Here is a 72089-nt window from a genome sequence, read left to right on the forward strand (position 1 = left end):
AAAAATTAAATATAAATTCGATAGAAGAAATTATATCTGCGGGAGCCTTGAAGAAGGAAATAAAGTAAATCGGGAGAGAGGACATGACATATTTCAGTAGAATCAGACGACTTGATGGGATAAAACCGCAAGTACACGGTTCTATCGAAGTAGTAAAAAGAGAGTGTCGTTCCGACATGGAGTTGTTTAATTCAATTAACTTTAGTTGATGATTAGAGAGAGTTCAATTTGCAAAGTTGGGGTTTTTAAGGGTTAAAAACAATAATAAAAGAGAGCCTTGGGATTATTGGTCCGTCATGGAGAAAAATCTTTCATAAACCAAACCATTAAACCTAAAACGTCATGTTAGACCTAATTTCTAAGGACAAGTTTCTCTTTAGCCTATCACATCTCCTTTCGGTCTTAGTGAGTGTGTTCCTCTAGCAACCACGCCTATTTTCATGGTTGATTGCTATTAGAATCCTTGAAGTTCGAAACTTTATATGTCCCAAGGTTTACTAGATTATTTTCATGTTTTGCAATCCTTGTCTAATTTCACTTGTTCGAATATCAAAACTCCACTTTCGTTTTATGAATTGTTATTTGAGATGATGGATTAACAATTATCAAACCCTCTACTTTCGCTTCTACAGTTTGATAATGGTTAATTCATGTTAAAACGGTGAATTTAGATTAGAAACTAGGGTTACATAAGATTAGGGTTTAAGGCTTGGTTTGATTAGGATTATGTAATTAGACTTATCCAACAATCCCAAGACAAGAGAAGTCTACCCACTCATGTTCATCGTAGACATAGAGAAGAAGCAGAAAAGCATAAAAGTAAATAACAAGAAAGTAAAGGAAAAGAAAAGAACTTTTATTAAGAAAGACAATTGTCACTTATTGAATTTCAAGAATAAAAGATGAATTGTTATGATAGCTAGCTACTCTATTTATAGTCTTATGTCGACTTAAAATCTAAGCAAGTATTCACTAGAATGTTCCACAAGAAACCATGGGCTTTTAGGTCAAAATAGGTAGCTTGTCTCCGAAGCAAAAGCAGCAAAAGGGTATAATGAGGCGCACCACTTTTATATTATTGTACAAGATCTTCGAATTCTTTGCACAAGATATTTTGGTATCAGATCTTAATATTTTTGGCATGAATCTTTGCACAATATATTTTTGCATGAGATCTTTATTTTTTGGCATGAATAAGCTCCAATTCTCCTTTCTTTTGCTCCAAGACTCCATCTTTCAAATATTTGTTCCTAAAATAAAATAACTTGCAATTGAAGTAAAATAGTTCTAGAAGGAAATAAAAACATATTGAATCTAGTTAAAATAAACTTAAATATAAAATAAAAGACACTAATTAATAACTAATTATTGACTGATCACGACCCCCTAAAAAAAAAATTCTTTTCCAACCCGACAGTCGAGTAACAATCCGATCAACCACATGTTTCCAAAAATCGAGTCTTCTAGCATCCAAGTACACAAAAGGGAGAGAACCCACTCTACATTGCAGTGTTGAAGTCGCCTATGTCAACCATGAAGTGGAGACATTTACCCCCATTAGAATACTTTTGTGAATATTGACTTTCAACCCAGACACCTGTTCGAAAATAGTCAACAACACTCTTATTGACCTTATGTAACGCCCTATTTAATATTTATTTATTTTATTGAGTTTAGATGTCTTTTTATAATTTAGTCGATTTATTTTGATGAGTGATATTTTGTTATGTTATATGTTGGTATATATTAGTATAATATATATGTTATGTGGTGTAGAAATATATTATATTATTTGGTGTAGAAAATATATGTTATTTAGTGGAGAAATATAATTAAAATAGAATTATGAGGCTTTGGGGGCAGATTTAGAAATAAGAGAAAATAAGTAGGTTAAGGAATTATATAAAAGGGGAGAGTTAGAATTAGAAAATAAGGATTACGTTAAACCTGCTTTTGGGAAAAAGGGAGAAAACCAAGAGAAGAGAAGAGTCAGAGGAGAGATAGCGGTAGAGTCCTTCGTCGATCAATCTAAGGTAAGGGTGGGACTAACTTTCTCTAATTCTAAGTTGTATGATTCTGAAACTAGATTTAACAGGTTGTAGGTTGTAGTTTTGGGAATTTGGGAATTAGGGTTAGAAGTTGTAATTGGTAGTTGTAATAGTAGAGAATCCGTTGAATCGGTGTAGAATTAGTGTTCAGATCATAGGCTAATCATAGTGCAATGTTCCAATCAATTTTGGGGTTGGGTTGATGAAAATTGGGATTTTCGCTTGAAAAGTCGGTGTCTAAACGTTTTTGCAAAATAAGGGATTATCCGAGGTTTGGGAAAATGATTCTTGTGATGGTTGAGACTTGAAATTTCTGTAGAGTGTAGGCGAAACGACATCAAAATCCGATTAACGGTTTGAATTTTACACGCGAAATGGTGAAAATCGCACTTTTTGATAAGCAGATTTATGGACCTGATGCTGTCAAAACTTGTCACGATTTCGCAGGAGTGTCACAATTTCGTTGGACGAAAGTTTAGTGGTTCTGGGCATAAAAACGTGTCACGATTTTTGTGAATCAGATCCTTCTTATTTCACTATTTTTTACCCTTTTCCGCTTTGAAGTGGGTTTTGGTGTAAACATGAAAGTTTTAGATAATTTTGTTAGCTTTCCAATGACTTTGGTTTGACTTGAAAATGATTTTTGGTTTTTGAGATATGATGAAAATACTCCAAGCAGGTCTTAGTGAAATCTTAGCAAAATTCAGTATAACCAAAACTAGAAGTACTATGAGTTCAATTAAGGTGTTTAAGAGTATTTAACCTATGTTGTGATGGACCTTAATTTGGTTTGACGTGAATATCTTTGTTGAATAATTTGAGATACATATATTATGTGAATATTGTATGATATAGAAATATTGTTGTTCATATCATTCAAGTTATTGCTGTTAATGTTGTTATGATGCAAGTTGTTATTGTTGCTGTCTCTGCTGTTGTTGATTATTAATATCATTAAGTTGCAAGTGTTGGTCTAAGTCGCAAAGTTGTAAGTTGTTTTTCCAAGATATTGGAGTCATATAAGTTAAGTTGTCCAAAGTTGTAAGTTGCTGAGTCCATGCATACTCATTTAAGTTGAGGGCTTGATGCCCTGTGAGCCTTTGCTCTTTACGTTGAGGGCTTGATGCCCTGTGAGCCTATTTGCTCTATAAGTTGAGGGCTTGATGCCATGTGAGTATAATTATACTCTATAAGTTGAGGGCTTGATGCTCTGGTTGGTGCCACATGCATGATTAAGAAGTTGTAGTTGCATTGTCGAGTTGAAGTCGTTGATGTCGCATTGTCGTTGTAGTTAAGTTGTCATTTATCAATGAGTTGTTAAAGAAGAACTATGTGAAATATTAATATTTATTAATCGTTGTTGTTTATGTTATAATATGATGATGTTTATGATGTGATGTTTATGTTGTTATATGATGATGTTTATGTTGTGATGATTATGTTGTTATATGATGAATGTATATGGTGTGATGAATATGATATTAATGATGACTATAAGTTGATTTATGATTTAATAAAGTACTATATGAAGAATTATTATTATTAATTGATGAGTTTTAAGTTGTTAAATGCATTTGATGAATTAAATGCTTATTATTATTGAATGTGAAATCTCACCCCTTCTGCTTGGAAATGTTGCCTTTACAATTGGGTAACTTGCAGGTAATCAAAGTTAGCTGTTGAAGTGAGTGACTCTCTCACATGTCATCTTAGGGTCGCTCTGATACGTAACGGGATGCGGATCTAGTTTGTTTTCCATGTGTTACGTGTTTATTGTAACAACCCGATTTTTAGCTAGATTTATTTTAATTACTTTTATTATGTGTTTATATGTGTTTGCGTGTGACTATTCATCATTGGGTGCATTTTCATGGGTTTCCGTGTTGAAAGGTTATTTTAGTCATTTTGGACTTAGGGGTACTTTGGTCATTTTGTGAGAACGGGTAAATTATAATTTTTGGCGAGAATTACTTTTAGTGATTAGTGAGAACCGTTGTTTTACTAAGTTACTAGAGTAAAACTAAGATTTTACCGTTTAGTGACCGTTAGTGACATTTTACCGTTACTTGACTGTTATTAGTGAATTACCGGTTAGAGTGTAGAAACATTTTTGGTTTGAATAGAAATGGGTTAAGTCCATTAAGTTGAGGGTTATGCCCAATTGTGAGACACACTATATAAACACACTCTTATGAGAAATTTCCTCACACTTTCATTACACTAAGATATTTTGGAGAGAATAGAAAGAGAAAGTGGGAGCAAGAGGAGAAAAGGGTTAGAGAGAAGAGGACTTGAAGAATCAAGGATTGGGGTTAAGCTAGGAGCAAAATTCAAGCCTTAGCTAGGGAGATTAACCTACTAAGGTAAGGGGTTAGAATTCATCATAATCACTTTTGTAATTTTCAATTATTTGTATGATAAGTGCTTAATTGGATGAATTGATTAATTATTCATATGTGATGAAATTTGTGCTCTAATTGTGATGACATGTTTAGATGTATGAAGTTATGAATAATTGAATTGTGTTAGTTGAATTACATGTTCAAAGTGTATGAAAATGAGTATATGTGGAAATATGCTCAATTGGTGAATTATGCATTGTTGTTGGTGAATTGTGATAAGTTTCATGATCAATTGTTGTTGTTGTTGTTTAGTCATGTTGTTGATGATAATTCATGGCTTGAGTTTGCATAATTCTTGGTTGTTGTTGAGAAATGAGATGTTGTTGGTGTTTTGATGAAAATGATGAATTGGTCCAATTGTCAAGTGTTTTCAAGTTTGATTGAGTCTTTGTGAGTTGCTTTAGTCATATTGACCTATAAACATGTTCTCGAAACACATTTGGGCAATGAGGGATCAAAATTGGGGATTTGGGGAGGGGTCCAAACTCGTAACATTTTCTGCAAACCTGTGAAGGTTCGCGACCTGGTAAGCGAACATTCATAGTGATTTTTCTGGGTTGGGTCGCTTTAGCGACCAGTGAGCGAGCAGGTAAGCGAAGTTTTCTGGTAGCTATTGGAACTCGTTCGCTTAAGCAAACATGTGGTCGCTTAAGCGAATTGGTGAGCGACCAGTCAGCGACCAGAAAGCGTGCAAGTGTGTTTGCTTCTGTAACTCGTTCGCTTAAGAGAACCAGGTGGTCGCTTAAGCGAACAACTCCAGTTTCTGCCACATTAATCTTTTGTTCCGGGGTCTTTGCGGGCCAATCTAAGCTTTCTTAAATGATTCTTTAAGCATGTTTAACTACTGTCAATCCCCTAAAACCTACTGGAACAATGATTGCTTGCTTAAACTTGAATTTCTTCAATTGAGTCTTAACTTGGAAATTTTGGGAATTTCAAACTTTGTCGAAAACAACTTTTGTAAAATAATGAAGCTTGCAAGTTGAACCTACAGTTCATATAGACTTAGTTAATACTTGTAAGAGTGGTCAAACATCTTAATCATGTAGAAAGTGATATTTCGGATGGGAATGTGAAAGACTGTGAAATGGGGTTTTTCGTATGAACTTAAGTTGTGCTTGGGTTAATATTAATGATCCGGAGGCGACTTAACTTCATGATTATATTGTCGATTAAGATTGTTTGAAGGTTTTCAACTTGTCTTTTGTCTTGGGATTTGTCAATGTTGGTCGGTGACCACTTGATATGGTTTCAGTCGAAAATGTTCTTGAACCAATTGTCCTAAGAATTGTGGTGACTATGTTTATATAACTAAGTGAAGTTGTATGAATGAATGATTGTTTTGGATATGATATTTATCATGAGATGTGTAAGCTATCTTACTTAGAATGTAAGAAATGTTTGAATTGGTGAAACTATATGTGTAGTTGATGTTGAATGACATTGTTGATTATTGATAATCATGTTGATGTGTGATGATGAATGCTATGATTCAATTGTGTGTGGCCATGTTTTCTTGATAATGCAAATGTTGTGGAGATAATCAATATAATTGGGTGTTGTCCTATATATTGAGGTGAAAATTGTGGATTGTTGTCACATTATCGAGTCCTTATACATGTCCATGCATCATAGTCGTGTTGAGATGATGTTTTATTCATTATTGGGCTCCGGCCTAGCAGAGATCTTTTGAGATCTAGTTTTGGGCTTCGGCCTAGCAGAGATCTTTTGAGATCTAGTTTTGATGTTTTATTCGTTATTGGGCTTCGGCCTAGCAGAGATCCTTGGGATCTGGATATGGGTGACGACCTTGAGGAGATTTGGTACCACATGCATATATGTGTCAATAGGTGCATATCATGACATGAGTCTTATTGATATATGTGAGTGGTGATTGTGAATGAATATTTGTGTATTGATAATTGTTCATGACACATGTGATTGATGATTATTGATGTGAGATATTGGGGTGTGATGTAAGTATTAATGTGTGATTATTATTGATCAAACACATGATGTTAAATTGAAATATTCATGCTAACTGTTATTTGGATTATGATGATGTAATACTTACCTCCAGTGGTTTTATCCGTCTGCCTGTCTGTATGGATGGGTAGACGTTGTGCAGGAGTAGTGCTTGGTGAGTTTTGTGCTTGATGGATATCGGGAGCTTTCTCCGATATCGGTGTTGAGTTTAGTCGGCTCTGATCTAGGCTTGTTGTGTCGGTCTAGGTTAGTTTAGGAGATTACCCTTTTGTTGGGATTTTTGAGATGCATCTATGTTGATGTAGTTTATTGATTCATGACATGTATATATTTGGATTACTCTGGTTTATATTCCGCTGCAACTGTTGAGGTTTATATACATGTTTATTGGTTTCTGAATTTTGCATGTGGCGTAACCTCTATTTCTTGAATATTAAATGTATTATTCGCATGTTTAATTGATTTAATAGAAATAGGAGTGTTACATTTATTATGAATTTATGTTGAAGATTTGTCTAGACTGAATTTTAATAAGTTGTTTAAGTTAAGGCCGTTGTGCCATTACGATGTTGAATTTTATTGTTTTTCGCTGCATTGAGATTTAAATTGATGACATGGTCCTTGGATAGCTTGCAAATTATTTTCAGCTTTTTCATGAATGTTTCCAAGAATTTCTCTGTTCCAAACCTTGAGGATAGCTTTCAACAATTTCAACTTTTGGGATAAGATGTGCATATGACAGCCAACAACATTTGTATTCTAACTTTGATTAACTATATCCTTGCAAGCATCATATAATGTCCACATCTGCAAAAATTTGAACTGGGAGGGATTAGGATTGTTGTTAACTTTGAAGTAAAAAATCCTTCAAAAAAAAAAAAAACTTTGAAGTCAAAAAGAAGGGGGAAATGGTCGGATCTCAGCTTGGTTAAGGTTGAAACAGTGATGGAATTGCAAGTATTGATGACAGGTCATCTTATGTTATTTTTAGCATGTTTTTTAGTTAATTTTAGTAGGAAATTACAGCAAAAAGATGCGTATTAGAACAATTGCCTATGATTTCAGGATTTTTGTAATGCTTTCTACATTTGAGTTTGTAATTTTAGTTTTCCTGAAACATAGCAATTTGAGGGGGTTTTTGAAGTAATTCACGAAGAAATCATACAAATTGGAAAATCAAGAGACAAGAATAAAGATTCAAGAGGCTTTAGAAGACTTACAAGTGGGAGGAATTCTGTTCCCAAAGTACCGAGACAATTTATTTGAAGACGAAGACCTAAAAATGACAGAAAATCGGATAATGGGCCCAAAAGAGAGACAAATGCGCCTAGAGCATGCATGGGGAATTGCACTATGCGCCCCGTGCATGAAAAAGTCGAGGCGTAACTGTAACACCCCGTTTTCCCAACTTGAATTTTTTTGCATAAAATCAGAGTAAACAACTAAAAACAGGATGCTACACTTCTTTAATATATATATAGTAAAATTACTATTAATTTCAATCATCTCATGTCATCAATTTAAATCTCAATGCAGCGGAAAACAATTAAATTCAACATCGTAATGGCACAACGACCTTAACTTAAACAACTTATTAAAATCTAATCTAGACAAATCTTCAACATAAATTTATAATAAACACGTAACACATGGAAAACAAACAAGATACATCCCGTTACGTATTAGAGCGACCCGAAGATGACACGTGAGAGAGTCACTCACTTCAACAGCTAACCTTGATTACCTGCAAGTTACCCAATTGTAAAGGCAACATTTCCAAACAGAAGAGGTGAGATTTCACATTCAATAATAATAAGAATTTAATTCATCAAATACATTTAACAACTTAAACCTCATCAATTAATAATAATAATAATTCTTCATATAGTACTTCATTAAATCATCAATCAACTTCTAGTCATCATTAATATCATATTCATCACATCATATACATTCATCATATAACAACATAATCATCACATCATAAACGTTATCATATAACAACATAATCATCACATCATAAACATCATGATATTATAACATAAACATCACATCATAAAAATCATCGTATAACAACATAAACAACAACGATTAATAAATATTAATACTTCACATAGTTCTTCATTAACAAATGGCAACTTAAACTCGACAACAACAATAATAACTCATTGACAAATGACAATTTAACGACAATGACAATGCGACTTCTACAACTTAAACTCAACAAATGCAACTTCAACTTCTTAATCATGCATGTGGTACCAAGCAGAGCATCAAACCCTCAACATATATATTATACTAATAAATATCAACCTATAACATAACAAAATATCACTCATCAAAATAAATCGACTAAATTATAAAAAGACATCTAAACTTAATAAAATAAATAAATATTAAAATAGGGCGTTACAGTAACTTTCTTTTCCTGCTTCCGAAATGGGTAAAGCCCGCACTTTTAGCCCAAACCCAAGTAGAAACTCTCACTATAAATACCAGCCTTCCTCATTCAGAATTTCTCGTTCAAAACCGCAGCAGTTCAAGAGGAAGGCAACTTTGGAGCTTCGGGAGAATTTCTATCTTCTCCTTGATTTTCTAGTGTATGTTTTTATCTTTAGTAATTTGTTTTTAGTTACCATGTGTAACTAAATCTTTTTAGGTTAGAGTTCTAAGATGAATCTCTGTATATTTTTGCTGGATATTTATTTCATATAATATGTCGTTTATTTCATTTATTTATTCTTTTGTTCGCTATTAAATTTTATTAGATTATAGTTTTATTTCTGTGAGAGGTGCAACCCTAGATTAAGTACTTAGGTTGTGACAGGACCTAATAATGCAATCACTAACTAGATGCTTATATCTTGATATTTATACCCCTTACTGATAATTATCTGTCTAGAAAGTAAGTGATTATTAATTACCCAAAGATACAATTGGAATTGTTGACCCTAGACGTAGGTACCCAGTGGATGATACCCATTGGGTCGTGTGGTGGATTACCTAAGCTAGGAATTAACTAGTTAGTAATTTGGGAAACAAACACCTAGTTGTCCGACTTAAGGCTATAACCTAATAAGATCATTCTCTTGAAACCCTTAGTAAGGTAGACGTAGATTAGGGCTGCCCGTTTGTAGAACTATTAAGTAAGCGTAGAGAGAGTATGCTATGAGTGTCCTAAGATTCATAGATGAGAAGACCTAAGGGGACCTTGGCCTTCATTGCCTTGGGGAACACTGGAAAGCTAATTTAATTTTATGTTTCAATTACCTTTGAATTAGCAATACCTCATAGGATCACCGTACGATCACTAGCAGGTGCAGTTACCCATCAGAGGGAAAGGCCTAATTAGGTACCTAGTGGATGATGTCCATTGGGTCAGGTGGTGCCCTACCAATTTAGGAAAGTCCCAACGTACTCATCACTTGTATAGTCTACCTAAGATAAATAAACGTGACATTTATATTACTTATTATCCAACAACGAATATAGAATCCTAACCGCTGCTTGCTTTTCTGCAACCAAAAATAGGTAAATTCACTTTGTTGCAAACAGATAAAAATTGCAACTACTTTTATACCGTTAAACTTACAAAAGTAAGTAACTAGAATTGTTCGGACGAAAGGACAATCCATCTGGATACGATACTCTCCTCACTAACTTTATTACTTGATGAAAACGACTGGTACACTTGTCATTGCGCAACTACACAATCGAATTAAACACGAAAGTGTGCATCAAATTTTTGGCGCCGTTGTCGGGTATTGTTTATATTTTTAATTGAGCAATTTGAACTACTTATTTTATTTATCTTTGATTTTTATTTCATTTAAATCTCTGCAATTTAATTTTCTGTATAAAAAAAAGGGTATAGTAAGTATTTTAATTATTATTACTTACATTTACTTCTAGAATACTACTACTTAGGTATTTTTGTTTGTGATTGTTTCAGGGAACGAATAATGGATCATTCTTCAACAAACTAGTTCAATCATTACAATGAAATCTACCCGAAGTATCAGATGTCTGACTCTAACTTATTAGAATACGAACCATCCCAATACGATTTAACGACTAAAGCAGTGTCTATGGCTTATACTGCACTCAATGAATGTATCGAGGATTTAATAAATGCTATTAAGAGAAGATGTAATAAAGACTTTGAGGATATGGAAAGTTTAAATAAACAGCTTGGTGAACTTCACATCGACATGATAGAATCTTTTGAGCAAATTAACACTTCACTAAGTGACGAGTAAAAAGGACTAAATGATAGCTAACCAACAATATCTCAAACTGAACAATCCGTTCCTCTTCAGTCTATTCATCTTTCTATTTGGAAAATAGTACGGGAGAAGGATAAAAAGGAAAATACCCTGAACAAATCCTCCCCTGAAACTGTAGTACAAGAGACTGTTGGATACATTCGCACTGAAATCAAGAAAGGAGAACAATGTGACCACTTGTCGCAAACTCATCTTAAGATGAAGAACCGCTAAGAGTTCAATCAACACTTCAAGCCCAGTTCAAAGAGAAGCAGAATACCCCAATATTCATGCCTATTGTCGACAAAGATTCCATTTTAATAATGAGTAGACGACAAATTATTGATTAAAGTGAGAACCCTTGCAAACTCCCTAACTTTAGCCAGTTGTCGAATTCCCAGAAGTTAAAGAGAAAAGATCTAACTACATTTTCCAGAAGAAGCTGTAAGGCAATATTTCAAGGATGATTACCTTTAAAGAAGAAGAACCCTAGAAGTTTCAATTCTATTGGGAAGTTGTCCATGAATGAAGCTTGGTGTGGTCTGGGTGAAGGAATCAACTTGACTCCAACATGGCTGATAGGAATGCTCAAGAGTATTCTGGCACAACCATCAACTTTCAATCTAACACTTGCAGAAGGATCAATCAAAAATCTAGATGGAGTGGTGAACGACGTAGTAGTGAGAGAAGAAGAACGTTCAACAAACTTTGTGATATCAGAGATTCAAAACAAGACTCACTTGCTGCAAAAGTCTCAGTGTCACTTAAGTAGGACGAGCACATATTCCAGAAAATCAAAGATTGGAGCATGGGAACACTTAATTCTTCTTAAAAAGTTCATGGAGTTCCTCCCTAACAAGAGAAAGAAGAAGGATTGTGTGTTCTTTCTTTCATTTAAGCCACCCTAACAGGATTGGGGCGTCGAGCTAATAGACGTTAAATGAAGCACAGAAGACGAGGCAACCTATTGACCGTCTGGACTCAGACGTTAAACAAGCGCTGAATGGGAGGCAACCCATTATTTTATTTTTCCGCATTTTTCTTTTTGCTAAGCTGAGGTGACTTGACTAATCAATTTCTTTTTACTTTTTCAATTTGTTTTAGTCTTAGGTATTCATTCAAAGCATTTAATGCAAAGGCTAGTTTATCCATACATTCAAAGAGAATAGTTTCCTTCGTCTGTAACAGAAGGTAAATTTCTAGGGCTTGCTAGTGAAGATACTCATAGTATCACCTACTCTTTTCCGAATATCATAATCGGTGAAATTTATAGCCAAATATTTCCATATCCATTCTAGGTTGTTAGATACTTAAATATTTCCAATACATATTATGAGTGTTCCATATGAATGTTATTTTTAGTACTCTTTCTGTTCTTTTTTAAGTGATGTTTGATTGTGAATTTAGTGTTCCTATTTAATTGTCGTTTTAGTATTTTAATGGTACGATTTGTCAATTATACCCTTTGTCAATTGCTCTTGTCTTTTTCAATAAAACTAATTAATGTTATATATTTAGAAAACAAAAGTTTGTTTTTTTTAAAACAAAGTTTGTTTCTTGTCATGAAGAGTTAAATTTTTTTAAATAAAATGAGTAGTAATTGTTAAAATTTACAAATGTTTGTTACAAGAGAAAGATAACATATTGAATTTATTGGAAATAGAAATTGTGAAAAAAATAGGAATTTATTGTTGGATTAAAATGAGGGTGTCTATACTATTCTATACTATATATAAAGAAAATAGGGAATTTTGGGAGAATTTTGGGCTGACCTTTTATTTTTTCAATTGTACCCTTAAACAAATTTTCCAATAATAATGTTATATTGTTGGTGTTATTAAAAAATATAAGAGTTTTTATTATATTTGTCAATTTTATTGTTGTCATTGAAAATGATAAATCTGGTTTATTGAGTTTGTTACATTTGAAACTAAAAAATATCAATACTTATATAACTCTAATCTATATAAAAAAAATATATAAGAAATCGTTTGAAATTTACACGTGAATTTCTATAAAATATATTGATAATATACCCGTCGCTAGTAATAATAAGAAAAGGTGCAAGGATACATTTCATTAATTTGGTGTTAATATTCTAAAACGACACTTAAAAAGGAACGGTTGGAGTACTTTCTAACTTCCGTTATTAGTTTTTCATTATGAGGTGAAATTTTCATTATTTGTTTTATTTTTTTACAAAAATAAACGATATTATTCATACTAGCGAAAAGACGGGTACTCAAGTGTCCGTCTTTTTATTGTGCTAACATTTGAAAACTATGAACAGTGTTTTTTTTATTTTATGAAATTTTGATTTTGATTAAAACTAAAAGGCTTAATACATGCTTTGGTCCCTTAACTTATTTTCAGATTTCATTTTGGTCCCCTAACTATAAAATGTCTCAATTTGGTCCGTTATGTCTCAAAAGAGGTAACGACAGAAGACATAAGGGACCAAATTGAGACACTTTATAGTTAAGGGACCAAAATGAAATCCGAAAATAAGTTAAGGGACCAAAGCATGTATTAAGCCAAACTAAAAAAATATAAATGTTTGTTGCTTTCAAGTTATAAAAAATCAAACCAATCATGATTATCTATTTCAACGACACGAACAATAATACAATATCACAAAAAATATAATCTAAATTCTTTTAATGTGACACCAACAACAATTTTATTATAGAAAAAAATTGTTGAAGTGTATAATTCGGATGATGAAAAAGTAAGTATAAATATACTCATCTAGTTTGTTTGTTACACTTTTAAAATGATACCACACACACAAATATATATATATATATATATATATATATATATATATATATATATTCATATCGTATTTGTTACATTTTTTTAATATTTAAATTTATTTTTATCTATTTTTTATATTTATTATTTGTATTGAAAACTGAGGTATTTTTGAAAAGAGAAAAAACAACTCAAAAGAGTCAAATGATGTTATTTTCTTTATATATAGTATTGAATAGTATAGATATCAATTAATTATCTATTCTTCTTTTTTAAGGAATTAACTCTGACTTTTTAAGAAAAAGCATAAATATGCTACCTGCCACTTATCTTCTTGTAGTAATGTTATTGTCACTTTTCCATACGTAAAGTAAACTGCATGAATAATGGTGTAATACCATGCATTGATAGATAAATGATACTTTTTCTACATGTAAGTCTAAAATTTGCTTCTTCCTTTCTCCCACCTTCTTTCTCTAACGTTTGAGTAGTCGTCTAGCAGACGAGTGTTTGTATATTTATTTATATTTTTTTGAATGAAAAAGGGGCTAAGCCCATTCTATATTTAAATTTTGATATAAATAAATGATTTTTTTTCTTTCTAAAAATGAATAACAAGTTACTTAGCATTCCCTTAAAAAACAGTTACTTAACAAATAATAATTAATACGATTTAATTCTAATATTCATATATCTACATTTGGATCTTCTCCAAAAAAAAAAAAAAATATACACGTGGATTTTATTTTCTTTTAACCATGATTGGTGGTGGTGAATACTAACTGCAAATAATGGTTGAGAGAGAGGAGGAGCAGTTGTTTTTCATTTCTTAAATTATTTTAAAATTATTTTAAAATAAAACAATGACATGTCATGTTTTAATTTGTTGTTTGTAAGAATGATATGTTAGGTTCGTTCCTATACAAGAATTTCTCTTTAACGGTGTATTTATATTAATACCGTTGAAAAAAAAAGTTAAATATATTTTAGTCTGTATATAACTACAGATTTTTCAAGTTATTAGTTCCTATTAAATTTCAAACATTTTAAATCCTACGCCTGTTTTTGTAAAGGTAGAACAATAAACGCTTGTTTTCGTAAAAGGTACCAACTGAAAACTAATATAACTTTTTTTCATAAATAGTTTATTGGCTAGAAATTCACTCTTAAGATTGATTAAGTGAAGAATCATTGGTTTGAATCCCGTCCTCTGCATATATAATGCAATGTCCGTATCAAATGAACTACTACATCTATAAAGATAAAATACTTTTTCGTAAAATTCTTAACATATGTTATAAGAACGTATGTTAGCATGATCCAAAAGCAATCGATAGAAAGTTAACTTATGCATAAGATATCCAAGCGTACCATATATTCTCCTTTTCTATCTAATTCTTCTTAATTTATTTCTCAATATTCTTAATCCTAGCATTCATATTTAACTAGTTGTGATTTTATGACATTTTACAAATATCAAGACAACCAATAAAGTTAGTTTAATTTGATACAATAAAAAAATAAATATAGAATCATTTTCATTATCTCATGCTATATCACTCTTTGCAACATATAAATAAGGGCATTATTGCAAAATAATAATTAATATTATATTAAACTTGAAAAACGACAAACAAATAAAAAGAATGATTTTTACAAATACGATAATTAAAAAGAAGCAAAGGTAAAATCATATCATGAGTACTATATAATGAAGTTGAAGTTTGCTATGCATATTGCGAGAACAAAAAATAATAGAGTCTTAAGATAAAATTTTCACAAAAAAATGGCAAAACACATTTCCCAGTACTTTCTCTTGGGAATTTTATTCATTGCATTGGTTCTAACTTCAGGTAAGAAACATATGAACTTTCAACCTTAAGTTCTATTTCTTTTTCTTGCACTTCGGCTTTATAAATATGCGTTTTGAATATGTGAATTTTATTTTTGTGGCAGGATCAACACCAGGTTTGTTTTTCTGCAGTTCTCCTTCGTTTTGTGATAGCCCTCCTAATTGCGACGCAAGGTGTCGCACAGCGGGGTATCAAAGTGGAGTATGTACTGACATTCCGGGAAATTCTTGTTGCTGTGTGTAATGAAATAAATTACATTATTATAAATATTTATATCTATATATGTTTAACTATAGATGGCATGAACTAAATAAGAAACATTTTCCTCCAAAGCTTTTATTTATATATGTTTGAAGTATATATATCAAGTATGTATACATTGTGATTCTTGGCAGAAGAATAAATGGAGAACTTGAAAGTATGTGGCCAAGCTCAATATGAAATAAAGAAAGAGGATAGACTCGTGCAACTTAAACACAGAATAATGTGTTGGACCAATAATGTGTTTTCGTCTTGTATCAATGAGCATTTTCCTTTTAATAATATATCATGAAATAATATATCTGTATGTGTATGTGTAAATCAGTTGATAACCAATGAAGAGTTATTATTTTGCAACATCACTACATTTTAGTTACAATATTTAAATAGGTAAAAACCTTCGTGGTCTTTTAACTTTGATCTATTTTTCAGATTGGTTTTAAAGTTTTTTTTCTTTGCCATATTTGTTTATTAAGTTTCAAAAACTTGAACGTTTTGATCATTCAGTTTAACGAAAAACTCTTATATGGACAAAATCACAAATGATAAATATTTGGATACATTTATATAATTTGAAAAAAATTAAATTAAAAATAATTAAATCACATCAATCAACATCATTTAATTTTATTTTCGTTTAACTTTTACTCCTATACAAGAAAGTCCTTGTGCCAATTAGATGTTGATGCTTGCATAGTGTTGTTGCGTAGCAACTCCAATGCAACAAATTATATTTTTTTTAAATAAAATATAATTTAAATCAACTTTTTTTTGAAGGAAATTTCAATCAAAGGCCTTCACTTATATTCGGGAGATTCACGCCATCACAAGTGCGGTAAAACGATGGCGCCAATTTCTTTTAGGCACCTTTTTCATTATTCAAACGGATCATAAAAGCTTCAAGGAACTCCTTACTCAGGTTGTGCAAACTCCTTATTTGGTGAAGTTGTCAAGTTTCACATATGCGATACAATACCGCCCTGGCACTTCTCTCATGCTCATTGGAGCCTTCTACAACCAATATTCTCAGTCTTTCGGTTCCTAAGCTGACATTTCTCGAGGACTTCAAAAGAGAATTAGCAACGGATGTTGTGTTTGTTTCTTTTTGCAATCATCTCATTCATGACCCCGTAAGCTCTTCCTAGATTCATTTTGCAAGATGGTGTCTTGTTGCACAAGGGTAAAATTTAGGTGAGCCCTTTATCTCAGTTTCGCACGCTTCTCATTCGTGAATATCATGAAACACCCACTAGGGGTCACGCTGGTTTCGTAAAGACCCTTCAGAGCCTTGCTACAAATCTCTTTTGGAAAATATGAAGCCTAAAGTCCAACAGTTCATCTGCTAGTGCACTGTTTGCTTCTGTTGAGTTTTATATTGTGTTGACTGCATTATGTTAAAACAATAAATTCTAGCAAGATGTTGGATCATATGTCCTAGACATGTAAATACGACATCATGTACCAGGTGAAGTACTTTGTTTCGCTTTCTTGGAAGATTTGACTTTTACGTGAGATCTCTGAGGATTTGATTGAAGATATGATTCACGTGACTTGTGCTCCAAAAGACGTGTGTTTCTAGAAGTTGCATATGTCGGTTTGTGCTTTGTCATATTTTCTAAGTTAAATGTCCTAAACATTTAAGGAAATAATATCTACGCTCCTAGAAAATTGTGGAGACCATATATATGTTTTGGTCTGCTGATTGTAGCCCGATTGAAGATCAAACCCATGCATTCTCTGGCTATATAAAGGAATACTCAAACGTATTGAAAGTGATCGAAGCCATCATTTTAAAAGAGTATCATTTTAGGATTTTGAGTCTTTGCTAAGCCTTGTGCTTTATTTTTTATACCTCTCTATGTGCCGCCATTGATTATCAAAGCACATATATGGTTTGTTTGAGTTGAGTTGTATTTGGGTTGAAGCCACAATTAAGAATATAGTCTTATTAGGGTTTTGGTCTACACTTTGTTATTTCTGAGCCACTCTTGTATCACCTTGACACATTGAGTTGAATTGTTAGTTTAGTTGTATTTGTGAACCGCTCTAAAGCTTTTAAGCAAGAGTAGGTTTTGTTTATTGTAGTGTGTCTCCTTTTGATTGTAATCAATGAAATCACAGGTTGTGTGATTGAGAGGAAGTGAGATGGGATCTAATATCTAGGAGAGTCTTCGATAGAAATATCACGGGTAGTGATTCGGTGAGAAGGTAGTGAACCGGGGGTTGTTCACATAGGACTTCGAACTAATACTATTATAGTGGATTTTCTTCCTGGCTTGGATTCCCCTAGATGTAGGTGACATTGCACTGAACTGGGTTAACAAATATCATGTGTTATTTCCTTCTTGTACTTTACTTTAAAGTTATTTATTGTTTACATTGTTAAGTATTTGTTGTTAAGTGTCATGGATATTGTATTCAACATTCTTGGTGTCCTGGACATCTTATAGGATATTTGTTCCCTACGTGCCAGAATTTCAGCTTACAGACAAAGTATTCGACACAAAGGCATGCAGAATTGTTGCTATTATGAAATACAGTAGAATAGTAAAACTGAATTCTCATTACTAGAATTATTGTTACAGAAGGTATATATACATATATTGAAGTAACAGGATAAGGTAATGTAAGTGTATTCTAGAGAATAACTAACTACTTCAGGTTACAGCTAAGCTAGAATACTATGTAATATCTGCTGTGTACTCTTCATTATGCAATAGCCCCCCAGAAGATGGAGGTTGGTAAATGTTTATCAATCCCATCTTGGACAAAAGAATGTTGAATGGTTTAGGAAGCAAACCTTTAGTGAAAAAATCTGTTACTTGATCTTGAGAGGAAACTGGGAGCAATTTGAGGATGCCTGCTTGAACCTTTTCTCTGACTATATGGCAATCAATTTCCAAATGTTTGGTGCGTTCATGAAAGACCGGATTAGCAGCTATATGGAGGGCACTCTGATTATCACAGTAAAGAACAGGTAGTTTAGGACAAGCAATGTAGATGTCCTGAAGCAGGTATAGAATCCATTGGAGTTCACATGTGGCAGATGCTAAAGCCCTATACTCAGCTTCAGATGAAGACCTAGATACAGTGATTTGTTTCTTTGTTCTCCATGAAATAACAGAATTGCCTAAGAAAAAACACTGGTCAGAAATAGATCTTCTGGTGTCAAGATAACCTGCCCAATCTACATCAGAAAACCCTTGTAAATTGATAGAAGAATTTCTGGGAAAAAACAAACCTCTGCCTGGACACCCTTTGAGGTACCTAAGAACCCTTAAAGCAGCTGTATGATGTGCTTGTGTAGGTTGAGATAAAAACTGGCTAAGTTGTTGTGTTATGAAAGTGATATCAGGCCTAGTTGTATTGAGGTAAAGTAACCTGCCTACTAGTCTTCTATAGGATGGTATATCAGCATATGAAGGACTAGAATCGTGATGAAGCTTAGTAGAAGAATCAGAGGGAGTAGAAACAGGTTTGGAATCTATAGTGCCTGAATCTGCAAGTAAATCAAGGCAGTATTTTCTTTGACATAAAGAAATTCCAAGCTTGGAGTGAGCAACTTCAATACCAAGAAAATATTTAAGCTGACCTAAGTCTTTGATTTTAAATGAAGCATCCAAAACAGACTTGATGTGAGTAAACTCGGTAAGGGAATCACCAACTATTATAATATCATCCACATATACTAAAAGAATAGTGAATGAAAAAGATGTCTTCTTGACAAAGAGGGAATGATCAGAAGAAGCCTGAATATAGTGATGATGAGAAAGCACATATGTTAATTTTTCATACCACTTCCTACTAGCTTGTTTCAAGCCATAAAGAGATTTTTGGAGCTTGCAAACTTGATTGGGTTTATTAGATTTGATGCCAGGAGGGAGGAGCATATAAACATCTTCTTGTAAATCTCCATGAAGGAAAGCATTGTTTACATCAAGTTGATGTAAATGCCAATTGTGTATAGAAGAGAGAGCAATGACAAGCCTAATTGTAGTAAGTTTAGCAACAGGAGAGTAAGTATCAAAATAATCAAGTCCCTCAATCTGATTGTAACCCTTTGCAACTAATCTGGCTTTGTATCTTTCAATGGAACCATCAACATGATATTTAACTTTATAAATCCATCTACATCCAATGGGTTTGATATTGGATGGTAAATCAACAAGTTTCCAGGTACCAGTTTTCTCAAGAGCTTGCAGTTCAACTTGCATGGCTTGTTTCCAAAAATCATGCTTGCTTGCTTCAGCATATGATTTTGGCTCAGTGGTGGTGTGAAGAGACAGAACAAATGAAGAGTAATTGTTAGATAAGTTGTGATGTGAAATGTAATTATTTATAGGATATGGGGAAGTATGAATATTCTTACAAACATAATCTTGTAAGTAAGAAGGAGTAGTGGTTTGTCTGATGGAAGTTCTGGAAGCAGGGGAAACAACAGGTATGGGAGGTGGTGGGGGAGGGTTAAGAGGAGGTGAAGGAGGTAAAATGTCATCTATTATGGTAGGTGAATTAATAGGAGTAGGTTGATTGGAAACATCATAAACATGGGATGAGGAGAAGTATTCCCAATCAGGAGTGGTAGAGAGAGATGTATGAGGGTATGGAAGAAAAGTTTCATGAAAAGTGACATGTCGGGAGACAAATATCTCTCTAGATTGAATATCATATAGAGTAAAACCTTTAAAACCTGATTTGTAACCTAAGAAAATAGATTTACGAGCTCTAAGTTGCAATTTTGTTCTGTGAGATTGAAGAGTAGAAGCATAACACAAGCAACCAAACACTTTAAACAAATTGAGAGCAGGTAACTGGTGATGCAAGACAAAATAAGGTGACTGGTTATGAAGAATAGGAGTAGGAACTCTGTTGATTAGGAACACAACATGAAGAATAGCATATGACCAAAAAGAAGGTGGGAGTTTGGATTGAAATAATAAAGCTCTACCTACATTGAGAATGTGTTGGTGTTTCCTTTCTACTCTACCATTTTGTTGGGGAGTTTCAACACAAGATTTTTGATGAATTATTCCATGTGAAGCATAAAAGGTGGAAAGTATAAACTCAGGTCCATTATCAGTTCTAATGAACTTAGGGGTAATGTGGAATTGTGTTTGAATCATAGTGATGAAATTGATGACATGTGTAGAAACTTCTGCTTTGGATTTAAGTAAAATCACCCAAAGAAATCTGCTATGATCATCTACAATAGTAAGAAAGTATCTGTGACCATGTACAGATGCAATAGATAATGGACCCCAAATATCAAGATGAAGTAATTCAAAATTGGTAGAAGCATGAGAAATACTTGAATTGAAAGGTAAATGTTTATGTTTAGCAAAATGACACAAATCACAAGCATCTTTATTATTGCTATTGATAATGTTGGGATACAAGAGAGACATAGAATGAAGTCTTTGATGAGACAGATGGCCAAGTCTAAAGTGCCATAAAGCATTGGAAGGAATGCTAATACTAGAATTACAGGAAATAGCTGCAACAACATTACACGATTTATTGGAAACACTACTAAAGACAGAATTTGAAGAGCAGGAAGATGGAGTGCATTTGTATAAGCCATCCATTTGCTTAGCCAAACCAATCATCTTCAAAGACATTGTGTCCTGTATGATGCAATGAGCAGAAGTGAAGTGTAAAGAGTATGACAATGATTCACACAACTTAGCAACAGAAATGAGATTATGAGTAAAAGCTGGTGAATATAAAACATGACTGAGATAAAAATTGGAAGTGAAAGAGACAGTACCAGCATATTGAACAAGAACACAAGTTTTGTTTGGTAAGGAAACATAAACAGGTGGAATTCTATAGAATGAACTAAAAAAAGAGAGATTGCATGAAATATGTTCATTAGCCCCTGAGTCAAGTAACCAATAAGAGGGTTTAGGTATTATACCTGCTGAAGATGACTCGGGTGCAGAGATGGTAGTGGATATCAAGGGGTTAGCTGAAATGTGATTAGAAGAAGCTTGGGAGGATGGTGATGCAGGAACAACCAAGTTTGCTTGTTGTAACAATGATGCAAGTTGAACCAATTGTTCTTGAGAAAAACCAGCATTGGAACTTGTAGATGAACCTTGACCAATAGAGGAGGAGGTACCAGCATCAACATCCTCATAAGTAACAGCATTAACTCTAGGTTGAGCTTTGTTAACATTTGGATAACCATGCTTCAAATAACAAAAATCCACAGTGTGATTAGTTCTGTTACAGAAAGTGCATAATCTAGTAGGTTTAGGTTGTGATGGATTCTTGCCACTACCTTGAAATTTTCTGGCATCAGAAGCATTGATTTGAATAGAGGAATCATCAGATATGCTCAAAGAGGAAAGAGAAGCATTATTGCTCTCTTCTTGAACAACCAGTGAATACACTTTGTTCAATGAAGGAAGAGGATCAAGAAGTAACACTTGTGTCCTTACAATGGAAAATTGATCATTGAGACCTGTGAGAAACTGCATAATCTGGTCCTCATTTCTATGAGTTTTAGCAACCCTTGAAGCTTCACAACGACAAGGATGAATGCATGAACAATTAGGGATAGGTCTGTGAGAAGCTAACTCTTCCCAAAGAGCCTTCATTTCAGTAAAATAGTCTAACACAGACTTAGAACCTTGCTTGAGGTTGTTAATGGTGGAACGAAGATTGGCAATGCGAATGCGATTAACTTTAGAAAATCTTTCTTGCAAATCATGCCAAACTTCAAAAGCAGTATCATAGAATACGATAGTTTGAGCAATTGAATCAGAAACGGAATTAATAAGCCAAGATTGTACCAAATGGTTGCATCGTTCCCAAGCCGAGCGATTCAAATCATCAACATCCGGAATTGGAATAGCACCATTGATAAACCCTAATTTGTTCTTCGTTCCCAATGAACGTTGAACCGTTCGATTCCATGCAATATAATTAGAACCAGTAAGCTTAGGAGTAATAGAAAGTGAATTAGGATCTTTACTTGGATGAACAAAGAAAACTGATTCAGTATCAGGAGAATTGTTTCGAGGAGCCATGAAAATGGTGAAAAATTGCGAAAAAGATGAAGAAATTCAAGGAATCAAAAAAAAAAAAAAAAAGAGAGGATTGAAATCACAGTAAAGAACTATTGAATCAATCACAACAAGAAGAAAGAACGAGAAGAAAATTGAGATTGAATATGAATTCAATCGAACCAGAAAAACAGAGTTCAAAATGCAGAAGAAAGGATCTAGCACCATGAATCAAGCAGAGAAACGATCAACGAAGGTGATCGGAGAAGAAAGCACAGCGGAGAAAAACGGTTAGAGGCCGTTGAGGATCGTAACTACCTTTCCCCCATGGGAGAAGGCGCATGATACCATATTATGAAATACAGTAGAATAGTAAAACTGAATTCTCATTACTAGAATTATTGTTATAGAAGGTATATATACATATATTGAAGTAACAGGATAAGGTAATGTAAGTGTATTCTAGAGAATAACTAACTACTTCAGGTTACAGCTAAGCTAGAATACTATGTAATATCTGCTGTGTACTCTTCATTATGCAATAGTTGCAACCCCTCCCTCTCCCGACGAACATTTGGGAGGATGTGTCCATGGATTTTATCACTGGTCTACCTCCTTTGCATGGATACACTATTGTCCTCGTGATTGTGGACCATTTATTTAAAGGTATTCATTTGGGGTCCCTCCCTATTGGCTACTATGCTTATAAAGTTGTTGAGCTTTTCGTCTCCATTTTTTGCCGCCACCATGGGGGTCCCTAAGAGTATTGTATTTGTTCATGATCCGGTCTTTATCAAACGCTTTGGGTCCGATTTATTCATGTTCAGTGGCACACTTCACCAGATGAGTACATATTATCATCCCCAAACCGATAGCCAAACAGAGGTTATGAACCGGGCTGTGGAACAATACTTCCGAGCTTTTGTTCACGACAAACCTTCTCATTGGTTCAAGTTCCTTCCTTGGGTCGAGTTCCACTACAACACCTCTGCCTTTGCTACTTCAGGTCTCTCCTCCTTCTATTCTTGCGTATTTACCTAGCCAGTGTGATATCGAGGCATTTGACTCTTTGCTGTCATCTCGTGCTGCTATTCTAGTAAAAACCTCTCAAAAGCTCAAATTCGTATGAAGGAAATAACAGAATATGCAGGAATATAGACTTTCTTCAGTTTCTGGTTCTATGTACCATAAGGTATCTAAACACTATTATGGTCCTTATCTCATTTCGGAGCGTATAGGTCATGTGGCTTACAAGTTGGCTCTTCCTCCTCACTCTCGGATTCATGATGTGTTCCATTGCTCGCTTCTGAAGCCACATGAAGGTCTTCCTCCATGACAGATTAATAAGCTTCCTTTTTATTCCATTGATCACCACCTCATTGTGACTCCACTTACAGTTCTGCAGTTTCAGAATCGTATGCTTACTGGAATTTTGGTTCGTGTTCGTTTTGCATTAATTCAATGGGAAGGGCTTGCTCCCGATGACACCTCTTGGGAAAACTAGGATGAGTTGTGAAAGGCTTGCATTAAAAAAATAGTATTCTGCAAAAATAATAATATAGTATTTAATAAAATTCCAAGTTCAGATTATTTAAAATTTGGTCAATAAAATAACTTACAAACGAAGTATAAGTTAACTGTATTTCTAAAGTTTATTACCACATATATTTTAGGCTTAAATATGGAAACGGTCTCTGCAAATATCTGACGTTTTGATTTTAGTCGCTATAAAAATATTTTTTTTGTTTTAGTCCCTGTAAAAATAGAATTTATTTTCTTTCAAGTATACATATCATGAGGCTCCCAACACAAGAAGAACGGGGAAAACACAAATACAGTTATCGTATATATACGAATGAACATGATCAGACCAAGAAGGCACAAACTTAGACAAGTGATCTTCATTGCATTTAGGAGGAAATGGTCCATTTTATCTGTAAAGGTTCTTGTAATTCAATATTAACTTACAGTTAAAAATAAAGTATTTGCTTGATACAACTTACAGTTATTTCTTCTAAAACAAAAGCTAACATTAATTTCTCAAACGTATAGGTATAATTTTTAAACGAATATCTAAAGATCAGATGGAGAGGCACTTGGATTTTAAATAACGGTCGTGTATAGGATTTCGCGATTTTGGTTGTTACTATTGAATTATGGACTCGTCGTGGTGTAAATTAATTACAATATTGCACAACTCTCAAATAACTTATATTAGAGATAGATTTTAAGTTCTAAATTAGAGAAGATAATATTATGTAACTTATATTCAGATTTGTACTAAAAACATGATTTTTTATATCCACCTCAATTGAAAAATAACCAGATTCTCAGTCTATTGTCTTGAATAACGTTTTGTTGTGGTCATAACAATGTTTTCGGTTCTGGAAAGCAAAACATGGGGAGAGAGAATCCAATTAGTTAATGCATAGATAAAGATCCTAGGGTGGTAATTGATTCGTCAAATCTCGTACATGTATACTGTCGTACCATAAAGCATTTTTCAAGAAATATATACCACTTAAAACATTACCTCATTTACAATATGATTAAAGATCATCTACACATTCAATTTCTTAGGCTTTTTTTTTTCCCAAGAGTGTTTGTATGTACAATTTAGATGAGATGATAGATTGTGGCCAATCCTAACATTATCGATATCCTTCTAAACTTCGTCGATTTTCTTAAGGACTTATTTACGAGCGAGAATAAGATCAAAAAAGTGTGTCAACATTCCAAAACATGTCCATAATTTTTTTTTTGTCAAGTAGCCTAGTGGCTAGAGCTCTCACAATTTAATTATGGAGAAGTGGAGTGTCCGGGGTTCGAACCCCGGCTCCTACATATAATATGCAATATACTTATCAACTGAGCTAAGCTCAAGGGGATAACATATCCATAATTTTACTATTCAATTTTAAATTTGCTTACATCATCAAACTTTTATAAGATAAATTTAATTTTGTCTTCGAACTATAGCTATTATTTTCGTTTCTTTTTAATTATTGTTTGAATGATATTTACGATATCTATAAACCAATAAACTTTCTACTAAAGAAATAAAATAAACCAATCAATTTTGTTACTTTTGATGAAATGATTTTTATTTTTCTTATAATGCCCATAATTATTTGAGTAAATTATTCATCCTTTCCTTCAATAATAATAATATTACAACACTCTCCCTTATACAAAACTAGCGAAAAGACGGACACGTAACGTTTGAAAATTATGAACGGTGTATTTTTATGAAATTTTGATTTTGATTAAAACTAAAAATATAAATATTTGTTGCTTTTCAGGTTATAACTTATAACAAAGCAAACTAACCATGATTATCTATTTCAATGACACCAACAATATAACAAAAAATATAATCTAATTTTTTTTTTAATGACACCATCAACAATCTTAATTATATCCTTTCAAAAAAACAATCTTTATTATATAAAAAGTTGTTTAAGGGAATAATTGAGATAAAGAAAAAGTAAGTATAAATATACACATCTAGTTTGTTACACTTTTTAAATGATAAAGGAAAAAAAACAAATATATATATATATATATATATTCATATCCTGTTTGTTATATTTTTTTTAATATTTAAATTTATTCTTATTTATTTTTTTACATGTGTTATTTGTATTGAAATTAAATGCATTTTTGGAAAGAGAAAAATCCAACTCAAAAGAGTTGAAAGAGATTGTTTTCTTTATAGCATAGATGCTCTCTTTAAAGAAGTTAAATAATATATTTTTATCCGAATTTATATTGTTCCATTAACTTTCTTTTAACCATAATAAAGATTTTTTTGTTTATTTATCAAAATGCCATTTTTTTTACAAATCATATGTAGGTTTTCTTGTCCATCAAAGGAGTAGTAATTCCTTGCCCAAAATCTTCAAAGTAGGTCTATGTATAACCCACTCATCATTTCAAAGTTCCAACAGAAATACAACAACAATAGCAAAATGCATTATCTTTTCAACACATCTTGTTAAAAATTAAGAGAATATATAATCATCGAATACGAAGATGGCTGACAGAATGAACTCTTTACAATGAGAATAGGAAAATGAATAATATGACAATGAAAGAAAAATTGAAGGAAGGTTAATGGATAAATATAATTTCGGATGAAAAATATATAATTCAACATCTTTGCAGGAAGAGTCGTGTATATTTTAAAAGATAAGGAGAAAGAGTTGTAATATCATCATCTTCGAATAAAGAGGGAGTAATTTACTCATAATTTATCGACTCATTTCACACATTTATCTCTACAATACATATTCAATTTTATTTTTTTTACCAAAGCAACAATTAATACTACTTTGAAATTTGAAAACAAAAGTAAAATGAAACAACAAATTTTCTAAAAAATTGACACTTACTCTCACCTCTTCTTTTTTAAGGAATTAACTGACTTTTTAAGAAAGAAAATAAATATGCTATCTGTCACTTTTTTTCTTGAGATTATAGTTGAGATGTTTAACAAGAAAAGGGAAAATGGTGCACTTGACATTATTGTCACTTTTCCATAAGTAAAATAGAATGCATTATAGATAGATGATACTTCTTCTACATGTAAGTCAAAAACTTGCTTCTTCCTTTCTCCAACCTTCTTTCTCTAACTTTTGGGAATTCTTAGCATTCCCTTAATAAAAAGTTACTTAACAAATAAGATAATTAAAAAGAAGCAAAGGTAAAATCATATCATGAGTACTATATAATGAAGTTGAAGTTTGCTATACATATTGCGAGAACAAACAATAATAGAGTTCTTGGATAAAAAATTCACAAAAAAATGGCAGGACACATTTCCCAATATTTTCTCTTAGGAATTTTATGCATTGCGTTGGTTCTAGCTTCAGGTAAGAAACATTTCTTTTTCTTTTTCTTGCAGCTTAAGTTCTATTTCTTTCTCTTGCACTTCTGTTTTTGTAAAAAAAATTAGGAAAATATTTGCTTAATTAGTTCAATTGTTTATTATATTTGATCCGAAAAAATTGATATAATCTTTTACATTGTTGTAATGTAGTTAACACTATATAAATATAAATCTATAGCTTAAATATGCGTTTTAAATATGTGAATTTTATTTTTGTGGCAGGATCAAAAATACCAAGTTTGAGTGAATGCGTTGTTCCTACGCCTTGTGTTAACCCTAATAGTTGCAACGCAGAGTGCAGCACATCGGGGTATCAAAGAGGAGTATGCCTTTACTTTCCTCCTCAGCATTCATGGTTATGTTGTTGTGTGTAATGAAATAAATTACATTATTATAAATAAGAAACATCTTCCTCCAAAGCTTTTATTTATATATGTTTGAAGAATATATATCAAGTATTGGCATAAGAATAAGTGGAGAACTTGAAAGTATGTGGCCAAGCTCAATGTGAAATAAAGAAAGAGATAGACTTGTGCAACTTAAACACAGAATAATGTTTTGGATCAATAATGTGTTTTCGTCTTGTATGAATGATATATCTTGAAATAATATCTTTGTATGTGTATGTGTAAATCAGTTGAAAACCAATGAAGAGTTATTTATTATTTTGCAACATCACTATATTTTAGTTACAGTATTTAAATAGGTAAAAACCTTCGAGGTCTTTTAACTTTGATTTATTTTTCAGATTGGTTTTAAAGTTTTTTTTCTTTGACATATTTGTTTTTTTAAGTTTAAAAAACTTGAACGTCTGAATTATTTTATCTAATGAGAAACTCTTATATGAACACAATCACAAATGATAAATATTTAGATACACTCATATCAATTGAAAAAATTAAATCAAAAATAATTAAATCACATATATCAACATCATTTAATTTAATTTTCTTTTAACTTTTACTTTTGATGTAAATGTGTCTAAATATTTATCATTTAAAGTTGTTTCTATAGAAGAATTTCTCTCTGTTTAATTAACTCCTATACAAGAAACTCCTTGTGCCTATTAGATGTTGATGCTTGCATAGCTTTCTTGTGTGGCAACTCCGATGCAACAAATTATATTTTTTGATTTTTTTATAAATAAAATATAATTTCAATCAACTTTTATTAAATTATAAATCTCAAATTAGAGTTCATGCATGTCAAAGGCTTTCAATTATATTCGGGAGATTCACGCCATCACCAGTGCGGTAAAACGATGGCGCCCATTTCTTTTAGGCAACTTTTTCATCATACAAACGGATCATAAACGCTTGAAGGAACTACTTACTCAAGTTGAGCAAACTCCAAAACAACAGTATTACTTGGTAAATAAAGTTGTTAAGTTTCACATATGAGATAAGTAACACCCTAAAACCCCAAAATATATTTTCTAAAATAAAATACAAACAATATTAAATCATACAAGGGTGTCACACATCGTCTTTAATTCAAAAATACTTCATTTAAATTTTAAACGTCGCAACGGAATAATTTTCAAAAATATCAAAGAAATATTCACATTTTTAATTCCACATCAAAACTGAATTCAAAAGAATCCTAAAACCTAATCTAAAATAAAATAAATCCCCAATCCCTAGTGTCACAGATCAGAGCATCGACTTGATAAAACTTCCAAAAGCGATAAACAAAAAGGAGAAGGCTCCAACGCCATCCTCCGAGTCTCACTGCTACTAATATCTTCTTCCTGCAAATCTACAACACAAGTGTGCAGGTGCCCAACCTGCCACTAGAGGGTGAGAATATATTCAACATAAGAAATGCATAAACACATGTATAGATCCAAGACAAAAAAATACATCATTTACATTTAGGCATGTATACATCATAGACAGATAATATTCACATTTAAATATAAACCTTCATTTAATAAAAATCAATAGGCATCAATCAACATCTTATATAACATACAAGTATCATCACCATCTAAGTATATCAAGTACACATTTAGAAAAAAATACAGATCATTCACACATAATCAAATAGAAGCAAATTATTGAATATCCCATCTTTAAATAGTTATACATTTTTAAATATCACATCTTTTAATTACACATCTTCAAAATAGACTTGCAGTTATGTATGCAATGTCCCTACATCTTGTAATTAAAACATGTGTATTATAATGGACAAATAATTTGGTACATTGCATACATAACTATTCTTCTATTTGGTAATTCTTCTACAAATATTAGTTTATTAATAATAATATTAATAAACTAATATTAAAAATTGGGGTGTTACAAGATACAATACTGCCCTGACACATCTAACATTGTGGCTGATGCTCTCTCACGCTGATTGGAGCCAAAAACAGCCAACATTCTCAGTCTTTCGGTTCCTAACAGGCATTCAATAGGCATTCAATTTTCAACAGGAAATATGGGTCAAATCAATAGGCATTCAATTTTGAACGTCATCTGGTTTGCTACTCTTTGGGAAATATGGGAGGAAAGAAATAACAGGATTTTCAACAATAAAGATTGCTCGATTTTTGCATCTAGTGGATAAAATTAAGTTACTAACCTACTCGTGGTGTAAGGAAAAATTTGTTCAATTTTCCCTCAATTATCATGGTTGGTGGCTTAGTCCCCTAGCAATGTTGGACTATGGCTAGCTGTGGTTTCTTTCGTTTTTTTTTGTTTTCTCTTTTGTTGCTTTCATTTTCTAGTTTTGTAAATATTGTTTCAGACATGTTGTTTTTTCCTTGGCACATCTTGTGTTAGGAAGGACTCTTTGTTGTCGTAATATATAATTCCATTTTAGTCTCTTTAAAAAAAAGAGATAGATCTGAAGTTCTAAACTAGAGAAATAGACTAAAGAAGATAACATTATGTAACTTATGTTCAAATTTGTACTAAAAATATGATTTTTATCCACCTCAATTGAAAAATAACCGGATTCTCAGTTTATTGTCATAAATGACGTTTTGTTGTGGTCATAGTTTTATCGCATTTTTAACAACGTTTCGTAGTGATTTTTTTCGCTCTATAAAAATGGGAAAAAAGCAATTGTAGAGCACGTTTGGCAATCTATGGGCTTGTGCCCCACATATGTATACACACTATATACATATATTATTTATCTATAACATTTACTCAAAAAAAAAGTTGATTAGAGCTTATGAAAAAAAATATTCACTGCATCTCTCAACATCAATATTTTTTACCTTCGTTTCATTTTTTTTAATAATTAATATATAATATTAATGTAACGTAATATTATGGAAAAACTTAAAGGTTTTGAATCAAGAGGGATTATCAATCTTTCTATTAAAATTACAAAAATAAAATTTGTTTTTTATTTGTCATTTTAATTTTTAAATGTGTCTTCAGTTAAGTTAATCCTTATATATATTTTTCAATAATACTATACAATTAGTAACAAAAGAAACATTTGAAAATGTGTTCATAGTTTTGATAAAATTCAAATATTTTAGTGATAACACATCACACATTTAGAGACTAAAATGATCACTCCAAATTGATATCGGTCTCTAAATTATTATTGTACTTTGGTGTCTAAATTGTTTAAGGTAGCCCTGCTTCAAAATTAAAATAAGGTTTCCAAATTACTTAAGATGACCTTGCTACAAATTTATATATATTGTGCCCCAACTATTCAAAGTTTTTGGCTACGCCACTAAGAAAAAGATACCGACGACTAACCATACCTTTTGTCGCGGCCTTTTTCTCAGTAACGGACATTTTTAAAACCTTGGATATTACCCAAACCTTGTAATATTTTCATATAGACAGAGAAGAGAAGAGCAGGTGATACCACTCATTAATACATAAAACTCATCCACATCGGTCATCTACCCGGTGCCTTATTATCTCTTTTCCACATATACAACACCATATCCATGCACTTGATGAAAAATTCCTTAACCATTAATACGATAAGAAAATTGAGAATTTTTTGCTTTTAAATGGTTATATATTCAAAAACAATTTCATAAATAATGTGTCTATTTGTTTTGCTAATAGCAATTACCAAATGGCATTATAACAATTTCATGATAAAAAACTTACAAAAAAACATTCATACTTTTCTTATACGGTATCTAATATGAATACAAGAAATATATACTACTTAAAGCATTACTTCATTTACAATGAAGATCATCTACACATTCATTTTCTTAGGCTTTCCCAAAAGTGTTTGTAGTTGTACCATTTAGATTAGATGATAGATTCTGACCAATCCTAACGTTATCTCTATCCTTCTAAAAATATATACTATAATTTTCTATGCTTCAAAAGAAAATATGTCTATAATTTTACTACTCAATTTTAAATTCGCTTACATCCTCCAACTTTTATAAGGTAGATTGACTTTGGTCTTCAAACTATACCTACTACTTTCGTTTCTTTTAAATTGTTGTTTTAATGTTATTTACACACATATAAATAAACCAATCAATTGGCTACTTTTGATGAAATTATTTTTATTTTACTTACAATGCCCATAATCATGTATGAGTAAATTACTCGTCCATTCCTTCAATGATAATAACATTACAACTCTCTCTCTTCATGTTTCAAAATATACAAAATGCATCCTTTAAAGAAGTTGAATAATATATTTTGATCTGAATTTATATTGTCCCGTTAACTTTCTTTTAACCATAATGAACAGTTTTATATTTGATCAAAATGTCATTTTTTGTACAATTCATATGTAGGTTTTCTTGTCCATCAAAGGAGTAGTGTAATTCCTTACCCAAAAACATCAAAGTAGGTCCCTATATAATCCACTATCATTTCAAAGTTCCAACATAAACACAACAACAATAGCAAAATACACTATCTTTTCAACACAACTTGTTAAAAATTAACAGAATATATAAACATCGAATGCGAAGATGGCCGACAGAATGAACTCTTTTTTTTTTTTTTTTTGAAAGAGACAGAATGAACTCTTGACAATGGGAATAGGAAGATTGAAGATATGATAATGAAAAAAATTGAAGGAAGGCTAATGGAAAAATATAATTTCGTACAAAAAAAATATAGGGTTAAAGGTGCTTTACCCCTGTAATATAGGTCATTTCCAGTTTTCCTACCCGTAAAATATTCTTTTTTATTTACCTCCCGTAAAATATTTGTTTTTTGGAATACCCCTTAATAGGTCATAAAAAAACGAATTTTCTTTTTTTTTCAGAATTTTTTCGTTTTTTTATGACCTATTAGGGGAGGAAAATCGAAAATGACTTATATTACAGGGGGTAAAGCACCATTAACCCAAAAATATATAATTTAACATATTTGAAGGAAAAGTTGTGTATGTTTTGAAATATGAGAAAGAGTTGTAATATCATCATCTTTAAAATGAGGAGAAAGAGTTGTAATATCATCATCTTTAAAGAGAGAGGGAGTAATTTACTCATTTTTATCAACTTTTCTTGGTGGTGTCCGGGGTTCAAATCCTGAACTTTGCATATATTATATATTGTCCTTACCAACTGAGCTAAGTTTACGGGAACACTCATTTTTATCAACTCATTTCATACATTTCCCTCTACAATACATAGTTAGGAATTTATTAACAAAGCAACAATTAATACTACTTTAATAATTGAAAACAACAAGTTAAATCGAACAACAAATTTTCTAAAAAAACGACACTTACATAAGAAGGAAGGGCGACTAAATTAGATCTTATTTTAAAAGTCTCGAAGACTCTCTTAATTTCAAGTAATAACTTAGACTTTCTTTATAAAAAAAGAAAAAAGAAGAAGCACTAACTTCGACCTTTATTTGTTATATTCCATAGGAGATATTTATCAAATAACATCACTTTATATTCATATCTCTTATGGCATTTAAGATGCAGTTAAAGATTGTTTACAAGTAGCACAAAAGTAAGCTATATGGTAGAGCTTTTAGGAAAAACATTGTTAAAGACTTGTCTTTGAATAGAGTGGTCACAAGATATTTTTAAATGAACAAACAAACACCTTTGAACCAAAAGAAATCAACGATTAATATTTAATGTCAAACTTTCGTTTGACACTTGATGTCAACAAATAAGTACCCAGAAAATATCAAAGCAGAAACAATAAAACATAAATCAAAACACCCAATCAACGACTAGGAAAACAAAACAACAAACTCCCACAATAGAGCCCAACCCCAAGTGGAGGAGGATCAAGCCCTACTATTCCAAGAGCATAGACACGAAAACTAGGAAAACAACAAACACCAGACCTTGCTCAAAGGCACCAAAAACACATAAGTTAGACGTACTATCGGTCCCTAAAAGAAGCGGTTCCGCTATCCACTCATAGTGAGAACAACATGACCAAGTTGTCTCCTGAAAAACCAACGCTAGGAAGTGAACTAGATTTTATCAACCAATAGCTCTACCTTTAGTGTAATGTCAAAGAACGACACTTCATTGCGAGCAGATCAGATAGATCACACAGTTGTATGCCATATAAACAAAAAAAAAAAACATTACTAAACTTAATTCTCCCATAAGCTGCAAATAAGCCTAAAAAAGACTTATTAACTCCTCATGAGGACAAACTCCCAGCCTAACCATCTCAAAATCGGATGCCAAACTTTACACGTGACCTACAAGTAACAAACATACGACTAACCAATTGTAGAACCTCCCGGCAACACTTAGTGGGATAAAGTTTGATTGTTGTTGTTAAAGTTGTTGTTGTAATGTTTGAACCTTTAAACGATGCCTACATTACTATTTTTATCTACTTTAACTATATTTAAACGGTAGAGGTTTAATTATTTTGAAAGTCTCATTATTTCTCTTCAATAAAAAAGTCAACTCACTATTTAAACCAGACGAAGCATGCATATATAACCGAGAACCAACTCATTTAATCAATACACGTAATTTTCAACTCAAGTTCAATTCATATGATGTGTAAAACAAGTTCAACCGCTTGGTTGTCAAGTCAAATCTCAAACTCTATTTAAGTTGACTTAGTTCATTGTCAACTCTAATCCCAAGTTATATATGAGTAGCATCATTGATTAGTTTTTGAAGGAAGTATTCATTGTCAACTCTAACCCAAAAGTAGAATAGCTTGCTTGATCCAACTCCTATGACCGAAGAAAAAAAGGATTAATTAAGAGGATATATTTATTACTTTCTAACTTTCATTATTAGTTTTTCATTCTGAGGTGACATTTTGACTATTAGTTTTATTTTCTTACAAAAATAAACGATATAAATTCTTATATCAATTAATTAACTCTTACTTCATTAGTTTTTTGTTTGAAGGAATTAACTTTTACCTTTTAAGAAAGAAAATAAATATGCCACCTGTCACTTATTTTCTTGACATTATAGTTGAGACGTTTAACAAGAAAAGGGAAAACGGTTCACTTGTGTTTTCTATACGTAAAATAAACTGCATGATAGCATGCATTGATAGATAAATGATACTTCTTCTACATGTAAGTTAAAAATTTGCTTCTTCCTTTCTCCCACCTTCTTTCTCTAACTTTTGAGTAGTCGTGTAGCAGACGAGTGTTTATATATATATATATATATATATATATATATATATATATATATATATATATATATATATATATATTATATTTTGAATAAAAGAGGGCCAAAGCCCCATTCTATATTTAATTTTTGATGCAGATAAATGATTTCTTTTTTTCTAAAAAAGAATAATAAGTTACTTAGCATTCCCTTAAAAAAATTACTTAACAAATAATAATTAAGGTTAAATATGTTTCTGATCCCTATAAAATTGAGACCTTCTAAGTTTAATCATTACTTAATTTTAATAGATATTTTAGTCCTTATAAAAAAATTATGCACTCGGTATTAGTACCTACTCAATTCAAATTTGTTTAATTATGTTTAAACTCTTATGTTTTTTAACATTCTTTTGCAAACATGTTAAGAACATTACTAAAAGTTCCTCCACAAAAAATTATCGCAAAATTTAATTTCTACATCCAGATTTTTGTTACTTTTATCTTGAACTTTTGTCATTTTAAAACATTCATATTTAATTAATTTCGTGTTAAAAAATTCTAAATTTTAGCAAATGAACCTTTCATATAGTGTTCTAAACGTGCCTAAAAAAGATCGATGAAAATTTTAAGAGTTTAAGTATAATTTAAGAAACTTTGTTTCAGCAGTGACTAAAATTATAAGTAAATTTTTGTTGTAGGGACTAAAAAAGCTATTAAATTTAAGTGAAGATTAAACTTAGAAATTTCCAATTTTATATGGACCAAAAACATATTTAATCATAATAATTAATACGATTTATTTCTAATATTCATATATCTACTCTTGGATCTTCTCTAAAAATATACACGTGGACCAATTTATGCAATTATTGAACGGTGTATATATATATATATATATATATATATATTAATACCGTTGAAAAAAAATTAAATATATTTTTTAGTCTGTAGATAATTACAGATCTTTCAAGTTAGTTCCTACTCCCACCATTCCAAATTGTATGTCACTATAGAAAAAATATTTGTCCTAAATTGTATATCACTTTACAATACCAATAAAACATTAATGTTACTTTTCCTATTATAACCTTAACTATTTATTACTCTCTCTTCTTTCAAGTCTTTTATTTATTTTTTCCATATTATTTATTAAGGACAATTTTGTAAAACAACTCATAACATCTCTTTTCCACACAATATTAATTACATTTTTTAATATGTGTGAAATGTCCAATACGTCATACAATTTGGGACGGATGGAGTATTAAATTTCAAACATTTTAAATCCTATGCCCGTTTTTGTAAAGGTAGAACAAGAAACGCTTGTTTTCGTAAATGGTACGAACCAAAAACGAATATAACTTTTTTTTCTCATAAATAGTTTAGTGGCTATAAATTCAATTTTAAGGTGATTAAATGGAGAATTTGTGGTTTGAACCCCATCATCTGCATATATGATGTAATATTCATACCAATTGAACTACACTTACGAAGATAAAACAATTTTTCGTAAAATCCTTACCATATGTAATAAGAATGTATGTTTTTTTTTTTTTGGTACAAGAATGTATGTTAGCATGACCCACAAACAATTGATAGAAAAGTTAACTAATGCATCACATATCAAAGCGTACCGTACATTCTCATTTTCTATCTAATTCTTCTCAGTTTTATTTCTAAAAATTCTTAATCCTACCATTCATATTTTTTTGAGAGAGACATGCTTATAGCATTTCATTAATAATAAGAGATTAAATACAATCGGATATATCGAAATAAATGCTGGGACTAGCTAAAAACGTCGCTTCTCTTGCAAGAGTATGAGCAACCGCGTTGCCTTGTCACCTAACAAACTCCACCCTAGAGTTAGAAAATAAATTACTGAAAAGCGAACGACAAGAAAAAATGATACAGCCAAATTCGGATAAGTTGTTCCGGCTAAAGAGGAAAGCATCAGCTGTCAACTTCGAGTCTGTTTCGAAATCCACATTATCAAACTGCATGTCATTCAACCATTGTACAACAGAGTGTAATCCTAAGGCTTCAGCTACATCCACCGACACAGTACAAAGATATGTAAAAGCTTTAGCAATAACAAACGTACCTTCTGCATCCCAAACACAAATACCGATACATGTACGATTGGCGTGAGAAGAAAACGCTGCTTCAATATTACATTTATATCGGCCTACTCCAGGAGGCTGCCATGTAATTCGGTGTTGGTGACATTTTACAAATATCAAGACAACCAATAAAGTTTAATTAGTTTAATTTGATACAATAAAAAAAAAATAGAATCATTTTCATTATCTCATGCTATATCACTATTTGCAACATATAAATAAGGGCATTATTGACAAAATAATAATTAATATTATATTAAACTTTAAAAACGACAAAAAAATAAAAACAATGAATTTTACAAATACGATAATTAAAAAGAAGCAAAGGTAAAATCATGTCGTGGGGTACTATATAATGAAGTTGAAGTTTGTTATGCATATTGCGAGAACAAACAATAATAGAGTTCTAAGATAAAATTTTAACAAAAAATGGCAAAACACATTTCGCAATATTTTCTCTTGGGAATTTTATGCATTGTGTTGGTTCTAGCTTTGGGTAAGAAACATATGAACTTTGAACCTCAAGTTTATATTTCATCTAACATACATTAACAAAATATTGATATTATTTTCTTATATCTTTTTCTAGTATTTGGTATTTGTAACTTTTTTTTAGGAAAATATTTGCTTAGTTCAATTGTATATTATATTTGATCCATAAATTTTTTTTTGTTGATATAATTTCGTAATCGTTTACAATGTTGTTAACATTATATAAATATAAATTTATATCTTTTTTTTTAGGGGAAATATAGTATAAATCTATTGCTTAAAATGTAAGTTTTGAATTTGTGAATTTGATTTTTGTGCAGGACCAACACCAGTTTTGAGTCAGTGCATTTGGCCTGGGATGTGTCTTGGCCCTGCTATTTGCGACGCAAGGTGCAAGTTTCTGCTACGTCCAGGAGGACGATGCCTTGGATTTGTTTGTTGTTGTACGTAATGAAATAAATTACATTATTATAAATATTTATATCTATTTTACTAAATAAGAAACATCTTCCTCCAAAGCTTTTATTTATATATGTTTGAAGCATATATATCAAGTATGGGTATAAGAATAAGTGAAGAACTTGAAAGTAGTGTGGCCAAGCTCAATGTGAAAGAAAGTAAGAAAGAGCATATAATAGTGTGCTGGACCAATAAAAAAAGATGCTAGCAAGGTCTTGAATTTATAGTAGTGGAAACAAAACGGAGTACGTGTGAAAAAACACAAATTAGATTTGGTGTATTTTCGTCTTGTACCACCGAGCATTTCCATTAAGTAATATCTATGTACTAAATGTGTGAATTAGCTCATAACCAATGAATAGCTACTATTTTGCAACATCACTATACTTAAGTTACAATATTTGATCTATTTTTCAGATTAATTAGTTTTAAAGTTTTTTTTTTTTTTGTCATATTAGGTTTTAAGTCTCAAAATCTTGCACGTCTTGATCATTTTCTGTTTAACTACGTTAGAAGAAAGTACTTGTGCCTGTTATATGTTGATGTGTGCATAACGTTTTGTTGGATCATGAGGGAAGTCTGAAGGACCACCTATATTTATGCAAGAGCAATCACACAACTGAGAGCGACAATGCATTTTTATCTCACACTTGCAATTGTACCGCTGTTGTTGTCTGCGCACTCAACAGAATCCGTCGTCTAAACACTCTTTCAAGAAAACTTTCAACACAAGAATCCAGTCGCACCCCTCGTCAAACCTCAGCTTGGATACCATTGTTGGGTCACGAGGGGTACCACTCACATATAAAGAAGAGCAACCACACAAGTGAGAGACACCACAATTTCATCCAAAAATCATAAGACAATAGATTTATGAGTCTTTTCACTTATAAAGTTATCAACCTCCAATTTTTTAACTCATGTGAGACTTATAAACAAAAGACTTATATAACTCACATTTGCTATACAACACGTTGTTGTGTCTCAACTCCAACGTAACAAATTACTCACTTCGTCCCATAATAACCGATATCTAGGGTGTGAGGTCTCTATCAAGCAACAAATATAATTTCACCTTTTATTAAATTATAATAACTGAGATCTCTGGGAAATAACCAAAGTGAGACTAATAACTCATAATAAAATCAACGAGACATATTTTCTTTTATTTTTTTTAAATAAAATATAATTTCAATCAACTTTTATTAAATTATAAATCTCAAACTTTTTGGTTTCTTTCACTTGAAAAATTTAGAGGGAAAAATTGAAACTTCAATGTTGTTGGTTTCTTAGCTTCTAATAGCCAAGTGTGTTTTTTAACAGTTAAACAAAAAGTTTAAGACGTGCATGTTTCGAAATTTAAAGGGAAATAAATACTTGAAGAAGGATAAAACCCTAGAAGTGAGTTAAAATTAAAGAACCGCATAATTTGTCCATTTTAAATTTGGAGAGTTCTTTACAACGTTAAGGTTTTTTTTTTTGTTTTTGATATATTCACATCGACATCAACATAATAAATTATGAAATAATTTACTTATCATTAAATAGATGTTGATTTCATGAATTTCTTCTAATCACATCTTTTTTTACTCCTTTTTTAACAAGACGACTCTAGTTTTCTTTCAAAGTTATCACTTCCATTTTCTTCATTGAAGGGTGATTTTGGGTCAAATGTTGACATGAAATCGCCCTTCTTCATATTTTTCACTCTATTTCAATCCAAATAAATAATGTCCATTGAGATCTAGTTTTTTTCTTCGCGATTTCGTCTTTTGAGTGCAACATTCTGTTATTTGTCATCTTGTGTGACACTATTTAATTTTCGCCTTGCTACGATGTACATTTACTTTCATATTGAAAGATCAGCTATTCAATCAATAATTTGGACGTCTCACTAAAACGTTATGAGGAATTGAAGAATAAATCCAACCTGCCAAAACTTCACTGGGAGTGGATATAAAACCCAGAATAAAAGGCCAACTCACCGAAACCTTACGAGGAAGTTGAAGAATAAATCCAACTCACTTAAACTTCAGAGGGAGTGGATATAAGACCTTTAATGAAAGGCCAACTCGTTGAAACCTTACGAGGGAGTTTGAAAAAGAATTCACAAGAAGTTGAAAACTTTAAAGAGTTCATTTGGAATCATGAGCCAACATATATGGTCTTAAATTATCAATATTAATACGTTCATGAATGAAGATTAACTATATGCTCATTTCAAATCTTCACAATAAGGATGCATCAATTTCAAAAATGCCTTGTATTTTAAGTAAATTTAAGCAAGGTAAGACCTTAAAATTTATGAAAGAGGGTTTCTATGGTGCATTCAGAAAATTGGCTTTTTTTGAAAAAGTTATTTTGTTTAGTCAATAGTATTACCGCCGATGTCATGTCAGCTAGTGTCCTGCTCGTGGACCACTCTAAAACTAAACTTTACCTTATTACAAATCAGTCCTCATACAAAATATTAAGGGGAATTTCAATCTTGGTGCACAAATGGAAATCTATGTTTAATTTTGATTTAATAAGGGACACGATTGCAACAAGTAAAGATATAATGACACACCTTATGGAAAAATGTTCAATACACCATATAATCTGACGTGACCTGAATTAAATACACAAATGCTCAATCATTGGTCATTTAACTTCACCAGAAAAGTCATTTTTATAACTTCACCATAGAATTTTCATTTATTTATGAAATGGTAGCCGCGCAATATCGTTCCATACCCTGAACATGTCTCAGAACTATCATCAAATGTACATTTTAATGTTATGCATATAAAGCACTTCGCCTAATGTGCATCCGTTTGATATTGTTGCTCATTCAAAAAAACCATCCTCCTTTGCACTTTTCAATAATTTAATGTAGTCTGGAATAGAGTATTGTACATGGACATTAGAGGTGACCGCAATTTGAGCCTTTTCAACTTCATTATGACCTTCAGATGCTTCAGTTAACCGCTCAAATGTGTTTCTCATAGTTGTTGTCGTCCCAACCTTTGCCTTTCCCTTTGTCACTTTCTCTCAATTAATATCTGGTGAAACCTTTCTTTACTTTTTGGGTTTAGTATTTTCCAGAGGGATAAATTGGTCACCAATATCAAATTCACTATCATCAGAGTCAATTATTTCTTGTGGCACATTTGTAGTAGTATTTTTGCCATTAAATTCAAATGGCACACTTAAAGTTGATGTCCATTGGTGTTGACTTGTGGCCATTGCATTCCCATACATGAATTCTAATTCATCACGAAATTCTAATCCTTGAAAACGAAATTTTGAATATTTTACATTCTCGTGCATAACCAATAACGAGAGATAATATTTAGGAAAACCAAATTCTTCTATTCAATTTTCACGGGATAAAAAGTAAAAATTTACATATTTTCTCCAATTTCTTATTCTTAAAAGTAATATCGGGCTTTCCACAATTACGGATCTCACTCATATAAATGACAAATAACATTTTGGTATCCGATGAAATTTTCCACTATGCATTTACTAAATTTTCAGTTTTACATGGAAGGATTTCTTTAGTAGTCATAGCTGCAATGTGTTTTGAAAATTATAAATAATTCAACGCAAATTAATATTTTTACTGGTTACAGATAATTAAACGAATACTAAAGAATAAGATTCACAAATAAATCTAAATGCATAAAATTATAATGTTAAAAGTATCTAACCAACACATTTGATCAATAGTGAGTTATTTGTTTTTATTATTCTTAAGGTTTTTTTCTCTTTTCAATCACTTTAAAGTTATACTACCCATATCATTCTAACAATAGGCCTAACGCGAGATGAATATCATTCTAAACTAAAATAAAAGATCCAACGAAATGAATAGGTAATCAAACTGAATTGATCCAACAAGATACAGATCCATATAATCACAAATATATATATATATATATATATATATATATATATATATATATATATATATATATATAAGTAATGAAACTATATAATAAACAACATAGAAATCTAGTAGTTATAAACAAAAGGATATGGGCAATTTCTATGGTACACTCGAAAAATTTGAATGTACCGGTACACCTATATTTAAATTAATAGTTTAATGAATTATATTTTTTTAGGAAAAAATATTTTCTATCATTTACAATTATAATAACAATATTTTATTTTTCAAAAATGTTGGCGAAGCAAAATTCAACTTTTTCTTAATTTTTTATTACTTGTAATGAATATTTATTATCTTTTCAATAAAATGTAAAATAATTAATATGATTTTTATAAACAATGAAATGATATTTTTTTCTTATGAAATAATATTTTCTAAAATATAAAAGTCGACAAATAGCTCTTTTTTACATAAAAATGATCGTTAACTTATTGATTTATGAAACAGGTGTATCGGTACACCTTAATTTAATGGTGAACCGTAGAAACTCCCATGTGTTATTGAAAGACAGGGCTAATAAACAAAATGCAAACTGAAATATAGTATAAGCTTTTAACAAAAGTAATAATTACTACTAGAGAATAAAAGACAGAATCAGATCAGTGAAAAAGTATAAAAACTAGATGATGTACATTTTTTTTTTTTTTTTGAGGAAACTAGATGATGTACATATCATATAAAGGGATAAGAAAAGTGACAAAAGGACAAAAAATAAACAAGATCTATTGAAATCAAAAGAATAAAATATAAACATGATATAGGTGGGGCAGAAAGCTGAAATAGAAAATATATAAGGTTGTGCAATTAACAAATAAACTAATATTCTTATTTATTTTTCTTGCATTTTCGTGCACAAGCAAATATAGTGACCTTTGCGGGAATCAAAGGTGCACAAGTAAATATAGCTTCCAAAAGTTGCTCCAAAAGATTTTCACATCATATTTTTAAAGTCGCTTTTGCTGGATTTCCTTCATTAGAAAAAAGATACTCTCTCTGTCTCAAAAAACGGTCTCTTTAATATATATTTTTTTCTGTTTTAAAATAATTATCACTTTAGAACACTAATACAACATTTTTTTCATTATTATACATTTATTTATTGAATTTTATCAAACTTATCTACTCCACTAACAACAAGTAATAAGAATATTTTTGTAAATGATATTAATTTTACGATTGAAATCAACACAAATAATCATTTTCTTAAAATTCATACACAAATCTTAAACGATTATTATTTTGAGACGGAAGAAGTACTTCTATTATCAAAGAACTTTAGTGAATTGTGTTTGACCCACTTCTCCTTAGAAGTAGAAGATAAGTGGAAATTAAGCAGGACAAAACATGCTCTATATAATGAACTTTAAGTTTGCTGTGCATATTGCGAAAACAAACAATAATAGAGCTCTAAGATAAAATCTTCACAAAAATGGCAAAACACATTTCCCAGTATTGTCTCTTGGGAATTTTATGCATTGTGTTGGTTCTAGCTTTAGGTAACTGATAAACTGATATTATTTACTTATTTCTTTTTTTTGCATTTTTGTTTTAGTAACATTTTTTAGGAAAAATATTTTCTTAGTTCAATAGTTTGTTATATTTGATCTGGAAAAAGTATGATATAATCTTGTCCACTGTTGTTAACATTTTACAAATATAAATATATATATATACTTATATAGATTAAAATATGAGTATTGAATTGGTGAATTTTATTTTTGTAGCAGGACCAACACCACGTTCGAGTTTATGCTTGAATAATAATCCTTCGCTTTGTGATAACCCTAGTAATTGCTTCGCAACATGCCATGTTCTGCTATTTAGAAAAGGAGAATGTGTTAATCATATTTGTTGCTGTCTTTTATATATGGTTTACTAAAGATCGAATAAACTTTGAACCAGAAAAAAATATTGAACAAACAACCCTATAAGAAACATCTTCCTCCAAAGCTTTTATTTTCACGTTTGAAGCATAATATGTGGAGAACTCGAAAGTAGTGTAGCCAAGCTCAATATGAAACAAACAAAGAAAGAGATAGAATTGTGCAACTTAAAGAAACATCATATAAGGAGGAAGGTCTTGGATTTAGTGCTTGAATAAAACAGTGTCAAAAAGCCACATACACTACTAGTGAGGGAAATTTAGTGAGGGAAAACATGAAATCCCTCTCTAATTCCGTCACTAAATTTTGCGACCAAGGAATTTGTGAGGAATTTTATGTTTTCCGTCACAAATTTCCCTCCCTAATTTTGCTTTTCCTAGTAGTGATATGGCTTCACTATTTTATAGAAAATTAAGTTACTTGTAGTTCAAGATACTGAGATTCTTGAAGGTCATGTTCCGTCGTCACAAAAGCTTCATATATAACAAAGTGGTGAATGGTGATATTCTAATTAACTCAGAAACTCATCAGGAAATGAATAACTTGGCTTATTTATGACAAATATGCATACTGAGGTTCTAAAGAATTGAAATATGTTTTTATGAATTTATCATATTATATGTATACGAAGAGGATGAAAAGATCTAAAGTCCAGTGCTGATTAACTTACATTTTTATAAAGGATTTTCAATTTCAAGTATCAGCATTAGTGAAAGGTGAATTGTCCTAAAAATACAAGTTTTAACAACTGGTAATTTAATTTTTAAAATATTAATATCGTCATTCCGACTTCAAGATCCACATTTGTTATTAAGAGCATCTCCAATGGGGGGTCCTTATTTAACAAGGACTACTTTCCGTTAAGGACCCTCCATTGGAGGAAGAAAAAATGAGTCCCCGTTAAGGAACGGGTAACTATATAAGGACCTTCTCTCTCTTAAGTAACTAACGGGTCTCACGTTTAAAAAATTAATAAAATGTGTACTACTTGGTCCCACTTGCATAGAGGAGCAATAAAATGTGTACTATTTGGTCTCACTTGTTTAAAAGGAGTAATAAGTAAATTATTTTTGTTTAATGATGTAAAGATAGTGGGACATATTTAAGTACTTTTCATTGAATTTCTTATTAGTGTATTGTCATTGGAGTCATTGAGTCCTTAATAGGTACTTTTATTAAAAAAATTATAAATAAGTGATGTATCACGTGTAGTCCATTTAAGATGTCCTTGTTAAGGAAGTATCATTCTGGATGCTCTAACATTCACTATTGTAAAGAACAAAAAGACAAAATCGGTTCAATGAACAAAAGTATAAAATCTGGATGATGTACATATCATATAAAGGGATAAGGAAAGTAACAAAAGGACAACAGAAGAAGAAAAAAAGAAATAAAAAAAAACAAGATCTATAGGAATCAAGAGAATAAAATATAAACATGATGTAGATGCACCAGTTGTCAGCGGCGGCAGCAAGGATAGGTGGAGCAGAAAGCTGAAATAGAAAATATATAGGGGGTGCAATTAACAAACAAGCTAGTATTATTTTCTTATTTGTTTTTCTTGCATTTTGGTGCACAAGCAAATATAGTGACCTGTGTGGGAATCAAAGGTTCACAAGTAAATATAGCTTCGAAAAGTTGCTCCAAAATTTTTTCATATCTTATTTTCAAAATCATTTTTGTTTTGTTGAATTTCCTTCTTTGTAAAAAAAGATACTCTTACTATCTCAAAATAACGAACTCTTTAATATGTTTTTTTTTTCACAATAATTATCACTTTAGAATAATAATATAGCATTTTTTTTATACTATAATACATTTATTTATTGAATTTCATCAAACTTAACTACTCCACTAACAACAATTAATAAGGATATTTTAGTAAATTATATAATTTTAACATTGAAATCAACACAATTAATCACTTTCTTAAAAATCGTACACAAACTTTAAACAATTATTATCTCGAGACGGAGGGAGCATTTCTTTTATTAATTGAACTATATTAAAATTGTGTTTTGGCCCCACTTTTCCTTAGAAGTAGAAGATAAATGAAAATTAAGCAAGGACCAAACATGCTCTATAAAATTAACTTTAAGTTTTCTATGCATATTGCTAAAACAAACGATCCTAAGATTCCCTCAAAAAATAGAACTCTAAGATAAAATCTTCACAAAAAATGGCAAAACACATTTCCCAATATTGTCTTTTGGGAATTTTCTGCATTGCGTTGGTTCTAGCTTCAGGTAAGAAACATATAAACTTTCAACATTAAGTTATATTTCTTCTAAACATAAAACTAACAAATAAACTATTACTACTTTCTTATTTATTTTTCTTGCATTTTGGTTTTTGTAACTTTTTTAGGAAAATTATTTGCGTAGTTCAATAGTTTGTTATATTTGATATGGAAAAAGTTTGATATAATCTTGTTCATTGTTGTTAACATTTTCAAATATATATATTAAAATATGTGTATTAAATTGGTATTATTATTTTTTGGCAGGACCAACACCAGGTTCGAGTTTATGCAACAATAAACATTTTCTTTGTGATAATCCTGATAATTGCCTCGCAACATGCCACGTTCTGCTCTTTAGAATTGGAGAATGCTTTGATAATTTGTGTTGCTGTTTTTTACATATATTTTACTAAAGTTCTATTTTTGCAAAAGAGGCTGCAACAAAGACCTACAACCAAAGAAAAAGGAACATACACAAAGGAGGGGACTAAGCCAAGACCCTCAAAAAGCGACAAATCTAAAGCTTGTCATTCCAAGCTTGTTTTGAACAAAAAAATCTAGAAAGGAAGGATGGAACTGATTCCCAAGTAAACAATCCTTGCAAGGTTAAGCCAAAGTTTCCAAGAGAATCAACACATTGGTTTCCTTTTCTAAAGATATGAGAAACCATAAAATTCATGCCAATCAAAAGCCTCTTACAATTAAACCATTTGGTTCTTAGCTATCATGGAGAATCATTTGAAAATGCCATCACCAATAGCATTGAGTTTGATTCCAACAAAAAATTAATCCAATTTCTCTTATAAGTTGTCTCTATAACCCTCATTGCTCCAATGAGCTCAGCATGGAATGCAAAAATCAAACCAAAGATTTTCAGAGATGCAAAGGATATAGTCTGCATCACAGTATCAGAAAATTATACCACTTGCAGAAGACAGTGAAGAGGAGGATTCATCTGTATTTCCTTTTATCCAATTTCTAATAGGAGGGTGCCAACTAACTTCTTTGATCTGAGGGCCCTAGGAGAATGAATGTGTAAATCAGCTTATAACCAATGAAGAGTTATTGTAACATTCTGATTTTTAGGATATTATTATTTTAATTGTTTTATTAATTATTTATTTGTTTGATGTGTTTGAATTGTTGGATTGATTGGCCTTTATTAGAAATAGAGAAATTAACTGTATTTATTTTGGTAATTTTGAGGTGAAGGGCATGTTAGTAATTTAAAAGTGGAGGAATATTTAATGAGGTTAGTAGTAACTTTACACATAGAGGCACAAGAGAGAGAATAAAGCAAGATAGAAAGAGAAGGAAGATCTAAAGGGGAAAAAGAAGAGAAAGTTTGGAGGACTAAAGTGAAGGGGGTAGATTGAAGCTTAGCAGGCTTAGCTTTTGGATTGAGAGGTAAGAGGGAAGGTTATTTTCACCATCTAGAGCTTATGAGCAATTGTGTGATTTTTGGGCAATATGTGTTCTTGCATTTTTATGAAATTTTTGTTGAATAAGTTGAATTTTGTACTCCATTAATGGTGGTTATATTGAATATGTGAAAAGTGGTATAATCCTTGATGAGTTGGTGTTTAAGTGTTTTTTAACTTAATTGAGTGAAAATCATGATTCGTTTATCGGATGTAGCATCAAAATCTATGTTTGGTTGGAGTCACACTGATTTGCTAGGGTGCTTATAGAGATTGTAAGTTGGTTCTCTAAAGGAATTTTATTGGGCTTAATCAAGGTTTCAAAGTGAAGTGAATAATCTCATTCCACCTCCAAAGATTTTGGGGGTTTTTCTAACTGTTCTTGAAGTCGAAGGGAATTCGTTTACCGGATGTAGCATCAAAAACGTGAGTGAAGAGTTCGAAGGCACCTAGCAAACCATGCCTAATTGTAACCTGTGTCATCATTGATTCATTATTATTTTATTATATCATCATGAATACAAAATCATCGCTATGTCCATTTTTCACCAAAACTCACGTTTTCTCATTTTTCTTCAAACTTCACAAACAATCACATCAATTCAAACCCCATCAACATACAAACATGTATAAACATTTATGAAGTGAATTTAAACATGTTTCAACAATAATCACTTACCAATTCATTGAATACACTTAGTTAAGTAAAAAAATCTTCAGAACAACTTATCAACAACAACAACAATGAAATTTAATCACATAACATATCAATTTCATGAAGTTTATCATATCCACAAATTCACATGAATTAGGAGCACGAAATTCATCATCAAAAATGACAAAAAGTCACAATTAACACAAAAGCATTTAAATCCATAATTGAAAATAAAAGGATTTATCCCCCTTACCTCTAACTTCAAAGATCATAGCAATGGCTTCAATTTATCTCCTAGCTCTTCAAACCCCAAGCTCTACATCTAGCTTCCTCTTCTTTCCTCTTGATCCACTTTCTCTATCTACCTCTTATGTTTTTGTGAAATGAAATAATGAGTGGCTTAACCTAATTTCTCATAATAGTTATGCTTATATAGTCACCTCATAATTGGGCTAGGTTTCTAATTGTCATAATTGACTCAACATCCTTACTAACTAATTCTCAATAGTTACTACTCAATTAAACTGTTAAAACACCGAATAATCACCATCTCTAATTAATTACCCCAACTTACTAATAACTTAGTAAAAATAATTATTCTCACTAAACTACCAAAAATAACCTTCTAAATATAAAATGACTAAGTTATCATTACTCGCCAAATGACCACAATACCCCCTTAGTCTAAAAATTACTAAAATACTCTTCTAGGCCAAAAATTCACTAATCCCAAATTAAAATACACAAAAAGACAAATAAGCACACATAAATAGACATAACACATATAATAAATAATTAAAATAATACTCACGAAAAACGGGCTATTAGAGGTGGCAATCATCATTTGACACAATTTAAAATGTTCGAGGAGTGTACCAGCTACTAACGGGAGCAGAACCTCCCAATCGTGATGAATATCACGATATAATTTGGAATAAAACAATACCTTTAAAAGTAACAATTTTTGCGTGGTTTCTATTTCGGAATCGTATTGCAATGAAAGATAATATGATGCAGCATGGGATCATCCAATCGAATCAAAATGTGTGTAGTTACGGGTGTGGTCAAGCTAAACCAATCAATCATTCGTTCTTTGAATATAGTCATTTTGGCAGCATTTGGTCTCTGGTTTTGCAATGGCTGGGTATTTGTTTTGTGAACTCCATTCATTTGTTTGGGCATGTATTAATGTTTAGTTCGTTGTGTGGGTTTCTCTAGAAGAATAAAGTTGTTTATGCATGTTATTTGGTTAGATTCATAGTAGGTGATATGGAGAGAGCGTAATTCTCGTTTGCTTAAGTGAAAGGAGAAGGGAATGCATAAACTGCTTGGTAAAGTTAAGTTGATATCTTTTTGGCGGATGAAAGCAAGAAAGCTGGCGTATAGATTTTGACATTAACGACTGGTGGGTTAATCCTACATTATTTTTCGATTAACCTTGTAATTTTGTTTTGGTTTTTACATGTTGTTACTAGTTCTGTTGTAATTACTTTTGATTCTCTGAGTTTCTCCTTGTGCACTCCTTATGTTGGGAAGAGCTTGTTAATTTATATATAATTTCATTTTTCCTTGTTAAAAAAAATATAATTTCTCACACGAAATAAAAAGGAATGGAAACCGAAAATATTTGTTCAGACTTTTTTGATTGGATTTGTTTAGACTATTATAATTAAAAATAAAACTTAGAAAAAATTTCCTGAAAAATTCATAATTTCCAAAAGAAGAAAAATACAGCCTGAAACTGGAAATATATTGTTCAAATCTTCACAACTATTTGACTCTAATCACTTATATACATACATTTAAGAATAATACAAATCGATCCATATGGTCTTCTTCTTCTATCTAAGATAATGACACGTGTTCTTATGTTGTACAAACCATAGAAATGAAGTTTTATTGACATAAAAATGGAATTGGTTTGACCAATTTTTAAATAGGTTTTAACTGGCAGATGAGAATTCTTTTAAAAAAAATTGGAATTGAAAAAATTATGGCGAGTGACCTTTTGATAAGTCCTTATAATGCACATGCCAATCTGAACTTTAATATTATCTACAGGTGAAATAAGGTTATGTTGCCTAAAAAAAGATCGAGTCAAACAAAATGATTTGTAATTAATGGACAGCTTAAAGAAACGTATGTGTATCAAAATTAATCTTCAGGCGTATTGACACCTTAATCCAAAACTTTTAAGAAGAAAAAATGAAGAAAGTTTACTTTGTAAATTTCCATCACATATTTTGTATCTAATTAATTCTCCTTAGTTTTATTTTTCAATACTCTTAATCCCTCCTTTCATTTTTGTCATTATATATGAAAAGTATTACTCTTTTAGTTGTCGGGTGTTCTATTCTTTAGTACCAACCACGCCTTTATGGAAGAAAATATGCATTACTTTCTAAAATTCCATCGTTAGTTTTTTTTAGGTGAAACTTGTTATATAACAAAAGAAATGTATATCAATTAATTCACTCTTAATTTTTAAGAAAATAAATAATTATTTATTAAAAATAAATAAATAATTATAAGTCACACGTCACTTATTTTCTTGACATTATAGTTGAGACGTTTAACAAGAAAATGGATAATGATGCACTTGTAGTAATGTTATTGTCACCTTTCCATACGTAAAATAAACTTTATAAGTAAGTCATACAAAGTGGTTTGTAATTAATGGACAGTGTAAAGAAACGTACGTATGTGTACCAAATTGACATTTTAGTTTTACAAATAAAAACAGTTAATTTTATAAATAGGATAATTAAAAAGATACGGAAGCATAATCATATCATGACTACTACTATATAATGAACTTGAAGTTTGCTATGCATATTGCGAAAACAAACGATAATAAACTCAAAGATAAAATCTTCAAAAAAAAAAAATGGCAAAATATATTTTCCAATATTTTCTCTTTGGAGTTTTATGCATTGCGTTGGTTCTAGCTTCGGGTAAGAAACATATATATGACCATTCAACCATAAGTCATATTTCTTCTAACTTTCAATTAACACATAAAGTAATACTATTTTCTTATTTCTTTTTCTTGCATTTAGGTTTTTGTAACTTTTTTTAGGAAAATTATTTTCTTAGTTGAATAGTTTGTTATATTTGATCTGGACAAAAGTTTGATATAATCTTGTTGATTGTTGTTAACATTTTACAAATATATATATATATATATATATATATATATTAAAATATGAGTATTGAATTTGTGAATTTTATTTTTGTGGCAGGACCAACACCAGTTTTGAGTTTCTGCTTTAATAATAATCCTTGGTATTGTGATAACCCTGATTTTTGCAAGTCAATGTGCCACGGTCTGCTATTTACAAAAGGAGTATGCGATGGACATATTTGTTGCTGTCAGTATGGTTGAAATAAATTACTATTATTACAAATATTTATATATCTTTTACTAAAGATCGAATAAACTTTGAACCAAAAAAATAATATTGAATAAACAATCGCTCAAAAAAAGATAGCATATACTAAATAAGAAACATCTTCCTCCAAAGCTTTTATTTTCCCGTTTAAGCATATATATATCAAGTATGTACACATTGTGATTCTTGAAAGAAGAATAAAGAAAGAAAGAGATATATGTACTAAATGTGTAAATTAGTTGATACCCAATGAAGTGTTACTATTTTACAACATCACTATACTTTAGTTACAATATTTGAATAACCAAAAACCTTCGCAGTCTTTTAAGTTTGATCTATTTTTCATATTGGTTTTAAAGTTTTTTTCTTTTAGGTCAAGTTTACTTGTATATATCATATAATAGAAAAACAACACCATAGTCTCTAGTTACTTGTATCACAAGCAATCACATATTCTTCTTAGTTTTCTATGCTATTTGCAGTATTTTGATTCTCTCAAGATTTCGAAAACTTGAACGTTTGTTGTTTAACTTGCAGGTTTTGATTTTTTTTAAATAAAATAGTTTTAATTAGTTACCTTTTATTAAATTATAAATCTCAAATTAGAGTCATGTTGTTCAAAACTTTTGGGTTTTTCAAATTAGAAAACTTAAGGGAAAAGTTGAAACCAAGGAGTTATGGACTTATTAGAATCTAATATTAAACGTGTTTTTTTTTTTTTGGGTACATTAAACTTGTTTTTTAACGAAGTTAAACGGAAATTATGACAATAAATAGGGATGGCAATGGGTATCCAATGGGCAGGGTACTACATTGTCCGTCCCCATACCCGCATTTATAAAAAATATCCGTACCCGTGCTCGTACCCTCGTGGGCAACAACTTTAGTTCCCTTCCCCATACCCTATGGATACCTAAGTGCCCATACCCGCACCCATTACCCGCACTTTAACTATGATAAAACAAAAAAAACATCACAAATGAAATAAAACTACGATCCCAATTTTTTAAAATTAACTCATAAAATAATATGAATCTTGATATTTAGTCAAATAGAAAACATCCAAAATATCCCTAAAAAATTATACACCGACATGATGGAGTTGTTATTGTATTAAGCAATTGTTTGATTTAAATTTAGATTTAGGCTTAAATAGCTAAATAAATAAATTAATTATACATAAAAAAATAAATAAATAATTTATGATATTATATAAATATGTATATGCGGGGTTGCGGGTCTGGGCAGTATAGTACCCTTACCCGTGCCCATACCCATTTAATTTTGTGGGTATTACCCGTACCCGTGCCCAGACCCATAAAAGCGGGGTTTTACCCTACCCATTGTGGGTATTTTTTGTGGGTACCCATTGGGTCTGGGTCCAATTGCCATCCCTAAATTAGAGTGTGCCACCTACATGACACATTTTAATTGGGCAATGGTATATACCATTATGGTACACATGTGCTATCCGTTAGTTACAATATTTGAATAGGCAAAGTCTAAGGTGAGTGAGTAAGATATGTCTTGTACGGTACACAAACTTTGACCAACCATTGAATATAATTCTTATCATTCACCTCCAAATACTCAATTATTTCCTTTGACTCAATCTCAAGTTCTCAACCCTTCTCTTTCTCTTTCTCAACTTCTCTCATCTCCAAACATGTAACCACCTTTAACTTATATAATTGCATGTAACTAAATTCAGGTTGTACACATAAATACAAAACCCCATTCAAAACCAAATCCAGGCCGAAGAAAACAAATTAATCTCCAAATCCAAAATTCATCCAATAATTTATACAATTTCAGCCCCAATTTTTAAGCAAAGCCACATGTATGGTTGTTTACAAGCAAAAGAAGAAGAAAAATCAAAATCTACAATTTTTGTACAAAAAATTGAAATCTGCAATCTGTAATTTTTAAATAAAAAAGATTGAAATCATCAATCATATACCCACCCAAGGTTTTCTTTAAAATCATCAATTACAAGTTCAATCAATGATTTAGGTGTCAACGTTGTAGATCCGAAGCATGAGAATTTCGGTGACTTAGATTTTATCATATTATTTGTAGGCATTTTGCCGTTGTATGCTATTAACTAAGATGTTTTGAGTTTGATCGCAGATTCATCATTTACGTTTTTAGCGAAGTCTGTTTCTGATGTGATGTACTCTATCAATTTAAAGTAATGAATAACGTTTTATTTTTGTAAAAAAAATAATAAAAACAAATAACTTATCATTAAATAGGCGATTAATTTTTATTATTAAGGACCCTACCATCGATGTAATCCTATTATTGGAGTAACTAATATTATTAAATTGGTGAAAACACAAACCACTATAGTTAGTTGGTACTGCAGATCAAGCATGTTAAGTTGCAAAACTCAAAACAAGAACTCAAGTTGATTAATCACAAAAGAATCATCATATCATATCTAAACAAGGGCATCTAAACAAATAGAGGATACAAATAACTTCTGAAATTCATATCGTAGAAATACAAATGTGAAGTTAATCATAGTTTCACATATCAATACTTTAAGTTGATAGTGTATAACGGAGAAAATTCTTAGAAGTAGCGAAGATAAGAGAAAATACGGCAGAGTAACGAAATTGGTGGCAATCTGAGAACCGATTAGTTAACGATTCAAGTTTGAGATCGAAAATCATAAATTAGGGAGTGGTAGTGCGAACGAGAACACACACTAGGGAACAAGAACGAAGAATTGGAGACAGTGTGATTTTGAAAATTTTGACGGTGCAAATCGCGAAATTGATGAGTTGTGATCATAAGGAGTGAGTTGCGATTATGAGCCAGTATGATTTTGTAATAAAGAATGATGATTCAACGATTTAATGTTAATGATTTGCGATGAGGAATGAAGATTCCGTGATTCAGTGTAGGGTGAGAGATAGAGGGTTAGGGTTTGTCTGGAATCAGTTGGGAGCACTTAGGCGAGGGGATGGTTTGGCGGTTGGGAGGTGTTTTGATAATAACATGTTGTAGGAGGTCGGTGATGGGACCAAAACATTTTTAGGCCGGATGTGTGGAAAGAGGAAGTGGCATTATGTGTTAGTTGCTGATACACACACTTTAAGGAGGAATTATGGGGGAGATGTTGCGCCCTTTTTGATCATGTTGTTTTGCAGGTTGGCGAGGCTGGTCTTTAGAGGTGGCAGTTATCACCTGACACGGTTTATAATGTTTTAGGAGTGTACCAGCTACTAACGGCAGCAGAACCTCCCAAATCGTGATGAATATCGTCATATAATTTGGAATAAAACAATACCTTTAAAAGTAACAATTTTTGTGTGGTGGCTATTTCGGAATCGTATTGCAACAAAAGACAATTTGGTGCAGCATGGGAACATCCAATCGAATCAAAATGTGTGTAGTTACAGGTGTTGTCAAGCTGAACCAATCGATCATTTGTTCTTTGAATGTAATCATTTTGGCAGCATTTGGCCTCTGGTTGCAATGACTTGGTATTTCTTTTGTGAACTCCATTCATCTATTTAAGCATGTATTAATGTTTAGCTCATTGTGTGGGTTCTCTAGATGAATAAAGTCTTATGTGCATGTCATTTGGTTAGCTTCAGTCTGGGTGAATTGGAGATAACGTAGTTCTCGTTTGTTTGAGTAAAAGGAGGAAGCAATGCATAAACTGCTTGATAAAGTTAAACTACATTGTTTTTGGGTTAAACTTCTAGTTTTGTTTTCGGTTTTACGTGTTTTTACTATGTCTATTGTAATTACTTTTGGTTCTCTGGGTTTCTCCCTTGTGCATTCCTTGTGTTGGGGAGAGATTTTTTGTTTATATCTAATTTTATTTTGACTTGTTTAAAAAAAAAATCTTACATGAAATAAAAAAGAATGGAAACGGGAAATATTTGTTCAAACCTTTTTGAATGGGTTTGTTTAGACTAGAATTAGTGAAAATTAAACTCAAAAATATTGCTTTAAACTTCATAATTTCCAAAAGAAGAAAAATATAGCTTGAAACCGGAGATATTTGTTCAAAACATCATTATTTCCCTTCATAAAAGAAAGTTAGCTCATTATTTAAGCGAAAGAATTATATATTGCTGAAAATCACTTCCTTAATCATTTAGTCAAGAAACATAATCTTCAGCTCAAGTTTAGTTCAAGAAACTACTTCAATTGGTTAATAGTCATTGTAACATATTATAAAGGGTTAATACATCATTTGGTCCTTTAAGTTATTTTTGGTTTTCACTTTGGTCCCCTAACTATAAAGTGTCTCAATTTAGTCTCATAAATCTTCTGCTATTTACTGGTTTGGTCCTCTCCGTTAGTTTTCAACATCAAATGTTTAAGGTGAACTATGTTTAAAGGTGGTCCACCGTAGACCTTATAGGTTCATTTAATTTTAATCATTTGATATTTTTTTCAAAAAGAGAAACGTTGGATCATATAGGTCTGTTATATCTTACGATGAACTATCAACACCTAATTTTTTTTCTTCTTATATCTTCTTCTTCTTCTTCCTTCATATCCTTCATCATCACATTCATACTCCTTAGTCAATCTTCATATAACCCAGAAAAAAAAATTCAAAAGATAAAATAAAATAAAGCTCTCATCATCAAAATCAAATCATTTTCATCAACAACACATAATAACCAAAATCAAAATAAAAAAATATAATCCAGGAAGAACTATCATCATTATAACCAGCAATTCATCAAACAACTTCAATGCATCTTCTAAAGAACATGGGAATGCATCTTCTTCTGAAAATGGTTTTTTAAGGTTGTTGTTTATGTTGTTGTTCTTGTTGGGGGTTGTGAATTTGGTTTTTTTTTCCTTTGATGGGTTGTTTTGAATGATGAAGAAGGTTTGAAATTGAAGATGTTGTTAGGTTTGTGCGAAGAAGATTAAGAAAAACAAAAAAGATTAGATGTTATTTGTTTAAGTTTTGCTGAGTTTCATATGAACAATGTTGAAGATGATGAAGATCAAGAGGAAGAATAGGGAAGGAGAAGGAAAGAGGGAAAAGAAAATCAGATATGGGTGGTTCATTGTAATATACCATGTACCTGCTATCAAACGGTTATAATCATATTAAAAATATTAGACATCAAAAAATTAACTGCGATGACCAAAATAGATAACGACAGAAGACATAAGGGACCAGTTTGAGACACTTTATAGTTAGGAGACCAAAGTGAAAACAAAAAATAAGTTAAGGGAGCAAGTGATGTATTAAGCCTATTATAAATGAAATGTATTACTTATCAGTTGTTGGGGCTTCTATTCTTTAGCTCCACTAATTACCAAAAGAGTAGTGATATTTGTACAACTAATTTTGTACAACCTTTTTGACAACCATTTTTTATCTCTTTTTATTGGACAAAATCAATAGAGAGAAAAAGAATAAGAGAGAGAGAGAGAGAAAGAGAGAGAGAGAGAGAGAGAATAAAAAGACATGTAAGTATGAGAGAGATTATTGTTTTAAAAGTTATCAAAAAGTGATTGTACAAATATCATTTCTCTTACCAAAAGAAGGAAAGCTTGATCTAATGTTGACTCAAAAATGGATTAGTTCCAACCACACCTCAAACGAAGGAAATATGCATTACTTTCTGAACTTTCATCGTTAGTTTTTTTTTTTTTTTTTGTTTTTACAAGTTTGAGGTGAAACTTGTTACGTAACAAAAGAAACGTGTATCAATTAATTATCTCTTACTTTTAAGAAAATAAAATACAAGTTACATGTCACTTATTTTCTCTACATTTCCTTCAAAATAAAAAAATAAAAACTTATTTTCTCTACATTATTATAGTTGAGATTGAGACGTTTAACATGAAAAAGGGAAATAATGCACTTGTAGTAATGTTATTATCACTTTTCCATACGTAAAATAAACTCCATGAGTGGATACGATGACACTTCTTCCCCTAAAAAAAATTATAGATGATACTTCTTCTACATGTAAGTCAAAAAATTGCGTCTCCCTTTCGCCCATCTTCTTTCTCTAATTTTAGGAAATTTAATTAATAGGTTTTTATCCCCTATAATATTAGATCATTTCTGATTTTTCCTCCTGTAAAAATTTTATTTTGATTCAACCCATGTAAAATATTTTTGTTTTCAAGAAATTTTCATTTTTGTTTGGCCTATTAGGCGGGTAAATCAAAACAAAAATATTTTACAGAGGGTGAATCAAAATAAAAATTTTACAGAGAGGAAAACCGAAAATGACCTATATTACAGAGGATAAAGACCTATTAACCCTTTAAATTTTGATGGTTTATCAAAATGTAACAAAAAAAAAAAAATTAAATTTTGATATAAATAAATGATTTCTTTTTTCTACAATTGATTAATAAATTACTTCACAAATTATAACCATACGAGTGTTAATTTCTAGAATAAAGATAGGTTAACATCCTTAATGCATATACTTCTTTATACCCTTTTGAAAAAATTTCAGTTAATCAAATATATAGTCTAAGTGATCATATTTCTTCAGTTGTGTGACCATATTTATAAGCTAAAATATGTGGCCACCCAACTAAAATGCACGTGACCACTATTTTTCCACTTAGTTAACCACATAAATTCTGGAAAAATTGTGGTCACACAACTAAAAAAATGTGGTCGCATCATACCATATATTTGGTTAAATTAAAATTTTCAGCGTTGTACAAAGGATGTACACATTAAGGATGTCAACCTATCATTGTTGTAATTTCTATATTTAAATTTTAATGGTTTATCAAAATGTAAAAAAAATAAAAAAAAATTGATGTAAATAAATGGTAGTTTTTTTCTACAATTGATTAATAAATTACTTCACAAATAATTAATTAATACGATTTAACTCTTTTTTTTTTACATTAAAGACAAATTCATTAACAAAAGCTTGACAATAAATCAAATGCTAAGACTGTAGAAATACAAGGTGAAATCTCTTCGATCCATATGCAATCTAAATTATAAAGAGCATACTTAGCTAAATAATAAGGAGATTGATTTTGCTTCACACCTACATGCAAAAATAAATAAACTATGAAAACAAGCATTGGAACTAATACAATCTCGAATAATAGAGCCGATATATGTGGAAAATAGTTGATGAGCATTCAACACCAAGACTACCTTAGATGCTTTTGATTCTGTTATAAGATTCAGAAAAGACATGTCTTTCAAAAATTTGAAACTCTTCTGCATAGCTAAATCTTCTGCAACCTCTGAATCTGATAATGAAAAATTTTGTTGGTAACTAGTAGCAATGACAACACCTTCATTATCTCTCACCAAAACACCAATATCCCACTTACCCACCCTCTATCGGACCTTCTGCATCGACATTAAGTTTACAGAAACCACTAAAAAGAGGTGTCCAATGAACATCAGATATTGGCAAACTTAGACCTCCACTTAGTGTCTCCAACAACATTGTATTGACACTCTTGAAATTCACAACGATTTAACTCTAATCACTTATCACTTACATACATACATTTAAGAATTATACATATTTGTCAAAAAAAAAAAATTATGCATATCAATCCATAGGTCTTCTTCTATCTAAAACAATGACACATGTTTTTATGCTGTACAAACCATACAAATTAAGTTTTAATGACATTAAAAATAGAATTGGTTTCTTCTTAAAAATATATGAAATTGGTTTGAACTTGCAGATGAGAATTCTTTTAAAAAAAAATAAGAATTGAAAAAATTATGATGAGTGATCTCTCTCTTTTTTTTTTTTTTAAAGAATGAGTGACCTCTTGATAAATCCTTATGTTACACATGCCAAAAAAATTAATCACAAAGTGGTTTGTAGTTAATGAATTTTCAGGCACATTGACACGTTAATCTAAAAGAAGCCAAAAGAAGAAATTGCAAGATAAAAAAATATAATTTTTAAGCTTTTGATGCTTTCAATTTAAAAATTATTATATTTGCTTCCTTAACCAATACTCCGGGATACTGGTTAACATTTTCCAACTTTGGAGAAAAAATGACGAAAGTTTACTTTGCATTCCATCACATATTTTGTATCTAATTCTCCTTAGTTTTATTTTTCAATACTCTTAATCCCTCCTTTCATTTTTAATTTGTCAGTTTTGTTCGTTCAAAAAAAAAAATTGTCGTTTTATGACATTTACCAAAAAAAATTATTACTTTAGTTTGATAAAATATAAAGTTTTTTTGTATAGAATGTTATTTTCAAACTTTACCCAAATTAAAAAGATAAGGAGGCATAATCATATCATGAGTACTGCTATATAATGAACTTGAAGTTTGGTTTGCTATGCATATTGTGAAAACAAAAGATAATAGAGCTATAAGATAAAATCTTCATAAAAAATGGCAAAACACATTTCTCATTACTGTCTATTGGCAATTTTATGCATTGCGTTGGTTCTAACTTCAGGTAAGAAACATATGAATTTAAACCTTAAGTTCTATTTCTTTTTCTTGCACTTTGGTTTTTGTAAATAAAATTAGGAAAATATTTGCTTAATTAGTTCAATTGTTTATTATATTTGATCCGAAAAAATTGATATAATCTTTTACATTGTTGTAATGTAGTTAGCATTATATAAATATGCGTTTTGAATATGTGAATTTTATTTTTGTGGCAGGACCAACACCAGGTTTGAGTAACTGCGAATTTCCTTCGCTTTGTGATAGCTATGATAATTGCGACTTTAAGTGCCGCGATATTGGGTTTCACAGAGGAGTATGTACTGACATTGAGGGAACCGAATCTTGTTGCTGTATGTCATGAAATAAATTACATTATTATAAATATTTATATCTATTTTAATAAATAAGAATAAGTGGAGAACTTGAAAGTATGTGGCCAAGCTCAATGTGAAATAAAGCAAGAAAGAGCATATAATAGTGTGATGGACCAATAAAAAAAGATGCTAGCAAGGTCTTGAATTTATAGTAGTGGAAACAAAACGGAGTACGTGTGAAAAAGAAGAAATCAGATTTGGTGTATTTTCGTCTTGTACCACCGAGCATTTCCATAAATAATATCTATGTACTAAATATGTGAATTAGTTGATAAATTAATAAGATCTAATGATATATTTTTTGAAAGAAGATCTAATGATATATGTATTCTAACTTATAGTATAGTAGAGAAGATTGTGAGTTCTATGAGCATAAACTACGATAATAAGTCGAAAATACAACTTATTATAATTGTGACCGAGTTAAAAATATTTTTTTTTTTAGAAAATACAAAAAGGTAAGACATGAACTAGTTAAAAATATTTTTTTTAAAGTGATTTTAATGGACGGTAAACAAACATAAATAACTACATATATTTTTAAAAATCTCTATAAAAAATATCTAGATTTTTTTAAAGCAAAAAAAAAAAAAAAAAATTACTCTTATAAGGGTTTACTAGTTGATATGTGTTATCACGATTTTGGGGTATCAAGTCATTAATTAGGCTTGAACCTTTCAATCTTTGATATTCTCTATTTTTTTCTTGGGAAGGGCAAAATTGAAAAAAACCCTTAGAAATTCTAAGTTCGGGGGTCGTTTTCGTTACGGGAAGGTGTTAGGCACCCGCAACGACTATAGTACTCTATAGGAACCGTTTTCCTAGTTTTATGTCTACGCTTTATTTTTAAAGCTATTTATTGAAAAAAGAAGTTGTTTATTTAGGTTAAGAAAGGAGGGGGAAAATGTTTGGGATTTTATTTTATTGGACTTGGAGAGGTTTTGACCTCTTGCCTACATACCCTTTTAAGGGATCAAAATTCCATGTAGTTCTCTTTCAAAAATGTTTTTTGTGTGTTTGATCGATTTTAGTTTTTTTGGAAAATGGTTTTGAAGAAGAGAAAGAGGCCGTAAAGGCATAAGAGAAAAAATGGTGAATAGTTGGTTCAATTATTATTAAAAAAGTCTAAGTTGGAATTAGAGTTAATTTGAGTTTGATTAAGAAAATAAAAGGAAAATTCAATGGAGTTTTAACTCCAAGGTTTATTTGGAAAAAAAATTCAAGTGATGGAATTTACCTATTTTTTGGAAAATTGATATTTTTCTAAGTATCGCGTTTCCTAAACATACATCTAAAGCGGTAAACATACAACATGTGTGCGTGTCGGTGCTTGTGTCGGTGTACATCATTAGAGTCCATTGTCCGTTACATTGGCCCTAGTTTACATTCTATGGTCTTGCAAGAAATTAAAAAAGAGAAATTGAAACTACCTAAAATATTACATGCCATTTTAACATAGAAATTAAAAGGTAAAAATGCCTAAACTATGAGAATTTGAGATGAAAAAGGTAAGATGCTCATGAGATGGATGAAACATGAAATGAAATGGTCAGTAATATAAGGCATAAAATGGTAAGAAAAAGTAAACAAAGAATTACGAGGCGAAACGGTAAAAATGACAACAATAACCAAAACATGAAAAGAAATACAATACTTGTGACACAAGAAACTAACAAATCACATCAAAAACAGTAAAGTAATTACACAAACAGTAGCATATTCAACACAAAATTGCATATCAATCGTCCATGTCATATATCAAAATATTATGAACAAAAATGTGGTGAAAATAGCACAAAATTCCACTAAAAAGGAAAAAAAACTATCAAAAAAATACATATATATTTCTATCAATTTTTGACATGTAAAAACATCACAAAAGTATTAAGAATACATCAAGAAACATATAGGAATTTTTAGGGATTTTTTGCAAGAAAATTGGACAAGCAGGGGGTTCAGATAGCAAGACAGCAAAGTGCAAATAGCAAGAAATTGACAAGAAACAAAGGATTTGTGCAGAAGGAGGCCCAAGCCCAAAACCTAAAAGATCCGGATGCACAGGAACCACAGGATTGATCCAGGAGATCAAACCCTAGATCCAACGGCCAGGAATGAAGGGAATTGGACCGGTTCGGTTCACTGGCCTATAAAAGGAGGTGCGCCGGTTTTATTTCATTCTTCTATGTTCTTTCTCTCTCTTCTCTCATCCTAGTGAGAGAAGCTCTCACTTCTCTCTTCTCTCATCCTCGCCGGTTTCTGGAAAATGAAGATGAACTTCATCTTCTCCGGTGAACCTTGCTTCTCGGCGTGGTGGCCGGCCGCCCAAGGGTGGCGGCGCCGCCGCCGGAGTTGAGCAAGCTTCTCCGATTTCAATTTTTTTTACATATTTGGAAATCCTTTTTTGTTCTGAACACGAATCTGAACTTACTTTTTGCATGCAAGGCTTGAATCAACGTAGATCTAAAGATTCTTTTACGGTTTTGAAAGTATTATTTTTTTAGGTTTTCAGTTTTTTTGATTGAAACTCTTTAGAACTTTAAAGATCTACATTGATTCGTTCTTGTTATGGTTCTTAAGCGAGAAAGGGGAAATTTGCGTGTTTACCTGTGGTTTCAATTGGAGATTTTGAGCGAAGATCTTCGGAAACACTTGAACTTGATTCTGTTTGTTGATTTTTGGATTTGAATCCGAAAATAAATCGGTTCTTCTTCTTCGTCTTCTTTCTCTTCTTCTTCTCACTGATTCCTTCGTGATCGGTGCTTGAGTTTGCCAATGGCGAATTCACACCTTGAATTGCGAAGGAAACCGATTCTATGATGAAGATTCAGCAACGAATCATTGAGAATTGTGAAGAATTCGTTGAATTTGGTGTTGATTTTCAATTCTGGAAAGTTAAGGTTCTGAGATTGTTCTTGGTGATTTTCTGAGTTTTTGATCTAACTGAATGGAGAGAGAATGGTGATTCTGTTTGTTGAGGTGGCGTGTGATGTGTGGATCTGTGTGGCACTGTGCACCTTTTATAGGCTGCCATGTGTGTTTCTGGACCAATGAGAGAAGGACACCTGTTTTGGACTTAGGGACCTTTCTGCAAAATAAGAAAATTGAAGGACTGGACTGCAATTAAGAAAAAGGACCTAAAAATGAAATTTTTAAAAAGTATTGGACTAAAATGCAATTTTAGAAACTGTTTCAGGGACTAAAATGCAATAAAAAATAAAATTGGACTAAAATTAGTAAATTGGACAAAACGTAAAGTGAAACCACAAATAAAATCAACAAAAAGGACTAAAATGAACCAATTACAAAAATGAGGTATTTTAAAATACCTCTCTGCCGAAATTTTGACAGGAAAAGACCAAAATGCCCCTAGGGACTAAACTGACTCAGACTGACTCTGATGCAATTTTTGAAATGGTTTTTTTTTTAAACAAAGACTCAACAGTGATTTGTACAGACAAGTTAAAAAGACTCAGAGACAGACACATGGACTAAAATGGGCTCCAATGCAGGAAATGACCAAAATACCCTTTTGTATGATTTTTTGCAAATGCTTTGAAATAAAATGCAAGAAAAGTAATGCAATGATTCAGAGAGTTTTCAAATGACTTGTAATGCAAGAAAGACACTTTGGATAGTTTTATGCAAGAAAATCATGATTGAACACACTTCGAGACAGAGACAGTAAAATATGCAAATGAAAAGACAGTAAAGGTTCAGAGTAAAACAACAGTAAATTGACAGATATCAGTGTTAGAAAAGAAATTTGAACGAGTATTTTTAGGTCCAAAATCAGGGTATAACAATATGCTATCTTAAAAAAAGGACAAAAATAAGAGAATTGATTTTCTTCTTGTTTCAGACATGGCAAAGGCTCAATCCGAGTTAGGATCCATATCTAACTTAAATTCGACGCAGGGCGGACCTATACCATGGACACGCCCTAAATCTCAATGGATTGCGGTTCAGACTCTCAATTTTGACCTTCCTGTCCAGATCCATGATGTGATGACCACCTCCAGATCAATACAAGTGTCCTTTGAGGACAACTGTCAAGGTGAAGGCCTAACAGTCATAAAGCCTACTCATTCTCGATAAATACTAACTAGACACGTCTATCGTACGATGCACGAGTAAGTTTTATCGAATATTGATAATTATTCTAGTTTTAAAAAACATTATAGAATATAATTATATTGATTTTGCTTTCAAATTAGGATATAAATTTTTTTACGCAAGAATAGATGAAGAATTATGGGATATTCTTGAAGATGGTGTTGATCTTGTTTTGGATGAAGAAGGTGTAGTTGTTGATATAAAGAAACACACTGCTACTTAGAAGAAGAAGCTCTACAAGAAACATCACAAGATCGGAGGAATTCTTGTTGTTGCTCTACCTCACAAAGAATGCTTGAAGATGAGTGACAAATCTACTGCTAAAGTTATGTTTGCATCTTTGTGTTCCAACTATGAAGGTAACAAGAAAATCAAAGAATATAAAGCTACTATGCTTGTTCAGCAAAATGAAATGTTCAAGATGAAAGAGAATGAAGACATTGAGATTATGTACTAAAGGTTTCAGATTCTGAAGAAAAGGTATGTAGCTGCTGATCATCTAAAGAAGATTCTACGGAGCTTACCTGCTAAGTGGAGACCTAAGGTGGCAGCTATTGAGGAAGCTAGAGATCTAAATGTCACAACCCGTTTTTTGCTAGAATTGTTTTATTTATTTATTATGTGTGTTTATATGTGCTTGTGTGTGATTAATTGTCTCTGTGTGTATTTAATTCGGGATTAGTTGATTTTAGGCCTAGAAGGGTATTTTAGTCATTTTAATTAAGAAGGTTATTTTTGGAGTTTTAGTGAGAATAGTTATTTTTACCAAGTTACTAGTGAGTTGGGGTAATTATTTAGAGATGGTAATAATTCGGCATTTTGACGGTTTAAGTGAGTAGTAACTTAGGAAAATTAGTAAGTAAGAATGTTGAGCCTATTATCACAATTAGAAAGCAAGCCCAATTAGGTGGTGACTATGTAAACATAACTCTTGTGCGAAATTAGGTCAAGCCACTCATTATTTCAGTTCACAAAAACATGAGAGGTAGAGAGAAAGAAGATCACAAGAGGAAATAAGAGGAAGCAAGAGGGAGAGCTTGGGGTTGAAGATATAGGAGCAAAAGTGCAGTCAAAGCTAGGATTTGTGAAGCTAGATGTAAGGGGGATATATCCTTTTCATCAATTAAGTCATAATCTTCATCTTTTCAATTATGAGTTTAAGTGCTTTTGTGTTAATTGTGGCTTTTGTGATTTTTGATAATGAATTTCGTGCTCCTAATTCATGTGAATTTGCTGGTATGATAAACTTCATGAATTGATTGTGTTATGTGCTTAAACCTCAGTTGTTTTTGTTTATAAGTTGTTTTGATGATTTTTGCTTAATTGAGTGTAAATCATGAATTGATGAGTGATTATTGTTGAAACATGCTTAAATTCACTTCATAAATGTTTATGCATGTTTGTATGTTGATGGGGTTTGAATTGGTGTGGTTGTTTTTGAAGTTTGAATGAAAACTGAAAAAATTACAAGTTTTAGTGAAAAATGAACATAGTGATGATTTTGATGGGAATTGATGTTATGATTCCACGTTTGTTGTTTTAATTGCCTTTTGATGTTATAAACTAATGAACAAGTTTTAGGGACGAATTTGGGTCAAAGGGGATCAAAATCGAGGTGTTTGGGTGAAAAGGGTATGGGTTCATGAGAGGAAACCCAAAAACTGGGTGTTGTTTTCTGGTGCAGATCGCCTAGCGAGCTGAAGCTTGCCATGGTGAGTTGCTCAGAATAGACACCCATGTTTTGGGTGTTCCAAGTACTCAGGGGTCGATCCGGACGTTTCAAAATGATTCTTTTGATGTATTTAACAGTCATCAAGCATTCTAAACCTTTGGAAACATCAAATGAATTGAATTGAACTTGGTTTTGTGAACCGAATTCAAACTTTTGAAAAATGTTCAAGAAGACGAATTTTCAGAAAATCGTTTTTCTCAAGGGAAAAGGTTGGGGTTAAGGTTGTTTACTGTAACAATGATTTTTAAAAATGACTGTGTATGGTTTACTCAAGCTTTAACTTGGTTTTGCTTTGAAAATGAAATTCTTTTGAAAAATGATAAATTTAGACTAACTTAGGTGAATTTTGGAATTAATCGGAATTGGCATATGATAAGTAAATGTATATGCTACAACACTCATATGTGAATTGTGTATATACTTGGTTGAGGCGTTTCAATTCGGTTACTTGATTTTGGTGGAATAATAAAAAAATACTACGTTTTATAAACATAGACGAACTTTGTTAAAATGGGGTTTCCTGAACGGATAACTTGCAATTGACTTTATGTTCATGACAATGTAAGAAGAATCAATGATGAATGAGTGTTTAATATGGTGAATATCTTGATGTGGATAATTGTACGTCATTTAAATAAACATGAGATTGTGAAACTTTATCGTTTCTTTGAGGTGTTAAATATTGATGATGATTGATGTTGGTGATTATAATTGATGAATTGATGATGACTTGTTGATTGTATAGATTTAAGTATTTGATAATGCAAATTTTGGTGAAAGACATAATTGGTGATGATTATTATGTCGATATATATATGTTAGTGAGTTATGCATTGTCGAGTCCTTACTTGAAGTCAATGCATTCATAGTCACTTAAGGAAATTTTAAGAATGTAATTGGTGATGTTTATTACATAGCTTCTGCAGAATATAATTGGTGATATTTATTATGTTGGTGGATTCATTAACGGTAAAATTATCTCCGGAATCCTAATGGTGCGACGTGCATCTAGATGAGTCTAGAACATTGCATGCATATGATTCATTGGTGAGTCGAGTCAAACTTTGATATGTGAATTGGTGTATATGTGCATTGGTGAAATTTTGGTGATTGATCGAAAAAGGTGAATTGTATGCATTGTTTGATTTTGCTTGTATACTTTTTGGCTTAATAATCATGTGAATTTAAATTATGTCGTTTACTTTCATCTGATTGTGCTTTAATTATGAATTGTTATCTAACCCCCAGTGGTCGTTTGGTTGACCACCTGCCTTATTCTTATGAATGAGTAGACAGTGTGAAATTCTAGCGTACTTGTTTTAATATGTTTTGCATGATGTTTTAACGTTTGCAATGTTACGTTCAATGTTCCAACATCATGCGATAAACAGAAATAAAAACAAGAAAATAATTGACAAGAAAGTAAATAACACAGTGAGTTTGTTGACCTAGTTCAGCGACAAACACATCTACTCTAGGGCTACCAAGCCAGGAAGGAAATCCACTAGTGTAGTCCTTATTCTATAGCTCTCAGCAAACTCCTCGTTTACACTAAAGATATAGGACCTACCCGTATAGACTTCAACCTAAGAACTCCTGAGATCCTATCTCACTATCCTAATGGTCAGTCACAGCCCCTGTGACTTATCAGACCTAAACAGACTCAAAGTAGAAGTTACCTTCAAACACAAACAACTAACATCTTGTTTCACAACTTCAGTGTAGTACACAAGAGTATCAACCTCACACAAACAGTCCTAAAAGAATATCACAGACGATACAAGAAAGGCTCACAAAAGGTTCTAGACTTGCATCATAAACGATACAAGAATAGAGCACATAAAGACTCAAAACCCTAAAAATCTAAACTTTTTAGTATGACGGCTTGAATTAACAATTAGGTCTTGAAGTCTTCCTTATATACTGAAGCAACTTGGGCTAAATACTTAGTTGGGCTTCAGCACAAAGCTGATCAATTCAGCAAACCTGCAAAACAAGAATCAGAAACAAATCTGGAAAGTCCTAAAATGTCGGAACATTTATAGAATCATTCCAAACAATAATAAATATTTCCTAAAATATAATATCTACTTTAGAAATATTCCACAGCTGATTCTTAGAAGATACGCGTTGCTTGATCAGTAAGTTAAGGAAATATTGTTTCCGAAAACAATAACGGGCGCACGTACAAACCAGGTGAGAACTCAGGCACACTGAACCGTGCCAGGTTGTTGGAGCATCATATCCAGCATCTTCTACAACCTGAATATTTGTTTTAGCAACAATTCAACCAATAAAAATATCCAACAATCTCCCCCTTTGGCAAATTTTTGGTTAAAACAAATTAACGCCAATACTTATAAAACAGAGGGATACAGAAGACCATTTATTCAAGAGCATGTACCCATGCCTATGAAGAAACAACAAGCACACATAATCTAAAGAGATACCTTAGATACACTTCCTCAAGTCATCACGAACACATATTCAAGAAGGAGTAGCAGGTAGAATCACTGTAGAGATAGCAAGAGTGTGCATACATAGAATACCTCACGAGACTTCAATCACATCTTCAGCTGGTAGAGGTATTACACTTGATCAGAGACATGCAACAGCGGATCGGATAAATAGAATAGTCTCACAAGAGCAGAGGAAAAATAAATTCCTATGCTACAGAGAGGAAACATAAGTTCCCTACAACTGGATGTTTCAACATAGACCAGAGAAAAAATCCTATGCTACACTTAGGAATAATGAATTCCCATAAACATTAGAATGTTCTAGCATCCTTTAGCACAGAGAGCAGATGAGAGATTCCTATGCTACAAATAGTAAGATAACTTCCCACAAATAGGAGTACCTGCCACACATAGAGGCAAGGGAAAAATAAATAAATTTCTCATACCTACAGAGTAGGATGTTTCAACAACCTATACCACAACAGACAGGATCACCTATCACACAAAGAAGCAAGGGAAAAATAAATTTTCCATACTTACCGAGCACTGTCACCAACCAAAAATAGAAGTGAGGAAAAATAAATTTCCACACTTACATGTGACATGCATGGATGTCTTCAGAGTACTGTCACAAAACACATAGAGAAGCAAGGGAAAAATAAATTCTCATACTTACACATACATGAATGTTTAAACATCTGACTTGACATCCTGTCAACTAGCTTTGACTAGCGCAAGCACACATAGAAGTATCACTCCCCCTGAATATGAGAACATATCAGTGACTACTTACATGAATATTCCATTACTCCCCCATAATACATGCATAAATATAATCTGAACAAACAGAAACTCCTATTGCATAGACAAAATAGATTCAGGATCTGGGCATAAAATCTCTTAAGGAATATTCACTAAGCTAGCAGACATCACTCCTAACCTAGCAGACCTATCAAGGTCACACAGAATAGTCATGTTCCAATAATTAGTAGCAGCAGGGAACATGTACACTTAAAGTTATGAGAAAAATAAATTCTCAGAACCACATAGAGATGTTGTAGCACAAGTCTTCTTAGTCATGTTCCAATATTCCAGAGAACATCAGCAAAGTCCACTATTGGCGGAAGCCAATGTCCCGGGGTCAGAACATGTACACAATAAATGCTGAGAAAAATAAATTCTCAAACAAAATAGAGATGTTGCAACATCAGTAACAACATCTACACTAGGGGTGTTCGCGGTCCGATTTGGATCGGTTTTGAGGTAAAAAATTAACCGATCCAAAATAAAAATCACGTGCGGTTCGGTTCGGTTTGGATGATTATGTTAAAAAAATCCGAACCGATCCGATCCAAATATATGCGGTTTAATTTGGATCGATTTTTGGATATCCAAAGTGTAACATGTAATTTTTTTTTGTTAATATTAATATTACTCATACACAATAAAATAATAGGTTTGATACAAAATATGACACAAATTTATTAAAAAAGTTAACATTACACAATGAAAATGATTGATTATATTTGAAATAGATGAAGTAGTAATAATATAGATTAAATTAATGCAATATATATGATTAAATATCAATAAGCAATATATTAGTGCTTTATATAATACTAATAAAATAATAAATAAGTATAAAAATTTACTTTTGCGGTTGGGTTTGGTTCGGTTCGGTTTTGAAAACTCAATCCGAAATCCGATCCGATCATCGCGGCTTTTCCAAAACAACATCCAAAAAATATATTAGTTGTTGGAGGCTAGCTTTGGAGCTACCTCGTCTTTTGCTTTCAGAGTCTTAGAGTGTCGGCTTTGATTAGAGGTGTCTGTCTGTTATTTTTCATTTTATGACTTGTTGAGATCTTCATCACTCAATATGTTGAGATGTCCGATTTATTTTGGTGATGTATTATGACTATGTGGCGTAGCTACCTGGAGATTTTTATTTAGTTCTTATTGAGATGTGATGATATTACATTTCGTTGCGATGTTTTGAAAAATTATTTATGTATGTTTTGAACTCATAGAAAAAGTAGCATCTAAATCCTTTGTATGACTTGTATTATTCGCGTGATTTATCGCTCTAAGGGTTTAGGGTGTTACACTAAACACACTAAGTCTTGAAGATCTTATAACCTCTCTCAAATGTCATGAGATAGGGCTCAATGAAGAAGAACCTGTGAAGAAATCCAAATTTATAGCACTAAAGTTTAAAGGAAATTCTTCAAAAGCTCTCAAGATCAATATCCTGCTAGAGGTCCTCAAGAAGATCCGGAAGTTAATGAGATGGCTATGCTTTCCAAAAGACTTCAATATCTGGCTAAGAAAAACAAGAGGTTCTTGAGAAGAAGCAGTGGCTACAAAGGATCAAGTTCAAGAAAAGAATATCAGAAGGGATGCTTCAACTGCAAGAAACCCGATCAATTCATTTTTGATTGTCTTGATTTGCAAAAAGAGAAATCAAATGATAAAACTACGAAAGAAAACTTCAAATCCAACTATTTCAGAAGGAAAATAAAGAAGAGTCTGATGGCTACTTTGGAAGATCTAGACAATGAATCAGAATATGAGAAAGATAAAGCTGAAGAATAAGTTAATATGGTTATTGGATTGGTAGTTATAGCGACTTCTGATGCAGAATCTGGAACAGACTTTGAGGATGAAGATGACATATATTCTAAATTAACTAGATCTGAACGTATTGAATTTGTCAAAGAGCTTCTCGGTCATTATCAAACTAGATCGAAAGACTTAAAATAGAAATATGTTAGTGTAATGCGACAACATTGGAAAACTCTTTCGGATATGGAGCAGTTAGAAGAAGAAAATGAGAGTTATGATTCCATTTTTCAAAATTATGAGAAGAAACTAAATATCTTCTTCAAAAACTCAATGATAAGTTTAATGAAAAACCTTTAAGTAAACAAGAAATTGAGAAATTGTTCTTGAAGATTTTATCATGACTGGAATTGAAATGACCACATAAGGGAAACCTAATGAAGCTAATCCAAAATCTTGTTCTGATTGCATTAAGGAAGTATTGAAAGCTTATTTTGTGCAAGAAGTTGATAAAACAAAAGTTGTAATCTAGTCAAAACCTCAAGCTTCTAATTTTAAGACTATGAAAATTTCAATGTCAAAGATTCCTAAGTCTAAGTTTGTGAATAACTCTGGACCTAAGACTTCAAAGATTCAGATTCTAAAGAGAACAGAACTTAAATCTCAAGTTCTGATGAACTCTGAGTCTGGAGTCTTAAAGTCTAAGGATCAAAGGAGGATAACTAATGTTGCTACATGGGATTCAAGACCAAATGGTATTAAACCTAGAGTCTTGAATGAACATAAGCCACATAACTTCAGGTACAAGGCACAAAAGAAGA

General features: G+C 31.5%; 7 long non-coding RNA genes across 7 annotated transcripts; 6 read left to right on the forward strand and 1 right to left on the reverse strand.

The window, feature by feature from the left end:
• The first annotated feature begins 15208 nt into the window (after nt 1–15208).
• LOC120579675 (uncharacterized) lies at nt 15209–15931 on the forward strand. Its single transcript, XR_005645422.1, has 2 exons — nt 15209–15308; nt 15412–15931. It is a non-coding gene; the product is annotated as an uncharacterized lncRNA (long non-coding RNA).
• Nucleotides 15932–27286: 11355 nt separating this feature from the next.
• LOC120579691 (uncharacterized) lies at nt 27287–28145 on the forward strand. Its single transcript, XR_005645437.1, has 2 exons — nt 27287–27453; nt 27693–28145. It is a non-coding gene; the product is annotated as an uncharacterized lncRNA (long non-coding RNA).
• A 9362-nt stretch (nt 28146–37507) lies between these two features.
• Nucleotides 37508–38479, forward strand: LOC120579320 (uncharacterized). Its single transcript, XR_005645115.1, has 2 exons — nt 37508–37624; nt 37941–38479. It is a non-coding gene; the product is annotated as an uncharacterized lncRNA (long non-coding RNA).
• Nucleotides 38480–45171: 6692 nt separating this feature from the next.
• Nucleotides 45172–48678, reverse strand: LOC112419960 (uncharacterized). The gene is made up of 2 exons (XR_003010131.2): nt 48471–48678; nt 45172–45392 (listed from the first exon to the last, which is right to left on the reverse strand). It is a non-coding gene; the product is annotated as an uncharacterized lncRNA (long non-coding RNA).
• Nucleotides 45781–47769, forward strand: LOC11430847 (uncharacterized). Its single transcript, XR_003010132.2, has 2 exons — nt 45781–46145; nt 46406–47769. It is a non-coding gene; the product is annotated as an uncharacterized lncRNA (long non-coding RNA).
• A 2390-nt stretch (nt 48679–51068) lies between the features above and the next one.
• Nucleotides 51069–51747, forward strand: LOC120579322 (uncharacterized). The gene is made up of 2 exons (XR_005645117.1): nt 51069–51171; nt 51460–51747. It is a non-coding gene; the product is annotated as an uncharacterized lncRNA (long non-coding RNA).
• An 8170-nt stretch (nt 51748–59917) lies between these two features.
• On the forward strand, nt 59918–60678 carry LOC120579321 (uncharacterized). The gene is made up of 2 exons (XR_005645116.1): nt 59918–60032; nt 60244–60678. It is a non-coding gene; the product is annotated as an uncharacterized lncRNA (long non-coding RNA).
• Nucleotides 60679–72089: the final 11411 nt, after the last annotated feature.

Source organism: Medicago truncatula, chromosome 3, assembly GCF_003473485.1.
Source record: "Medicago truncatula cultivar Jemalong A17 chromosome 3, MtrunA17r5.0-ANR, whole genome shotgun sequence".
NCBI lineage: Eukaryota > Viridiplantae > Streptophyta > Magnoliopsida > Fabales > Fabaceae > Medicago > Medicago truncatula.